Source organism: Trichosurus vulpecula, chromosome 5 (genome assembly GCF_011100635.1).
Source record: "Trichosurus vulpecula isolate mTriVul1 chromosome 5, mTriVul1.pri, whole genome shotgun sequence".
In the NCBI taxonomy this organism is placed as follows: domain Eukaryota; kingdom Metazoa; phylum Chordata; class Mammalia; order Diprotodontia; family Phalangeridae; genus Trichosurus; species Trichosurus vulpecula.
The window spans coordinates 76,435,487-76,507,575 of record NC_050577.1 but is presented as its reverse complement, the minus strand read 5'-3'; the positions used below and the strand labels follow the sequence as shown (position 1 = coordinate 76,507,575).

The following is a 72,089-nucleotide window of genomic DNA, read 5'->3' as shown; positions in this document are numbered from 1 at the left end:
TCGTCTTCCATTTTTTCATTCTTTTGGTTCTGTTTTATAATATCTTGGTTTCTCAAAAAGTCACTAGCTTCCTCTTGCTCCAATCTAATTTTTAAGGTGGTATTTTCTTCAGTGGTCTTTTGGACCTCCCTTTTCCATTTGGCTAATTCTGCCTTTCAAGTCATTCTTCTCCTCTTTGGCTTTTTGGAGCTCTTTTGCCATTTGAATTAGTCTATTTTGTAAGGTGTTATTTTCTTCAGTATTTTTTTGGGTCTCCTTTAGCAAGTCATTGACTTGTTTTTCATGATTTTCTTGCATTACTCTCATTTCTCTTCCCAATTTTTCCTCTACTTCTCTTACTTGCTTTTCCACATCCTTTTTGAGCTCTTCCGTGGCCTAAGACCAATTCATATTTTTCTTGGAGGCTGTTGATGTAGGCTCTTTGACTTTGTCGACTTCTTCTGTCTGTATATTTTGGTCTTCTTTGTCACCGAAAAAAGATTCCAAAATCTGAGTCTGAATATGAGACCATTTTTGCTGCCTGTTCATGTTCCCAGGCAACTGCTTGACCCTTGCGCTTTTTGTTAGGGTACAACTGCTTGTAGAGTAGAAAGTACTTTGTCCAAAGCCTGAGGGGCTGTGCTGCTATTTTCAGAGCTACTTCTACACAGCCAGCTGTGCCACATCAGCGCTCCTCCTCCCCCAAGAACCCTCAACCCAGACTTCGACTTAGAGCCCACCAGGTGGGCTTGGGGCTGGAAGTAAATGCAGTTGGAGCTCTCGAAGCAGCCCCAGAGCTGCACCAGTTCCATGCCTACCACACACTCTTTTCACTCTGTTCCAGCAGTATTTCCCATTAACCTTCTCTGTTGTTTTTAGTTTTTGTGGATTAATAAGTCTGGTAACTGCTGCAGCTCAATGATTCAGGGCCCTACCACCTGTTCCGCCTGGCTCCCAGTGCAGTTGCTCCTGGCGTGGCCCTCGCTGGGCTGTACTCCACTCTGCTCCCAGCACCGTGTAATAGACCCTTCCCAGCGACCATCCAGGCTTTCCTGGGCTGGAGCCCTGCTTCCCTGTGTTATTTTATGGATTCTGCAACTCTAGAATTTGTTCAGAGCCATTTTTTACAGGTGTTTGGAGGGACCTGGGGGAGAGTTTAAGCAAGTCCCTGCTTTCTAGCCACCATCTTGGTTCCACCCCTATAGTCATATATATTTTAAAGCATATAAAATACTACTTTAAGAAGGGGTACAGTGGGCTTTTTAGCATTGCTAAAAGGTGTCCATGATACACACAAAAAATGTTAAGAAATTGTGCTTTTGAATTAGATGAAACAACTTTGAGTAATTATTTTTAAATCCAAAATTCCAAGGATTATATCTAAGTGGTTTCTCTTGAAAATTAAATGAAGAATAAAGTCACTTTAGTACAACAAATTGCCACTAACATGAATGAAAATGGTCATATATCAAGGGAATAGGGCACCTGTAATACTGGGGGCTTTCTCAGTGACTTAGTTATTTCACATGAGCTGTCTTTCTCTGAGACACCTCAGACCCTGGGGAACTACTCTGTAAGGGAAAGAAAAAGACACTGGGGCACAGGAAGTGCTGAGCTGGAGAGTGGAATCAGTTCAAAGTTACCTTGTAGGCCACAGCCTTCACTTTCTTTGTCTTGGGGCTGGCTATCTTGAAAGCTATTCACTATCTGATCCTTGGTAGTCACACAAAAGGAAAGGATAGTCTCTTGTCCAGAGTCTGACTTTTGCCTACACATCAAAGCCCATAAAACCCAGATCCTTAACCCCTAAGAAAGAAATGAGGACTGGGGGGAAAGCATAGCAGTATTTTTGCTCACCCTGGGACATCTTGAGAATATTCTTTTAACCAGCTGTTTTTGATCTTGGTTAGTGGTGAAACCACCAGGCAACAAGCTTTTAACCAGCACTTACTTTGATTCAGGCATTGGATTAAACAGTATGCTAAACACTAGGGATATAAGGAAAGGCAAAAGCAAGGTCCTTACCCTCAAGGAGCTGACTTTCTAACGAAGGAGATGATGCACAAAAAATTGTGAACATATGAGAAGTATGGAATAAAAATATAGAGATTCTATCGGGGGGAAGGACTTGGAATGGCTTCCTGCAGAAGAGATTTGAGGTGTATCTTGAAGGAATCCAGAGAAGTCAGAAGGTCAGACTGAGAAAGAACAACATTCCAGGTAAAGGGGAAGAACCAGTGAAAAGTCATAGACTCTAGAGATGGAATGTGGGAACAGGAAAAGTGCTGGTGTTGCTGGATCATGGAGTGAGTGGAGAGTAAAATTCTAAGAAGGCTGGAAAGATAGGAAGGGATGGTTATTGTTCTTCATTGTCAAAGAGGACCAAAATGGCATGGCTATGGTGGGATCAAGGTAAAATGTGTCAGACTGTGGCTGATCAGACCAATATGAACTCAGAAGGTTATACCACAGGTCTAAAACAATAAGAAGGGGTAGGGTTATAAAGGGCTTTAAATCCCAAACAGAGGATTTTCTATTTGATTGTGAGGGTAATAGAGAATTTATTGAGTAGGTCGGCAGGTGCAGAGGGAATGAAATAGATCTGAAAGTGAGGAAAATCACTTTTGTGACTTGGTGCATGATGGATTGGAGTGGGCAGAGATATAAGGCATGGAGATAAACCTGTCAGCTATTTAAATAGTCCAGGTGCAAAGTGATGAGTACATAAACCAGGCAAGTGTTTCAGCAATTTGGCTAGCAGCTGCTGTGGGGGTGAAAAACCAACAGGAGGCCAACAACAAGAATGTTTCAAGCCCAAGTTCTTTTCATCTGCTTGACTAAGGAAAGCAGTGTTAAGTGGTTAACAATCTTACTTTAATCCAGCATACAAATATCATTCACTTAGTTCAGGGGGAAAAGCCAGCACCCTGAATTTCAAAGCAAATATGAACAAATTACAAACATCAACAGACACATCTCATCTGATTCAAATCCCAATACATAGTTAACAGAGTTTAACAAAGTCCCAGCATCTGGGTTTACAAGCTGGAGGGCTCTTAACTACAGCTGCCCAGAGCCTCCACATCAGCACACCTCCAAGAGTGAGAGCCCTGTAACCAGAATGGTCTTTGTTTTCTTTGAATGACTCAGCTTACCTCATTGAGCTTCCCTGGACACTGGGGCTTGCTCTTCTGGGGCAGAAAGCCCAGCGACCATGCCAGGAATCAGAGAACTTCCTGTGTGATGAATCATGGGGCTGGCTGAGGGGAGGTGTGTTAACCTGGTCTATGCTAGGGGGAGGGGCCAAGTCAAGAACCAATTGGCCCTGGTCATTCAGGCAGCGCTTGATGATGTCAAAAACTCTATAAGAGGGGAGAGGACAGCTTGAAGACCCCTTTTCCTTTTCCAGTTGGAGCCAGAGATGCCTACAGCAGAAGCTGAGCTGCCAGTAGCAGAGCTGACCCACGTGGAGCGAGGAGTGCTGGGCCAGGACTGGAGGCTAGTGGGTAATCTTCTTACCGCAGAGGGGAAGCATGTATATGATTTTGCCTTATACTATCTCGCTTCTCTGTGGCTTCCTGGTTACCCTTGTGAGGCGGACTTATTGGGCCTGGAAGCTTTTGATGAAAATATCAAAATGGGGACGCTGGTTTGTGGGCTTGTTACTGCGGAGTGTAAATACATGCTTTAGTTCTCCTGCCTTCTGCCTAGAGAATTCCTTATATCCTGCAGTTCCAAACCTTTCAGGCACATATGAGATTCTCTTTAAAATCATAAATTCTGCCTTCCTAATATAAGCCCTAAGCAAATAGCTCTGTCTTTAGCCATCATCAAAAGTCATCTGCGCCACCAGAACTTAAGCTCTTACTATTGGCTCTGGTCTTAGCAACTCCCCTTAGTACCCTGGGGGGCTTCATGCCCACATTGGCTTAGCACCTAGGCGCTAGGAGTTTCAGGCCTACTTGGGAACAAAGACGTAATCAGACCTCCCTTCATTGGCCCCACCTGGAGCCCCACCTTAGTTACCAATGCAGCAAGAGAGTTAAGAGGAGAGATTAAGATGCAGGGCAGTGTTTGAAAGTTGCTTACTCTAGTTTTTGAGGCTCTTCTGATGATTTGAATAGTCCTAGAGAATAAAAATTATCCCATTACTTGTTTATTAGAAATAAGGTTACCATAATTCTTGTTTTTGGTTCTTCTCACCTATGATGATGACTTATTGCTAAATAAAACAATGCATGACCAATTTCTTTACCTTACTTAAAATATATTGCTGAAGAATACCAAGATACATTGTTCATTAAGTGATTTTAGTTTACATTTATTGACTTTCTTTATAGTTGTCTTATCACCTGTCTGTAAAAACCTATTTCTATCTTTCTCCCTAAATGATAACAATGATAAACACTTTTCCCATTTATTTTATATATTTCTGGATAGAAATACAAGAGATTAATTCATGTAGAGTCTATTTATATATTAAGCACAGTCTACTTGAATATATTTCATCATACCATTTTAGAAAGTTAATTTTATTTTTTCTCAATAATTAATTAATTTATTTTTAGTTTTCAATATTCATTTCCATAATATTTTGAGTTTTTAATTTTCTCCCTTCCACTCCTCCCACCTCCCCAAGATGGCATGCAGTCTGATATAGGCTCTACATATGCATTCATATTAAACATATTTTCATATTAGTCTAGATGTAAAGAAGAATTAGAACTAATGGGAGGAACCACAAGGAAAGAAAAAAAAAACATCAAAAGCAAAGGAGAACAAATAGTATTTTTTTTATCTGCATTCAGATTCCAACGTTCTTTCTCTGGCTGTGGACAGCATTTTCCATTGTGAATCTTTTGGAATTGTCTTAGATCCTTGCATTGCTGAGAAGAGCTAAGTCTATTAAAGCCAGTTATTGCACAATGTGGCTGTTACTGTGTACAATGTTCTTCCGGTTCTGCTCATTTCACTCAGCATCAGTTCAAGTTAGCCTTTCCAGTTTTTTCTCAAGTCTGCCTGCTCATTATTTCTTATAGCTCAATAGTATTCCATTACATTAATATACTACAACTTATTCAGCCATTCCTCAATTGACAGGCATTCTCTTACTTTCCAATTCTTGGCCACCACAAAAAGAGCCGCTATAAATATTTTTTGTACGTGTGGGTCCTTTTCTCATTTTCATGGTCTCTTTTGATACAGACCTAAAAGTGCTATTGCTGGGTCAAAGAGCATGCAGTTTTATAGTCCTTTGGGCATAGTTCCAAATTGCTCTCCTGAATGATAGGATCAATTCACAAATCTACCAACAATGAATGCATTAGTGTTCCAATTTTCCCATATCTTCTCCAACATTAATCATTTTCCTGTTTTGTCGTGTTAGCCAATCTGATAGGTGTGAGGTGGTAACTCAGAGTTCTTTTGTTTTGCATTTCTCTAATCAATAGTGATCTAGAGCATTTTTTTCATATAACTATAGATAGCTTTAATTTCTTTCTCTGAAAACTGCCTGTTCATATCCTTTGACCACTTGTCATTTGAGGAATGACTTGTATTCTTATTAATTTGACTCATTTCTCTATATATTTTAGAAATGAGGCCTTTATCAGAGACATTGGCCATAAAAAAAATTTGTCCTAGCTTTCTGCTTCCCTAGAAGGATAATTTTAAAGGATATTTAATAGTAATAGTGGTCCAGTAATAATGTAATAATAATTATATTTAAATTAATTTGATAATAGTAACATTTTAAAATAATAATTTAATAACGGTAATACATTTAATATAATCCAGAAGTCTGAAGGCAAGACTACAGAAATACAGTCATTTACAAATTAAAACCTAGCAAAAATGGAAGCGAGTCAGTGAAAAGTCTCTCCTGTGAAAGTGGTTAAGTAGCCAAAAACCTGATTTTTTTTCTCTTTTAGTGATGCAAAATGATACAATTAAATTGAACAAGATTTTGTTACTGATCTAAGTAACTGATTTAAGTTCCTTTGGTTCCAACCTAGAATGTTCAGACTTTTGACCTTTGCCCCACAAAAACCATGGATGTTATGAAAGGTAAAGATAGGCTAGCTGATAATGGTTAAGGTGATGCCATCATCCCATAGTTCTTGTTGAGGCTCAGACTTGTAGCAACAGTGTGAGGCATTTCTAATATGACTAAGATTTGGGTGAGTTGAAAGGACAAGGTCAGCTGCTACACAGGCAGACTTAACACTGTCTTGTATTCATGCATGCTCCTGTTCTTACTCAACCTCTCATGGCTGCCCTGACACTGAACCTGGACCTTACCTCTCATCAGGCTATTTCTCAGATATGGCTATCAATGTTTGGACATTGCTTCCTTCTCTAACACTTTATTTGGGTCTTATCATCTAATTGACTTGTTCACCAGCATCCTGTTATTGAAATATCATTCCACAGGCCCAAACTCCATCTTCACTGAAACTCCCTTGTTATCTTTTTCTCCCCAATCCTAGGACTGTGGAGTGCTCACAGTTCTCCCACAACACAAGTATGGGACCTACCCAAGAGCCAAATTGTATGGACCAGTGCCACTGGCTACTGTGGCTGATCTATTTCATTTTCACATATTTAAATAACATCACTTAGGATAACTTAGTATTACCATTTGAGAAAAAAATGAAATCTGGGCACACCAACCTAAGGAATTATTCTTCTAACTTTGTGAATCAGTGAAGACTGAATGTTGGATTTCTGTAGCTTGTTACAGCAGAAAATGTCCTATATAGGCACAAGAAATTCTGGGTCTAGTCCCATTTGGATAATCTTCATGTCACTTAAAGTCTCTGAATTCCTTCAGCTGTAAAATGAAGATGAAAATGTCTTTCCAAGTTATCTGACAGGAATGCTAGGAGGACAAAATGAGATTGGAGGTTTTAAAGTTGGATGGGACCACCTCTATATTCTAATCCAACTGTATTTTTTTCCCCTTTTTAACAGATGTGCAAATGAAGCTCTGGGAGCTTGAATGATTTGCCTCAGGGTAAACTAGTAGTTAGGAGCCTAGTGGGATTTTTTTACCCAGTGCCACTTATTAGAATTCCCCTCTTAGAATGGAAACTCCTTGCGGGCAGGGAATAGCCCAAAGAGCCTAGCACAGTGCCCTATGTACAGTAGGCATTTAATAGATCCCCCTTGGATTGTTTAATTGGAAACAAAACAGAAAAAGATTGGAGTACTGTACCAACAGCTTCTTATAGACCCTGGTCTGTTAGTTCCTCTCTGTGTTTCTAGACTGCATCATTACTGAAAGATTATTATAACACAATATGAGACTCCCACTCCCATATCACTATTTCTTATCATCACTCTTTCCTTCCTCTTCCTCCGTTGCTAAGGCTAATATGGAGGCAACCTAATACTGTGGAAAGAAGACTTCCTATGGAGTCAGAGGATCTGAGTTCAGAACTCACCTTAAAAATTTACTGCTTGCATGGTCCTGAACAAGTCATTTAAATGTGTTGGGCCTCAGTTTCCTTATTTGTAAAATTATGAACCTGGACTGGATCCGCTGAATATAATCACCTACTTTTATCCTCCATCCTATCTTTCCCCCTCCCCTGGACATCTTTCCAGAAGTCACTCTTTATAGCAAATCCATCTCCAATGTCTTCCTCACTATTCACTTTCTCCCTATCTACCTATGAATATTCTCAGTCTTCCTCAATCTTTAAACAACAATAACAATGCAACTTTGTCACTCCAGGGCCAGTGCTCTGTAAAGGGTGCCAAGTAATTGTAAAGCAGGAAAGAGAAACCTCGAAAGAAATATTTCAATGCGAATCCTGTAAGGAAGGTGATGTAGGTTGGGTTCCAGTGGCCAAGCCTCTGCTCATGAGGAAACAACTTTGCTGAAAGGGATGAAATGATTCATGGTGATTGTCACTTTTAGAGTTACAAAATCTTTAACTCTTGTTTCCTCCTTCCCTAGGGACTGTGATTCCTGAATAGTTTTCTTTATTATCTTAATGTGTTTCCGTTTTCTTATTTTTTTGTATCATTTATACCATCATTGATCAAAATTTGTTTGTGACTCATGTCTGTTAATTACTAGAATATATAGGAGAGAGGGGACAGAGTTTAATGAAGACACAATTGACCAAATGGGAATACACAGCACTGAGAGGATTAGAAGTTTAAACCACTATCCAGAATTTTCTAGGAGTGCTCTAGTTTGGACAGAAATTTTTTTTAAATTTTTATTTTATTAATGACTTTTATAAGTTCTTAAATGGCAGGGATATGTAGCAGATGACTCAAAATCATTCAGCTCGTAGGCTAATTATTAGTTCACCAGATTCAGGTCATTTAAAGCACAGGCTGCTCAGGAAAGCTAAAGACTAAGAAGAAAAAGGGTTGGAGCAAAAGGTGTAGCTAAAGAAAGGTCAGGCCTCCTGGGACGCCCAGTACAAGGAGAAAGTCAAGATGTGGAAGGAATCTGGCCTGCCCACATTCCTATAATGGGAGGGAGCCAGAAGAAGTGTCTATTTCTTTGACTAGAGCATTTTACCTTAAACCTCCAAACCTTGCCACATAGTGATACCAGCTGGTAAGCAGGAATATCTTGTATCTGTGTCATTCTTTTCTTTCATTTCCTCCTTGCATCTCCTACTAATAGCCATATCAGCACCATCTGGTATATTGTAATAACCCCTTGTAAGTCTTTTTGTCTTTACCCTCATTTCAACAATCAAGCTAGCAGCTGCTGTAGGGGTGTAAAACCAACAACAACCAGCTCACAGAATGCTGCAAGCCCGGGTTCTTTTCATCTGCTTGACTAAGGAAAGCAATGTTAAGGGGTTAACAATCTTACTTTAATCCCGCATACAAATATCATTCACTTAGTTCAGGGGAAAAAGCCAGTACCCTGAACTTCAGAGCAAACACAAACAAATTACAAACATCAACAGACAGACCTTGTCTGATTCAAATCCCAATACATAGTTAACAGAGTTTAACAAAGTCCCAACATCTGGGTTTACAAGCTGGAGGGCTCTTAACTACAGCTGCCCAGAGCCTCCACATCAGCACACCTCCAAGAGTGAGAGCCCTAAGCAAATAGTTCTGTCTTCTCTTGTTATGCACTCTTTAGCCATCATCAAAAGTCATCTGAGCACCAGGACTTAAGCTCTTACTATTGGCTCTGGTCTTAGCAACTCCCCTTAGGACCCTGGGGGGCTTCATGCCCACATTGGTTTAGCACCTAATAGCTAGGGGTTTGGGGCCTACTTGGGAGTGAAGATATAATCAGACCTCCCTTCATTGGCCCCACCTGGAGCCCCACCTTAGTGGCCAATTCACACCCAATAGCACCTAATAGATAGGGGTTTGGGCCTGGGGCTTAGCACCTAGTAAGACTCGATAACAGACAATTAATCAGTTTAAAACAGTAAAAAATTCCCAACTTAATTGATATTACACTCTTCTCATCCTTTGTTCTATCCTTCATATTCCATAGTTTTTCCTCTGTTCAAAAATATTTAGCCCCTCTTTTGTTATCTACTGGGTACAGTTCAAATTCATTTGATCAGATTTCAAAATCCTCCAGAGTCTAGCACCATCCTATCTATCCATTTTTTTCTGACTACCTATAACATTTCAATGCAATTTAAACTATCTGGGCCTTATTTCCCTGGTGTGCGAAATAAAGAGGATTTTCACTGTATGGATGTGCAATCACCTCCATACAATGACTAATGGGAAGGCTATTACCAAGTGAAGCCTTCATGGAAGAAGTTTTTGAGTTTCTCTTTAAAGGACAGATAGGGATCCAGTAAAAGAAAATAGGAAAAGAGGGAATTCCAGATGTAATAGAGAATATAAATAAAGGTTACTCTCTGCCACTCTCTGCATCCCAAGTATAAGCGTTCCAAATGCACTTGGTTGTTGAAAGTGGAAAAGGCCAAGATGCTTAGAAAGGGTATGGAGGGTGTGGAAAAGAAAATAGTGGGCAAATAGCTGATAAGTTTGTGATTCACCTTAATGATAGTTTCAGTCTTCAGAAAGTTGAGGAAGTGACAAGCAGAACTACTATTTTCAACTCAATTTTGGCAAGAAATAATGGAGTGAAAATAATGGGAACCTCAGAGTTCTTGATAGAGGAAAAAAATCTACTCTGATGGGGACTCAGATTTTGGGGGATCTAATTTGAAGGTTTCCAGAGAAAGGATGAGTAGGAAACAATGCTCTAAAATTTTACAGAAATCAGCTCCAGAGGAATGGGAAGCTCTTAAGAATGAAATACTAAAGACATAAAAAGAAAGAATCGAAATGATGAAGAAAAGGAAAGGTTGCTTGGAGACCCAAGCTGGCTGTGATGGGGTTTAAACTGTGGGAGCCCCTTTGAACTCTCCTTGAATCTTCCCACTTGATGAGACATTTGCCTGAGGCCATAAACCTTTCATTATCTAGGCCCAAATCCTTACCCTAGCCTAGCCCTCAGTGGTCTGGTTACTTCCCACCCTTGATCCTATCAAAGTGCCTATGCCCAAATCACCCTTAAACTATCCTAGTCCTTCATAGTCTGTTATCTTCAGCTACTTCCTACGCTTAATCCCATTCTCTTGGTTCCTGGAATCTGACCTCACTCCAGTCCCATCAAACTCCTCCTTAGACTCCTCCTCAAGACCATCCTTAAACCCCTCCTCCCATCAGCCCAGGACCATCCTAGGTCCCTCCCACAATCTCTGTATATAAGATTCATCTTGCCTCCATGAAGGTGCTCAGATTCAATCTTGCTCAGTACATTGAAACTGACCTGCTAGAGTCACAGATGGCGAGATTTCTTAAGACTACCCATTATGGCGAATCTTTAAAAAACTTTGTTTTTCTCTTTGGCTGAGAAGGCTTGAGTTGAATTCATTTGAGCAGGACCTGGCATGTTGGTATTTTGGGGTCTCAAGCACCCCTAAAGAAAGATGGTTCCCTAGACCTCATCACCTGCACGAGACCTCAACACTATGTTTGAGGTCTTAGGACCTCAGAACTTGAGATGTTTCTATTAATTATCTGAGTTTCCTTCAGTAGGTCATCTAACCACTCCAAGAGGCTATTTCCTTATCTGTTAAATGGGAAGACAGAACTTCAGAGGATGCACTCATTTCTAAAAAAAACCATGTATTTCCCAGTTGAATTTGTATTTTTAAAAGACATGAATGCAAAGGTACATAATAGGCTCAATTATGATGTTCCTATAAGAATGTTGGGAGTACAAAAGACTAAAATTAACTGATGCTTGGAATGAATGCTAAGAACACCAGTAAGGACTTGGGGGATACAAGAAATGTTGGGATTAAGGAAGGATATCTCACCAAAAGATATGAGCTTCCCAAGATAGCTGAAGGTGAGAAGGCTAAACTACTCAACTCTTGCTTAGATTTTGATTTTTTTTTCCTTTTTTCCCATTCTTGGAACTGGGAAAATAAAATTTCAGTTCTTAGAAGGGAGTGGAAACTCAAACTAAATGAGGAGAGATAAGGCAGTATGTAGCTGCTCTCAATAAATTCTAGTCATTGGATTCAAATGAATTCCATATGAAAAATTGAAAGATAAGGTTGCCAACACTTAGAAGGGTCTATGGCAGAAAACTATATTGACTTAGATCAGCTGATTATCAGATTAATCTTATTTCTTTTTTGTTAAAGTAACTCTCCTAGTAGATCAGTGTAATGTTGCATATTCATAGTTTATTTAGATTTCAGAAAAAAAATAACAGAATCTAACAGTATTCTTATTTGAGTTAGACGAATTTACAGTAGAATGAATTCCCAAGTGGTTGAATGAAGGAAACCGAAGAGTAGGCTGATTAATGTTCACTTGAAGTCAAGTCTCTGGTTGAGTGCCCCAGGAATCTTTTCTTTAATTTTGTGCTATTCAGCATTTGTATCAGTCACTTGGAAGAGACCAACTTAAGGATGACACAATGCTGCAAGAAATACTTGATTGTTAGATGTCTGAAAGTCCAAAAAGAGGAATCTTAATAAGTAAGAAAAATGTGGCTCACATCATTCTATTAATGGTCAAGATGCATACTTGACTATTACCTCATCCCTTCAAATGCTGATTTAATTAATTTCATAACAATTTTAACTTGGACAAATAGAAGACTCTTCAATGTAAAAAGCAGTGTCATTCAACTGAAAAAGTGTTAGATTTGGAATCAGAGAAACTGAAGGAAACCCAGTTTTGACACTTGGTCCCTGCTTGTGTATTCTTGGGCAAGATATTTTTCCCTTCAGGGTCTCAGTTTCTTCTGTAAAATGGGGGATGTCAACTGGAAGACATCTAAGGTTCCTTTCATTTCTAAATTTATGATTCTGGGGAAAATGTGAAAATCCAAACAGATGTATGGCCCAGCATCTAGCACATAGTAGGTATTTAAATGTTGATTCATTGATTAATAGTTGTTAGTCTTGTTATGTTGAAAATCATTTCATAGTGTGAGAATATTGGCATTTTAAAGGTTCTTAGAAATCAAATTATCATAATTTCTCTTTTCATAGATGAGGAAACTAAGAAGTAGAGAGGCTATGGCCAATAAAATTAGGTGCCAAAAGATCCAAACTTGGAATACAGGTTTTTACACTTCTAGTCCAGTGTTATTTATACCAAATTATTTTTGCCACTCTGTTTTGTCCAATTTGTTCTCAGTATGGGTGGCTATCACTTGCATTAAGTGAATTGCTTTACTTTTAGAAATGTTTTCTTCTAATACCATTCATTCCTGTTCCATTCAACAAACATCTATTATGTACCTGTTTTGCAGAATCAAAGGCAACATGGCTGAGAACCAGCCTCAGATTTAGTTTTAACCTTGTCCAGTTCCCATCGGTGACATATATTGACTGTGACCCTGGGCAAGTCACCCATTCAATTCCCCAGACAAAGTTAAAATTGGCTGACTAGTTGCATAGCTTCAATAATAAAGGGAATTTTCTTCCCACCGGAGACCTCTCTACACTCATGAAATCACACATGAAAAATGCCCTCTCTCCCCCTAAACGTGTAAGGTTCTTTCCTAGATATTGAAGATGAAAAGGAAGAAAATTGCATAATCTTGGCTATCAAGAAACTCAAATTGTCCTGCTAAAGGGAGAATAGCTGGTATAGAGATAAGCATATTATAAAGTGGGAAGTTATGGAAGCTGCATCTTTTCAAATTTATATAAGAGCCAACATACATTTATATAGACATCTACATAGAAACATTAAACTATCCAATGATCCAAGGATCTAGAAATGCATTGATTCTTCTTATTTTCATGATCTTAGAGTAAGATTATCATTGAACTTTTATGGAAAATCTGCAAGTCACATTCATTGACATGACATTGTTTCTAGAAATTGTATCATTACGGCATATCCAAATTGGTAAAGTTATTCATTCATATATTCACAGGATTCAGAGCTTTATTAGATTAAGCATCCAATTCTTTGCTTGTGAAAGAAATTTACATTTGATATCACTTTCACAATTCTCTGGGCCAATGGTCAAAAAGGCAGGCTTGTAGGCTCTAGAGAACATGATGTCTGGATATTTCAAATACTTGCTACTTCTTGACCTTAAGGGAACTGTCATAAGAATGACTTTATGCATGGTATTTCAGTTTCTCAGTTAGAGCTCCAATCAGGAAGATCAGAAAAGCTAGAAAAAGGAAAAGGAAATGAGCTATTATGAAGTTTTAAAAGAATGCTTTGTTGTAGTTGTATCTGATATTTTACACACTCATATACACCATCCACTTTTATCTCTTCTAAAAATAAGGTATTTCATAGCATTTATTACTTTGTTTCTCTCCATTGCCTCTCATTAATAAATTGTGTATTTGTATTGGCTTTACTTCTTTATCTGTTATCAAAAATGTAGCTCATTTATTGTCATAAACATTTAGCAAGTTATTAAAAAAAGACTCACTAAGCAAAATATTCAATTCTATTGTATCAAATCAAATTTCAATAAAATAATTTCTTTCAGAAATGAATGGACTTTAAGGGTTCAATTGCTTTACAGAGACCATTAAGTATTCCTATTTGACCTATAACTTTGGAAATTGTGGATCGAGGTGGGGGGAGGGTAGAAGTTAGGCATACAGCCTCCCTAGGAGAAAAGGTAGATGTCACAAAGATTTCAGGTGCATCAAGGATTAAATTTCTAGTATTTGGTGCTATCCAAGATTGGAATGGACTGCCCCAGTGTGGAGGAGGGAACCATTGCTTCAAGTATGCAAGTGTGCAGGCTTCAATTACCATTTATCAGTAACCTAATTCAATAAACATTTTATTTTGTGTTTTCTTTGATCAACATACCACAGTAGGTGTTGGTAACATAAAAACAACAAAAAAAATGAAATAGTCTCTACTCTCAAGAAGAATACATTCCACTGGGGACTTAAAAATTACAGTTAATTAATAATGCAAGTGATTTTTTTTTTTTGGAGAAAAGATTATTGTATTATTCCCTGTCTGGGATATTGAAGAAGGATTCTTTCATGGAGGATAAGGTGAAACATGATTCTTTCTATTTTCCTCTTTAAATATAAGATTCTAATTTATTTGTCTCTCAAATCAGTCTATCATAGTCAGCAAAGGAAAAAAAATGAAGCACATGGGTGAGATCAAAAGAAATGGGGCAGGGGGAGGGTGATATAAAAAGTTAGCCACAGTTGAAAGGAAACAGCAGGGGGAAATTAAATACCTGGAAATCAGATATGGAATTAACTCTTTTTTTTTTTATAAATATTAGAAACATGGCAAACATCTTTCAATATTATCAGAACCCAATACAATCATCTTCAGGATCATTAATATACATGTTTTTGTTTTTGCTCTTTCTTATTGGTACTTACCTTTTCTACTGAATTGTTTATAGAGGCATTTGTTTACCTGGGATAGGAAAACTCTTATTATTTTCTTATAGATTCAAAGCAGTTGTTTCCTGTTTTCCTTGCTCTGGGGCCAAGTTGTGCCCCACAATAAAATAGTTGTTGATATTTTTCAGAATTTTCCAGGATTCTGATGCCCAAACTTGCCCATCATCCCATTCCTTCATTCTACCATTTGTTCTTCTAGTCATTCTATCTATCTGTCACTTGGAAGGGCAGAAAGAACAATTATAACACAAACATAGAGAAATTCTTGCTATTAACAGAATATCCCATTTAAATATAAAAATTCTTATTACTCCAAGCTTAGTAACATATTTGGTTAATAATACTAATTATATTTATTGTAATAAACAACTATTTCTTGAATGCCCACCCAATGGAGTCTCTATCAACTGACTGGGTAGAAGAAATGAACCAAATGCAAAAGAAATAAATAATGGGAAAAGACATATTGGAATGATCTAAGTTGTCACCCTGATTTTGGCATACAATCTCTACCAGAATCCTATATGGCTTTTTGGGGAAATCAAGGTTGTTTAACCAATCCCAACCTTTTCTTTTTAGATCTGTTTTTTGTAATGCCTTTGGTATGGTCTCAGAGTTCCTTTCAACTCTACAGTTCCACCCTCCTTCCAAAGTCTTCTGCTTCTTTGATAGGTTATATGCTCATTTGCTGCCTCTGTCATTTAAAATTGTAGCTATTTCTTCAGTAGGTATGTAAGAAGAGGGTTATTGTTCTTTGAAATTGGCATCATTCTGGGAGTAAGTCAAAATGGAAAAAGGGGTTCCTTGGGGCAAGGTTTACAGGTCAGTAACAGAAACTACTAAGGGAAAATCTCAGAATGATATTTGGGAATCATGATTCCATGAGCAACACAGACGATAGAAAGACAAGATACTAATGGGGATCAGGAAGCAGAGAATGTATCTAGAATAAAAAGAAAGAGAAGATTGATAATGAAGAGAGTGAAAAAAACTATCTTTGCAAAGGTACACGAAAAATGAAACAACAACAACAAAAACAAACTAATGAAGTTGAAATGGAAGAGAGAAAAAGGGAATCTAATTGAAAAATAGGAAAAATAGGGGAAGAATTAAGTAACCATATAAAAGCTGGAAAGAAAAAAAAAATAATAGCACAAGCCCAAGGGAAATGTGCAACAAAATAGGAGGGGATCAAAAGAGAGAGACAGTCAGCCAGTGGAAACAGAGCCACCTTAAATTAAAAGGAAAAAAAAAAAGTAAAGTAACTAAAGGAATATAATCTTGTGCTTACAGCAGAAGAGGGAAAAATTATAACTTGGAAAAAACAATAATAGAGACAAATGGAGGAAAATATAAATCTAACATTCATAACTTTAAATGTGAATAGATTAAATGATCCAATAAAATGAAAGTGACAAAGTTTCTGAGAAAACAAAACTCTACAATCTTGCTTACAAGAATCATTTTTTTAAAAGATATACAAGATAAAACTGAAGGGATAGAAAAAAATACTCTGCATCAAGGAAATTTTTAAAAAGCAGCAGTAGCAATCATGCTATCTGAGAAAGTGAGAACAAAGATCCAAAAAATTTTAAAAAGGCAAGGAAACTATGTTATGGTGAAAGGAACTATAGTCAATAGGCAATAATCCAATATCTGTAATAAATTTATACATTCCAAAGGCCTTAGCATAGAAATACGTAAAGGAAATATTTACTTAGCTAAAAAAGAAAAGACAATAACGCAAAAACGACAAGATACTTCAATATTCCTTTTTCAGTTGTACACAAATCAATCAGAGAGAAAAAGGAAGATAATTCCATATTTCATATTCCATAAACACTTTGGAACTAGAGGTAAAAGACTTACAGCAACTTACAGATGATATAGCAAAAGAACATAAGTGTTTCTTACCAACACAGAGAACTTTTATAAAAACTGGCAATATATTAGAACACAGAGATGTTGAAAATGTAAAATGGTAGAAATGATTATTATATTCTTTATATATCCTATATCAATCAGACTGGTCCCTGGTTTAGGAAGACCACAAACATACAGACAAACGCAGACCCAAATGAGCATTTAACAAATAATGATTGGGTTAAAGATTGAGTTATTGAAACAATAATTATGTGAAAAAAATAGTATTTATTGAACAACATACCAAAATATCTTTGATGCAGCCAAAGCAGTCCTCAGCAGGAAAATCATAACAATACAAACATACAGTAACAAAATGGACAAAGAGATGTTTAGTGAATGGAATTTGTATTTTTTAAAATAGAAAACCAACAAATAAACCCAATATAAATACACAAAAGATGTTAAGCATTAGAAGACGTCTAAATTAGGGAGAAAAAAAAGCTGAAATGATAAAACTAAAAGTTTTTTTTAAAGTAACTAATAAAATTGCCAAACTTTTAATGAATGTTGTTAAAAGGGTAAAAAACCAAATCAACAAAAAAGTAAAGAGCAATGTAAAATTTTGATAAATCCAGAAGAAATGAAAAGAATAACCAAAACATATTATACCCATATATGTAATAACAAAACTGAGAACATAAAAGAAATAGAGCATTACTTTCAAAAACACAAAATACCAAAACTGTCATAAGGTCAAATAGAGGTTTTAAATAACCCAGTCTCTGAAAAAGAAATAGATACAGATGTGAAAGAACCATCAAAGATGGGGTTGGGTAGGGGAAATCCTCCTGATCCTACTGTAACTGGAGTTACAGAAGATTTCTAGGAAAGTATTGTTTTAAATATTAATTTATTTATTTTTAGTTTTCAACACTCACCTTTATAAGATTTTGAGCTCCCAACTTTTCCCTACTTACTCCATTCCTTCTTCCCAAGATGGCATGCAATATAGGCAACATGTGTGTGATCATAATAAAAATTTCCACATTAGTCATGCTGTGAAAGAAGAATCACACCAAAGCAGAAAAACCATGAGAAAGAAAAAAAAGCAACAAAAGAAAGAGAAAATAGTATGTTTTGATGTGCATTCAGACCTCATAGGTTTCTCTGGATGTGGATGGAATTTTCCGTAATGAGTTTTGGAATTGTCTTAGATCACTGCATTGCTCAGAAGAACTAAGTCTAACAAACTTGGTCATTGCACAATGTTGCTGTTACTTTGTACAGTGTCCCCCTGGTTCTGTTTACTTTGCTCAGCATCAGTTCATTCAAGTCTTTCCAGATTTTTCTGAAGTCCACCTGCTCACAATTTCTTATGGAAGAATAGTATTCCAATACATTCATATACCACAACTAGTTCACCTATTCCCCAATTGATAGGCATCCACCCAATTTCCAATTCTTTGCCACCACAGAAGGAGCTGCCATAAATATTTTTGTACACGTAGGTCTTTTTCCCTTTTTTATGATCTCTTTGGAATACAGACCTAGTTGTGGTACTGCTGGATCAAAAGGTATGCCCAGTTTTACAGCCCTTTGTACATAGTTCCAAATTGTTCTTCTGAATGGTTGAATCAGTTTACAAGTCCACCAACAATGCCTTAGTGTTCCAATTTTTCGATGTCTTTTCTGTCTAAATTCTGTACCCATTTTGGCCTTATCTTGGCATATGGTGTAAGATGTTGGTTTATGCCTAGTTTCTGCCATACTGTTTTCTAGTTTTCCCAGCAGTTTTTGTCAAATAGGGAATTCTTATCCCAGAAGTTGGAGTCTTTGGGCTTGTCAAATGGTAGATTATTATAGTCATTGACTACTGTGTCTTGTGTACCTAACCTATTCCCCTGATCTGCCACTCCATTTCTTAGTCAGTACCAAGTAGTTTTTTTCTTTCTTAACAATTTCTTTATTTTTATTTTTGGTTTAAAATACTCAGTTCCACAAGTTTTTGAGCTCCAAATTTTCTCCCCACCCCCAAAACAGCATGTAATCCAATATAGGTTCTACATACACCTTCACATTAAATTTATTTTAACAGTAGTCAAGTTATAAAGAAGAATTATAATCAATGGAATGAACCACGAGAAAGAAGGAAAAAAAATCCCTCCCCCCCCCCAAAAAAAAAGAGAAAAAAGAAGAGAGAGCAAATAGTTTGCTTCAGTCTGCATTCAGACTCCCTAATTCTTTCTCTGGATGTGGATAGTTTTTTGTTTTTTTTCTATCATGAGTCTTTTGGAGGTGTCTTAGAACCTTGCATTGCTGCAAAGAGCCAAGTACATCAAAGTTAATCATCACAGATACTGTGTGTCTGTAATCATGTATCATGTTCTCCTGGTTCTCCTCCCTTCACTCAGCATCAGATCATGTAAGTCTTTCCAGGTTATTATGAAGTCTGACTATTTCGCATTTCTTATAGCACAATAATATTCCATTACAATCATGTTCTACAACTTGCTTAGCCATTCCCCAATTGATGGGCATCTCCTTGATTTCCAATTCTTTGCCACCACAAAAAGAGCTGCTATAAATATTTCTGTACATATGGGTCCTTTTCCTACTTGTTCGATCTCTTTGGGTTACAGAGTAGTGAGTAGCTTTGATGATTGCTGCTTTATAATGTAGTCTTAGATCTGGTACTGGCTAGGCCACCTTCCCTTGCATTTCTTTTCATTAATTCTCTTGATATTTTGGATCTTTTCTTCTTCCAAATGACTTTTGTTATCATTTTTTCTACCTCTATAAAATAATTTTTTTGGTAGTTTGATTGTTATGACACTGAATAAGTAAATTAGTTTAGGTAGAATTGTCATTTTTGTTACATTAACTTGGCCTACCCATGAGCAACTGATATTTTTTTCCAGGTATTTATATTTCAATTTATTTATGTGAAAAGATTTTTTGTAATTGTTTTCATATAATTCCTGGGTTTGTCTTGGGAGGTAGATTCCCAAATATTTTATATTGTCTACAGTAATTTAAATGGAATTTCTCTATCTCTTGCTGCTGGGCTTTTTAGTAATATATAGAAATATTAATGATTTGTGTGGTTTTATTTTATATCTTGCAACTTTGCTGAAGTTGTTAATTATTTCAGGTAATTTTTTAGTTGATTCTCCAGGATCTTCTAAGTATACTATTATATCATCTGCAAAGAAAGATAGCTTTGTTTCATCAGTACCTATTCGAATTCTTTCAATTTTTTTTCTCTGATAGCTAAAGCTAACATTTCTAGTACAGTATTGAAGAATAATGGTGATAATCGATATTCTTGTTTCACTCCTGATCTTATAGGAAATGTTTCTAGTTTATCCCCATTACATATAATGCTTGCTGATGGTTTTAGATAGATGCTACTTATCACTTTAAACAAAACTCCAATGATTCCTATTTTCTCTGGTGTTTTTAATAGGAATGGGTGTCGTATTTTGTCAAAAGCATTTTCTGCATCTATTGAGATAATCATATGATTTCTGTGAATTTTATTATTGATATGGTCAATTATGCTGATAGTTTTTCTAATATTGAACCAGCCCTGCATTGCTGGTATAAATCCAACCTGATTATAGTATATTTTCTTCATGATAAGTTGCTGTAATCTCTGAAGCATGGGGAGATCCACTGCTGGCTGCTGGAGGATACCTGCCTGCCCGGGGCTGTACCAGCACATGTGGTGGTTCTCTGAGCAAGAGTCTGCCAGTTCTGCTGGCTGTGCTAAGGCATGTTGGGGAGTCATGATGTTGGTGTTTGCCCACTCCAAAACTCTGGGGCTGAGGATCTCTCACTGGTTTGTTGAGGTGGAATCTGCCACTGACTTGCTGGGATGCTTCCTGTCCTGGACTTCACTCCTCTTTCACCCAAGTGATACAGAACTTATTTGCTAATCCTTTAAGTCTGCTGGATCAAAGGACTGTTTCACCTCATCTTTTTGCTGGCTCCGCTATTCCAGGATCTGTCCTGGGGAGTTGTTTCATGGTATTTAGGGATGAGGATGGGAGAGGGACAGTGATATACTGCTTATTCCTCCAGCTTCTCCAGTATACTTTTAAAGAAAAATTAGTACTAATTATTCAAAAAATTATTGATAAAAATTGAAAAAAAAGCACCCTACAAGAATAATTTTATGAAACAAATATAGTCCTAATATCTAAACCAAGGATGGATAAAAGACAGAAGGAAAATCTTAGTCAATGTCATTAATGAATATTGAATCCAAAATTTTAAAGAAAGTCATATTTAATACATTACAGTTATTTATCCAAGGAGCCATTCATTATAATCAGACAGGATATATACCAGGGATGCAAGAATTGTTCAACATTATGAAAATAATCAACATTATTTATCATATAAAAAACCCAAACATCCTAAATCATGTGATTATCTTAATATGTACAGAAAAAGCTTTTTACTATGAGCAGAATTTATCTCTTTGTTCTAAAAACCTATAAAGTATAGGCATAGAGGGATTTTAAAAATATCATAAAAAGCATTTAACTAAAACCAAAAGCAAGCAAGCATTATATATAATAGGGATTTACTAGAACAATTCCACCAAAACAAAAAAAAAAAAAAAAACAGGTGTTAAGCAAGAATGCCCACTCTCCCCACTATTATTGAATATATTTTGGGAAATACAAGTAACAGAAATCAGATAAGAGAAGGAAATTAAAAACATAAAAACAGATAAATAGGAGATAAAACTATTTGTATTTGCTGATGATATGCTGATATACTTGAAAAATCATAGGGAACAGAAAAGACACTAATTGAGATAAAAGCTTCGGGAAATTTGCAGGCTATAAAATAAACCTCAAAAAATCAACATCATTTCTAAATAATAATAAAATAGAAAAAAAGCAAAAATAGAAAAGGAAGTCCTTTTATGATAACTATGAAATGCATAAAATATCTGGGCATTTACCTATCAGAGCACACAAAATACTTGCAAAGATTCAATTACTAAGTGGTTCTCAAAGAAATAAAGAATCTGGCAGAGTAAAGGAGAAGACTCACCTGAGCTCTCCCCCAAACCCTTCCAAATACTTGTTTAAAATGACCCTCAATAAATTCTAGAACAGCAGAACCCACAGAAAAACAGTGAAACAAATTTCCAGCCTAAGACAACCTGCAAGGTTGACAGGAAAGGTCTGTTGTACCAGGCTGAGAGAGGAGCACGGTTCAGTGCATACCAGCACAGACCAGGCCCCAGCAAAACCAGAGCAGGCCTCAGGGGACTGGATCGCTGGCAGCTTAGGTGATTTCCAGACTTATCAACCCACAAATACCAAAGACAACTTAGAAAGTCAGTAGGAAAGGACTGTCAGACCTGGGTGAGAGAGGAGCACAGTACAGCCCTTGCCCCAGCACAGCCCTGGAGCAGTGGCAGCCACAGAGGCTGCTTCTGGAACTCCCAGCTCACAAATGGTAAGGGGATCAAACAACTTATTAGAAATAGATTACAGGGGTCTCTTTGCTGGCACCAGTCTCTTTGCAGGACTGTATTGTTTTACCCATACTTGAATCTGGATTGCAGTCTTGGGTAGCAGTCCTGGGGTGAGGAAGAGCACTGGCATAGCAGAGCTTGTGCAGCAGTGGAGAGAGAATCTTCTTCACAGTCTCTGGGCAGAAAAAGTTCTTGTGGTCACTCACAGACCAGAGCATAGGCCAGGAGAGGAATAAACACCTCTCTTTAGATCATACCACACTGGAAGAACTAAAATATTATAGGTCCCCAGAAGAATCTCTGAAAACAGCTGCGCAAAACCCCTAAAGTTTGGGACAATTCACCATCCACACCGGAAGCAGAACCCTACCTTAACATACAGTTAAACAGTCAAGCAGTAGGCTAGGAAACAATGAGCAAACAATGAGCAAACAATGGGAAAACACTCTGTAACCAGAGTGACCTTTGTTTTCTTTGAGTGACTCAGTTTACCTCATTGAGCCTCGCTGGGCGCTGGGGCCTCTCTTCTGGGGCCGGAAGCCCAGAAACCATGCCAGGAAGCAGAGAACTTCCTGTGTGATGAGTCATGGGGCTGGCTGAGGAGAGGTGTTGACTCCAGAGCCACCCATTATTGGGTGTTAACCTAGTCTACGCTAGGGGGAGAGGCCAACTTAAGAACCAATTGGCCCTGGTCATTCAGGCCGTGTTTGATGATGTCAAAAACTCTATAAGAGGGGAGAGGACAGCTTCAAGAGCTCTCTTTCCTTTTGCGGTTGGCATGGGAGCAGTGGGGAGCATGACTGTGGGCCAGCCCTTGCTCTCGGGCTGAGCCCAGATGTTGGTAGCTATGAATTGTATTGGGTCTGTCTGTTGATATTTCTAATTTGTTTGTATTTATTTCTGAAGTTTGGGGTGCTGGTTTTGTTTTCCCCCAAACTAAATGAATATTCTGAACTTCAGGGTGCTGGCTGTTTGTTCCCCTGAAGTAGCTGACTGTAATCTGTATTTGGCCTGTCTGTTGATGCTTGCCTTTATGCTCCCCTGAACTAACTGAATGATGGCATTTTTCCCCCTGAACTAAATGAATGTTGTCTGTATGCTAACTGAATGCTGGATTAAAGTAAGCTGGTCAACCCCTTCACCGTGCTTTCCTTGTTTAAAAAGATGAAAAGAACCTGTGCTTTCCCGGCATGCCAGCAGCCTCCTGGGTGCTGGCTGTGGGGGGATCTTATGCCCCCACAGGAGCTGCTAGCTGGATTGTTAATACACACTCAGACTATAGAAACTTACTTTAGTGAAAAGGAAGATCAAAACATACACTCAGAAGAAGACAACAGAGTCAAAGCTCCTACATCTAAGCCTCTAAGAAAAATACAAATTTGGTCTCAGGACATGGGAGAGCTCAAAAAGATTTTGAAAATCAAATCAGACAAGTACAGGAAAAAAATGGATGATTCAAGAAAATCATGAAAAATATAAAAATCAAGAAGATAAAAGAAAATCATGAAAAAATCATGAAAAAAAAACAGCTTGCTAAAGGTGACCCCCAAAATACTGACAAAAATAACACTTTAAAAACAGACTGGACCAAATGGCAAAAGAGGTTCAAAAAGCCAATGAGGAGAAGAATGCCTGAAAAAGCAGAATTGGCCAAATGGAAATGGCAGTCCAAAAACTCACTAAAGAAAATAATTCCTTAAAAATTAAAATGGAGCAAATGGAAGTTAATGACTCCATGAGACATCAATAAATCATGAAACAAAACCAAAAGAATGAAAAAAAAGAAGACAATGTGAACTATCTCATTGGAAAAACCACTGATCTGAAAAATAGATCCAGGAGAGATAACTTAAAAAATATTGCACAACCTAAAAGCCATGATCAAATAAAAAGAGCCTAGACATCATCTTTCAAGAAATTATCAAGGAAGACTGCCCTGGTATTCTAGAAGCAGAGGGGAAAATAGACATTGAAAAAATACACTGATTACCTCCTGAAAGAGATCCCAAATGAAAACTGCCAGGAATATTATAGCTAAATTCCTGAGTTCCCAGGTCAAGGAGAAACTATTGCAAGTTGCCAGAGATAAATAATTCAAGTATTGTTGGAACCACAATCAGGATAATGCAAGATTTATCAGCTTCTAAATTATGGCATTGGAGGGCTTGGAATATGATATTCTGGAGGTCAAAGGAGCTAGGAATAAAACCAAGAGTCACCTACCCAGAAAAACTGAGTGAAATCAATGAGGGGAAAAAACTGATATTCAATGATGTTGAGGAATTAATGCATTCTTGAGGAAAAACCAGAGGTAAGTAGAAAAATTGATTTTCAAATACAAGACACAAGGGAGTCATGAAAAGGGAAACAGGAAGAGCAATCATAAGGGACTTACTAAATTTGAACTATTTACAGTACCACATAGAACGATGATATTTGTAACTCATGAGACCTTTCTCATTATTAGGGTAATCGGAGGGAATACATGTATATGTATACATATATATGTATATATATACACAGTATATGCATATGTATATGTATACCTTTATACATATACATAAATGTAAATATACTTATGTATGTATATATACACACAGAGAACACAGGATAAGTTGAATATGAAGGGATGATATCTAAAAAATAAAATTAAGAGATGAGAGAGGAATGCACTGTGAGAAGGAGAAAGGGAGAGGTATAATGGGGTAAATTATCTCACATAAAAAAGGAAATGAGCTTTTACGGTGGAGGGGAAGAGGGGGGAGGTGAGAGGGAATAAATGAACTTCACTCTCATCAGAATCAGCTTAAGGAGGGAAAAACACACACACATAATTTGGTATGGAAATTTATCTTACCCTACAGGAAAGTAGGGAGGAAGGGGATAAGAGGGTGGTGATAGAAGGGAGGATAGAATGAGGGAGGGGGTAATCAGAAGATAATACTTTTGAGGAGGGACACGGTGAAAGGAGAGAATAGAATAAACAGGAAGGGGATAGGATGGCGAGAAATAGAGTTAGTCTTTCACAACATGACTATTATGGAAGTGTTTTGAATGACTAAATAAGTATAACCTATGTTGAATTGCTTGCCTTCTCAATGAGCATGGGTGCAGAAGGAACAAGAGAGAGAATTTGGAACTTAAAATTTTAAAAATGAATGTTAAAACTTGTTTTTTGTATGTAACTGGGAAATGAGGTACACAGGCAATGGGATATAGAAATATTTTACTCTACAGGAAAATGGAAGGGGAAGGGGATAAGAGAGGGGTGGGAGTGATAGAAGGGAAAGCATATTGGGGAATGGGGTAATCAGAAACAAAACACTTTTGAGGAGGGACAGAATGGAAGGGGAGAGAGAATAGAATAAATAAGGGGAAGGGGGAAGAGGATAGAGGGAAATACAGGTAGCAACAGTAACTGTGAAAAAATATTTCAAAGCAAAAAAAAATAAGCAGGCAGACTTCAGAAAAAAAGAAAGTGGAAAGACTTACATGAACTGATGCTGAGTGAGGTGAGCAGAACCGTAAGAACATTGTACACAATAACAGCCACATTGTGTGATGATTAACTTTCATAGATTTGGTTCTTCTTAGCAATGCAAGGATCTAAGACAACTCTAAAGGACTCATGAAGCAAAATGCTGGCCACAGAGTCTGAATGTAGATTGAAGCAAACTATTGGCTCTCTTTTTTTGTTTCTGTTTTTGTTGTTTCATTTTATTTCTTCTTTCTCATGGTTCCTCTCGTTGGCTCTAATTCTTTTTTTACAACATGACTAAGGTGAAAAATACATTTAATATGATTGTATACATAGATCCTATATCAGATTGCACGACATGTTGGGGAGGGGGGAGGGAGGAGGGGAAGGAACGAGGGGGAGAATATTTAAAACTCAAAACCTTATGGAAGTGAATATTGATAAATAAAAATAAATAAATAAAAATTGAAAAAAAAAGAAATAAAGAACAACTTAAATAACTGAAGAAATCTTCAGTGCTCATGGCTAAGCCCTACCAATATAAAAAAAAAAAACGACAATACCACTAAAGTTAATTTATACTTTTGATGCTATACCAGTCAGATTATCAAGGGTATACTATATGGAACTTAATAAAACATATAGAAAATTCATTTGGAAAGACAAAGACTTAGAATATCAAGTGAAATTATGAAAAGTAGCAAGAAATAGCACTTCTAGATCTGAAAATATTTTATAAAGGAGCATTCATCACAACTCTCTGGTTTTTGTTAATAGAGCTATCAATGGATCAGAGGAGATAAAGGAGAATCCAAGACAATATAACTCAGCCCATTTTTGATAAAGTGAAAAAAATTACATAAAAATTCCTTATGTGATTTAAAAAACTGTTGGAAAAACTGGAAAATGTTTTAGCGCAAATTAGGCTTAGGCCAGCACCTTATGCTATATTCCACAATATATTCTAAATGCATATGTGCTCTTATAAGTAATGAACATACTAAAAAAATGGAAGAGAAACAAATCATATTAGTCTCTCATCTATGGGAAGGATCTATCTATACACACATGTATGCATACACACCCATATATACATATTGTATATATTATATATTTTGTCATGCAAAACATGTCCATTTTAGTAATGTTGCAAAAACTTTTTTTTCATAGAGGCTGTACTTGCAGCTCTTTTGATATCATTGTCTTCTGAGTTTGTGTCTTGCACCTCCCTGTCCCCATAGTTACTTCTTGTGGTGAGGTTCTTTTTTTGTTGTTGTTATTTCATTATTTTTTCCAGACTATTTCTTGACTTTGAACTTTATATTACATTTGGGCTCTGTTCCCAGGGTGTGGATATGGGTGCACCAGCCCAGGCCACAAGCTTCTTTGCACTGTTGTTTTCAGAGCTAGCTCTAGGGGTTTGGAGTATGATCTGGGGAGAGGTGTGATCACTCTTTCCCTAGTCTGTGCCCTGATCCTTACCCAGAAAGGCCCCTTGCTTCCTTGGGACCAAAAGTAATACTTCTTCTCAAGGGCCATGCTCCCTTGGTATCAAAAGCGATATTGTTCCTCTGGGCCCCTGATCCCTTGGGACTGTAGATCCTCCTCTCCACCCTGAAACTGACCCAGAAGTGGGTGTGGACAATGGAGTTTTCAAATATTATTTGTCCTGAGCCCAGAGCTAGCACAGGGGTACTCTGTAATCTCCTTCTGACCAGTTGCCAGATCCCCTTACCACCTCTGAAACTGCTGCCACTGGTGTTGCCATTGCTACTTCCAAGGCCTATAGTTGTCATTGCTGCCACATGGGCTCTAGGCGAGCCCTCTCCCCAGTGTCATAGACCTCTCCTTCTATTCTCCTAAGTTATCTCAGGTTGGAAAAATGTCTTACGTGACCTTTCGTTGGCTCTGCTGCTTCAGATGTCAATTTGAGGCATTATTTTAAAACTATTTGGAGAGGCGTTTTGGGATAGTTCAGTGTTTACACCATTTTGGTTCAGTCCAGGAGATGTCTTCTTAACCAAAGAAGAAATAGAGGTCATTACAAAAGGTAAAATAGATAGTTTTGATAACATGAAACTGAAAAGCAGATCAAATCAATGCAGCTAGATTATGAAGGGAAGTGGTTGAATGGGAAAACAACCTTTATATCACATTTCCCTGATAGGGAAACCTAATATGCATGAGGGGAATCTTAACAGGGAAACATGATACAAAGATTGTTTCCCCATTCAACCACTTCCCTTCTTATCCTAGATGCATTTTATATATAGTTTATATTTCTTAGATACCTAACTCTTAGCAGCCTTACAGAGTCAGCTACCCTCAAAGACCTTGCTTCTTCATCCTAGAATCGCTTACCATAGTCAGACTTATTACAGTCTTGAATTTCTCCGCATCATTTTTTTCTTCTTCTTTGATATCCTGATAATTGATAATGGAGGAATTCACCCACTATTACTATGTCTGCTAAAAATTTATATTATATAGCCTCAACTTGATCTGCCTCTCCCTCCAAAGAATCTTTCACATAGCTGCCAAATTAATATTTCAGATGTAGAAGTTAGAGCTCATGTCACTTCCGGCTCAAAAAAAGCTTACATGGATTCCTATTGTTTCTAGAATTTAAAAGCAAGAATAATAAGAGGGAAGTGAAGGGGACTACATAAGGCCTTTTCCTATTCCTCAATTGTTATTGTTCATCTTCCTCCCCTCTTATTACTTTATGTGCTTTGTATATATTTCATATCACTTATATGTAGACATGCACTGTTTGTAATGGTAGGAAAGCTTGAAACTAGGAACTATTTCATTTATTGCTTTATATCAGCAGATACTAGCACAATCTGGCACCTAGGATGAATGAATGAAAAATGAAGTGAATCTTATGTGAGAGGCAGTGTATTAAATGTTGGAGATAAAAATATATATATATTTTTTAAAAAATGGATATTCCCTTCCCTCAAGGAACTTATATTATAATAGAGGTAGAAAATAAAGGCATGAGGCTGGTGTACAGGAGAAGAAGTGACTGGGTAGTCATAGTCAAAGAAGTGGGGAATTGATCTGTATAGTAGTCAAATGACATGCCCTCTTCAGGAACAACAATAGCATGGTAAAATCAGTTTGATTACTGACCTTGGACAGAAAGATGGAAAGTGAGGATAGCATAGATTGCTTCTTGTCCAGACTAGATAACTCCATAGGATGTGAACCATGATCAAGTCTTAAGTACTAAAGCCATAAATATTTTAGTCTAGAAGAGTTTGCAATCTTTCACTCACCAGTCAAGTTTGCTTGACTTGGGAGCAGAATTTCCAAAGCTGAGTGGGTTACTTCCTCCAGGTGCTTGGCTCCTTTTTTTTTAATGGTGGTCTAATCTGAGATGCTATTTCAAGTGGGTAAAAGACAATGACAAGTTAAATGGCAAGATTGCCAGGATGTCTGGATGGATGGACTGTGAAACATGGTCTGAGCCTAGCTAAATATATTGGATTGCATGAGTTAAACAGACTGGGAGTTAATAAATGTTTATCTAATTGCTGAGAATCCAGAATGAACTGTTTGAATGCATGAAAGCAAAAGATAACAGGTTAAATATAAAAACCAGCTAACTCAGTTTTACAGGAACATAAAATTCAAGATGAGGGTTTATGTCAAACAAGACTAAAAACACAAGTCAAAAGCAGATTGGGAATACTGGCCCAAGGAGTTTGTAATTTCTCTGTTAAATATGTGGAAGTCACTGAAAGTAGAGAAACTAGATGTTATAAGACCATATAGAGTTTTATACTTATGTGATTGTTTGGTTGGTCATAGAGTATGGGATCCAAAGGCCAGAGGTCTTAAGTACCTGGTGGGGATCCAGTATAATTGGGCTATGTAAACTATCAACCTACAACCATTTCTAAGTTCACTGTATTCATTCAAATATCATTTCTTGTGTCCCTGTGGTAGTGCCCAGCCCTACCAAGTTCCCAATGTATTTGAAATTCTTTGCAATATAAAATGGCAAGGAACTCCAGAAATATAAAACTGCCATAGGCAGGGTTTTAAAGAAAAAAGTAGTAACAGGCCCAATGAGTATAGAATTACAATAAAACTTCAGGGAAGATTTCACCTCTGAACCATCCAGTGGACTCTTCTTGTCACAGTGGGAAATTCTGTTTTATATTCTATTCTCATGCCACACACAGAATCCCTGTTGAGATCAATGAAATACCACCACAGAAAATTACAGTTTTACCCTATGGATGACAAGTTCATTGAATGGAGCAAATGGAAAAAAAAGCCTGCTTTCCTCTGCATGTCCTGTATACAGGTATTATCCTACCACAGTTTGATGAAAAAAATGAAAAAGAAGCATATTTTGAAGGGAAATAAACTTTGACTAAACATTAAAGTTTAGGATTAATATAATGGATGTATTATTGTTTGCGTGACAAATGTTTATATGATGTAAAAGATAGAGGAAAATGGAGATGTGGCCTTGAAAATGAAATGAGACTTCTAACATGCCACTCAGCTTTCTGAGAGGTAGGATCAATCTGTCATTTTCTATTAAAGGCTTGACAAAGCCAGGAAAGGGATATTTTCTGAGTGGTAGGGCCAAATTGAGTCAGAGATGGCATGACTTTGAATTTGCTTAGAGAGTTTTTTTTTTAGAGGCAAAAAGTATGCTAGTGAAGGCAGCTAACAAAACATGGACAGTCCAACTGGGTATGAACTGTGTGTGTGGTTTTGACAATGGAAAGCTTTGGATAAGTCTGAGAAGTTGGTGGTACTACATTAAGAAAACATGGATTCATTAGGTACTTAAAATATATTCTTTTTTCCTTTCATAGGATAATAAAATATGGCTTTAGGAAGGGTTCTTGGAGGCCATTTAACTAACAATTTAACTTGGAGGCCATTTAACTAATACTTCCTATTGCAGGGCAAGAGGCATTGTTGAGTAATTGATAGAGAGCTGAACTCAAGCAGACTTGAGTTCAAGTGTTGTCATTGACAAATAGTGGCTTGTGACCCTGGGCAAGTCTTTTAAATTCCCAGTGCCTCAGACAACTAAGATAAAAAGTTGCTCAATGCAATGTTAGAGAATATTCCTCACTTGAATTTCCCTACATAGGTCTAGGTAAAAAATAAATCTCATTAAAAGTTAAAGTCTAATTAAAAAGTAAACAGAATTTCAAAGCACAAGGTGTCCAAAGATGAAAAGTGTCATAATTCTTGCTTACAAAGACATCATCTAGTGAGGGAACATGAATGAATGAATGTGATATATATACATATATACACACACACACACACACACGTGTGTGTGTACATATGTATATATACATATTATATGTGTATATGTGTACACATCACATATGTGTATATATTACATGTGTGTACATATTCTCACATTCATGTATCATCAGTAGAAAAAGAGGATGGTAGTGTCATGGTAGCATATAATAAAGAGAACACTAGACTAAGAGTCAAGATATCTGTATTTGAGTTCCAGCTCTGACACTAACTGTATGGTCCTTAGACATACATATTTGCATATACACATATATACGTATATATGTATATTTCCTCTTTAGCATAATGAGAAAGAGACAACAGAGATAGATACTCTCTAAGAAAACCTGAGTAGTGAAAAATCTTGGTCACATGTAAGCTCTTAGAGACACATATTATTATATTTTTCCTTTTTTGTGTACCTAGTAGCTAACACAGAACCCCCATCATAGTAGTAGCTTAATGAATACATATTAAATAGATGAATGATCTGTTCCCTGTCTAAGAATCTATGATCAGTAATTAATTGACCATTTGTCTGCAGTGTCCTAGATGGGATTCATGATTATGGTAGGACTAGGCTTGATAACTTCTGAAATACCTTACAATTCTAAAAGTATATGATGTTCAGTTGAGCTTCATATAAAAGTCTTGGCTTTGAAGTCAAAGAATGGTTTCAGAGATTAGGCAGAGATGAGGATGGAATGTTTCAGACACAAGGGCTGGCCTCTCATAATGCACAGACATAAGAGTAAATAATAATGACAAGAAAAGGATAGCAGTCCATTTTAACTGTGACATATTATAGATTACATAAATGGGGATAGGGTGGAAAGGTAAATTGGATCGAGATTATGGACAGTTGTAAGTGCTAGTACACTGAGTAGGTATGTATATCTATACCTATATATCGATCTATCTCTACATCTGTGTCTTTCTCTATACCTATCTTCTATCTCTACAGAGATAGACACAGATATAGAGATAGATCTCTATATATACATACATGTGTATGTATATATACATGTATATATACATGTATGTGTATGTGTGTAGACATATACATATGTATGTATATATGCATGCACATGCACACATACACTTACATATACACATTCATACATATATTTATTTATTTTCCATTGAAGACTCTTGAGTAGGATAATGAGCTAGTCAGATCTGACCCTAAGGAAGATGTTTTTGCCAGCTATATAAAGGAACGATTAGACAAGGTTTAATGAAGTTCCAATTTAAGGCAGGGGACCTACTTGAGATACTGTAGGTTTTCAGATAGAAAATAATATCATTAATTAGAGAAATAGCTATGAAAAATATTGTAGAGGTAAAATTGAAAGGAATGAAGAACAGATCTGGTATGGGGCCTGAGGGGAAAAAAAATAATCTTATTTTTTTTCCTAATCTGTGTGGTATGACTAGAATCACGAAAGGTAGGGGAATAACCAGATTTATGATGAAGATGAGTTTAGTTCTTGACGCTGAATTTGAAATGCCAGAGAGATATTTGGATAGAGATGTGCAGTAGATGGTTGGAAAATGAGACAAAAATTTAGGAGCAGTCTTATAGCTTTACACCTGTCGATGTATCTAGCTATCTAGGGAGCAAAAGGGAGAGGGAGAGATATATTTGAGAATCGTTCTGCCCATATAGAGAAAACTGCTGAATCCATTGAGGTCAATGAACTTTCCTAGAAAAAAAAGGGGGCAAGGAAAGGATTTATGGGATACTTACCTTTAGGAAGATGGAAGAAGATAATACATAAGTGAAGTCAATCAAGAACAAATCATGCTAGCATGGAAAACAAAAGATGTTAGTGTCATGGTAGTATGAAACAGTCAAGAGAGTACTAGACTAGAGTCAGAACACCGGAGCTTGAGTTTCTGCTTGACCCTAATTGCATAATCCTTACATAAGTTATTTTTTTTTCTCCTCACTAGACCTTAGTTTCCTTATTTGCAAAATAAGACTAGACTTGTTTTAAATTATTGACTAGATTGTTTTTAAAGTCCATTGCTATTCAAACAGTCTATGCATCTATGGAAGTCCAGGGAGAAGAGAATGTCAAGAAAGAGACACTCAAAGGCAACATCGTATGCCAAATACACAGAAAAGTTAAGAATAAAAATATAGATGAAAGGCCATTTGCTATAGAAATTAAGATATTATTGGTAATTCTGAAGAGAATGTTTTCAGTATAATGGTGGGAAGACTAAGTGGTTTGTAGAAGTTTGAAGAATGAGTAGTTATTGAAGAAGTGTTTTAGTAGGAAAAATACTGAATTTAAACTAGGAGGACCTCTCTCAATTTTTGCTCTGTTCGTCACTAGTTTTGTGACCTTGGACAAAGTATTTAACTTCTCTACTCCTAAATTGTTTTTGTTGTTGGTGGTGGTAGTGGTTGTTTTTATCTGTAAAATAAGGTGGTTGAACTAGATGCCTTCTAAGGTTCCAACCTGTCTTAATCTATGCTCCTGAGTGAAAGAATTAAGTGTAGACAATTCTTTCTCCAGGTTTCACAGTGAATTGTGGAAATTAGATAATTGGATTGTAGCTTACAGACATGTTGGGGTCAAAGAAAGATTTTCGTTTGTTATGTTTTGGATAGAGAAAACATGTATGTAGGTATTTGGGAAGTAAAAAAATTGAGTTGAGAGGAGGAGGGGGTAGAGAGGGAAGGAAGAAAGGACAGAGAGAGACAGACAAACAGACAAAAAAAGTGAAATTGCAATCTGAAGCTTACAGTTCTGGGGCCTAATATACAAAACTTATAATCACTATCCCAATGGTATCATATAAAACTGATTAATACCTATTTAAATAGAGTAAGGGTCCAAATGAATTATTTCTCACAAAGAAATCAAAGCTATCTATAGTCATATGAAAAAAATTCTCTAAAACACTATTGCTTAGAGAAATGTAAATTAAAATAACTCTTAGGTTTCACCTTATACCTATCAGAGAGTCTAATATGACAGAAAAGGAAAATGACAAATGTTGAAGGCAATGTGGAAAAAATGGGACACTAATGCACTATTGGCGGTCTTGTGAACTGATCTAACAATTCTGGAGAGCAATTTGGAACTACACTCAAAGAGCTATAAAACTGTGCACATACTCTGACCCAGTAATAGCAATACTGTATCCCAAAGAGATAAAAAAAATAGGAAAAGGACTTATATAAAGAAAAATATTTTAGCTGCTCTTCTTGTGGTAGCAAAAAATTGGAAATTGAAGGGATGTATGTAAATTAAAGAATAGTAGAACAAGTCCTGGTATATGATTGTTATCAAATAGTATTGTGCTAAAAGAAATGATGAGCAGAATGGTTTCAGAAAAACCTGGGAAGATTTATATGAACTCATGCAAAGTGAAGTGAGCAGAACCAGGACAATACTTTGAACAACTTCTGTATTACACAATGGTCAACTGAAAATGACTTAGCCATTCGGATCAATACAATGATTCAAAATAATTCCAAAGGACTTACAATGAATAAAGCTATCTACCTCCAGAGAGTGAACTAATGGAATCTGAATGCAGATCAAAGCATACTTTTTTCACTTTCTTTCTTTAGACTTGTGCTTTTTTTTGCGTGTGGCAACGTTGCTAACATGGAAATATGTTTTGCATGATTTCACATGTATAATTGATACCACATTTCTTACCTTCTTTATGGTTGCAGAGGGGTGGGAAGGTTAGAGAATTTGGGACTCTTTTTTGTAAATCAATGTTAAAAATAAATAATAATTTTTTTAAAAAATCATACATATTGAAGTGACCAAGAATAATAACAATAGTTGTATTGGAGAAAAGACAAGTCCCAAACACTGAGAAAAATGGAGAAAAGTCTTGAAGTGAGCAGGTAATAACAACCGGGCTTTTTCAGGGCAGTGTAAATTAGATGGCAAAAACTTCAAAAGGGTAATTTTTGATTGATGGTGGCAGAGCGAAGGTCTAGAAGTGGTAGGGGAGATCAAGGGATATTCACATTCTTCCTCTTGTCCCTGTCATATTTTTGACTCCTATTCAGCTTGCAGGCCACTATAGTAACCAAAGACCTCTTCCTAGTATCTTGTTCTTGTGAAGCTGATAAGTCTAAGCCCATCATTCTAACCTGTCAAGAATTTGATAGATCCTTACTCTTTCATCTTAAGTGTTAGTTATTGATTTCAGCTATATGTCTTCTTCCAGCTTGGTAACTTTAACATGTATGTTTTCATTCAAGGAACTGATTAAATTGTAGTACATACACAGATAAAAAAGAAAGATCCCTAAGGCACTATCTTAGAGACCTTCATTCAAGCTGACATTGATTGGTCTTGGTGTCCAGGCATTCAACAAGTTTATAATCCACTTAAAATGATAATCTGTCGGTTCTCTGTCTAGTCGCCACGTATTATATGTGAGAATTTATAGAAATATTTAAATAAATAATACTTGTAGTATTCCTCTGTATCCTCTACCAGGGTTGGGGGAACAAAACAAAATTTGTTTTTTTTTTCTCTTTTCGAAAGGGACTAGGCCTTCCTGTCTCACTGAGATTGAAAATACAATAGCAGCTAAGGGCCTCAAACCCACTGCTAATCTGCATTGAAGATTGAAGCTTCTGTGCTTTTGACTTGGGCTTGTTTAACACTCTTTAAGCCCCAGTCAGTGAGGTCCCCATAGTGATATCAGATTTAAGGTGGATGCCTGACTCACTGAAGCTCAGAACTCTAGAACTCAAGTAATCCACTAGTCTTGGAGTTAACAAAAGCAAGGCATACAGGTATATGTCACCACACCAACATAAAATGAGTTTATTCTTCCATGACTTCTTGATGGAGTAATGCTGGCACTTAGTGATTACCACTTACCTTTGTAGATGTTTGCAAATGATTGTGGTGCTTTACAAATGTTTTCTTTTTTTTTTTGTGGGGTTACTTTGTCTCCTTCTGTAGATGGTTCTCCTTGAGGATTGTCATATGTCTCCTATTTGTTACATATCCTCACAATAAAAGCCCACACAGTAGTACACATTTTCACAGAAAATACTTAATGAAGCCTTATGGCTTTAATAGACGACCATGGACTCTTTAGAAATTTATCCAATCATTTGGCATCATGGGAATTTTCTCAGTTTCCTTTGTAGAGTTAGTTAAACTCTCCTTTGAATGTGTGTGGGAGTTTATGGGGTTAGGAGGAAAGGGAGGTCAGGAAGAGAGGAACAGAAAGTGTGATGTTTCCAAGTGACCTCCCATAGAGAAATACTAAAATAACATTAATGTTAAATCTCCTCAGGACAAAAAAATGACAGGGGGGTGGGGTGTGGAGTTACAAAAGAGCCACTGGGCCCTTCATCTTCTTTCTCTGGACAAGGCAGTAAGCCATCTTGTCTGCCTTTGATGTATCACATATTGCCAGGATGGGGGTACTAAAGAACAAAGCCACAGTGGCCAATGTGTTTAGTTTGAATTTAACAAAATGTGTCTTTGTTGGCACTTTTCTTCTCAAGCAGCAGGATTATGGAAAATAACAGGCTTAAATATGTTTCCAAGAGCTACTAAAAATATCTCCTTTGTCATCATTCTTTCTGAATCTAAGCAGTCAGCCACAATAAAAATTAAGAGCTGTGCCAAAGCATGGCTGGACTCTCCCAACAGGTGAACAGCTGAGCACAGTCATCTCCTTTCTGGGCTGGTGTTCCTGTGCTCTGTGTAAAAGACAGGGGACACCATCAAAGGACTCATATTTTGCAGTGAAAGCTTTGTCCCTGCCCCCTCTTGCAGCCCCAGGAAACACAATAATATCACATTTTCCTCCCTGCTTAAGTCTTTTTCCTACTTGTCTGCATGTCAGAGGCAAAAATAAGAGCAATTTAAACAATTTCCTTAGGCAACAGATCGATAGAATTAGCGAATTCTAAATGTTAATGCATTCCTTTCCTAGCAGCCAGGGATGACACTCTGATACTTGGAGGCTTCATTTCTCTCTTCCTTTTTTCCCTGGCTCAGACATACCAAAAGATGGAAAACAACCCTAACATGTAATTTATCTTCTATTACAACTTTAAAAATAAAATCTGAAGGGAAACTTTATTAATGGAGCAGGGTCTTGGAAAATCAATCTCTGCTTAGGTTTATGGCAACCCACATCTTCCATACAGAATATCCAGTGGTGCATTTTATTTGGTCCTTTGAAAAGAATAAGGTGGGGGTGGAGGGTGGGGAGTAGGGGTGGTCAGGTGATCCCAACTGAAAAGAAGGCTTTGGGGTTTGAATTCTAAAAAGATTGTAGTTAGGACATTTATATAAACACCTAATAATGAAGTAAATATGGGCCTACCACTTGCATACTAATACACTAGGAGAAGAGATGTAGTGAATGGAAAATGGTTAAAAAAAGAATTTTCAGAAACTAAGCTATATACTTTTAGTCAACATAATGATTCTCACTTTTCTCTACCTCCATTTACATTATTTTTAAAATGTATAAAGTAACCTTACGCATGCCTTTGAATTACACAAACCCACATGCAGATAAACACATGGATTTATATGCACACGCAGAATATGGTAAAAACCAACAAACTAAACAACCCTATCCATTTTAAACCCCAAAAGCCATTAGAGGGGCCTTTTCTAGAGTTTTCTAGGAAGTGACTCCATGGGTTTTAAGGAGCATAAGACTGACAATTCTTTCACAGTTACTATGATGAAGTCATAGTATCCCAAACATATGCCTTGGCCAAAGTATTTTTTCCTTTCTGCCTTAGAAGCCATGTAGTGAGTATATAGTGATTTTCTGGAGGAGATTTGTCTGACCCCATGAGGTGTCAAGAAAGTAAAAGTCTCTTGACTTCTTAGTGAACTAGAAATAAAAAAAAAATATAGCAGCACCATTAGTTTAGAAAGAATATAGAGGGGCAGGGTGGAGGTATATGACTACTGCTTTGGTTTCTTCAGTCTGTGGAAATGAGAAATGGAATCATCACCGTCTGAATGGTGTTAAGGCTATACAGGCATGTCTCAGAGATATTGTTGATTTAGTTCCAGAACACTACAATCAAGAGAATATCTCAATAAAGTAAGTCACCTGAATTTTTTGGTTTTCCAGTGCATATAAACAGCTATGTTTACACTTTACTACAGTCTGTAAGTGTTCGATAGTATTATGTCTAAAAAGTGCACATACCTTAATTAAAGACAAATATTTTATTTCTCAACAGTGCTAACCACCATCTAAGCTTTCAGCAAGTTGTAATCCTTTTGCTTGTGTAAGATCTAACCCTGATGTTGATGCCTGCTGTGATCGGGGTGATAGTTACTGAAGATTAGGTGGCTTTGGCAAGATCTTAAAATAAATCAAGAATGACATTTGTAACAATTGATTTATGTTTCCTTTAATTTGAACACTTAGAGGTCATTGTAGGATTATTAATTCTCCTAATTTCAAATATTGTTGTATCTCAGTGTAACTATAACGCTGCTTGGCACTACTGAGGCTGTGTAAGACCAATAACACTAGCACACAGGAGGGCTGCTAGCATAGAGTCTTTTATCAGCTTTTCTAGGGAAAGCAACTTTAAAGGGTTTACAATCTCTCTTTAATCAAAAATACATATATCATTCACTTAGTTTAGGGGAAAAAGTCAGCACCCTGAACTTCAGAGCAAATACAAACAGAAATTACAAACAGAAAATAAAACAGATCAAATAACACAAATCAGGAGACAGGCTTTTAGCTGTTTATCCAACATATGAGGTTTCAAAGCCAGGGGTTCTGCTTCAATGGCTACCCAGAGTCTTGTCACCAACACTCTTTCAATGAGTGTGGCCCTAAAGGCAAAACTGCCACCCTCAGATCTTATATACATGTCTCAGGGTCAAAGGGCATAACAACCATGTGATTCAAACCCATTTGAACCAGGCCTTCCCTTGAAGTAAGCAGGTCCCCAAAGACCCCTGATTCAATCAAAGATTCCTTAGTGTTGAGAAGCACTCAAAAGATGACAAAAAGTCCACTTTGCTTGCCATTATATTTGAAAGGCAAGAGTCACCAAAGGTACTTGATTACCTCAGATTTCCAAAAGAGAAAACATTAAAAAAAGTCCCAGCTTAATTACCAGAACACTCAGGGAATATGGAGGCCTGAAGAGAGAGTGAGAGATGAGGGAATGTCCTGTTGGTGGAACAGTCAGAATTGATATTCATCAATTAAATTGACAACCTTATATGGGCACAGTTCATGGTGCCCCAAAATAATTATAATAATAACATCAAAGATTACTGATCACAGATCACCATAACAGATACGATAATATTGGAAATGTTTGAAATATTGTAAGAATTACCAAAATGTGAACACATGCTGATGAAAAAATGTTGACAATACACATGCTTGAGTCAGGGTTGCTAAAAATCTTCGATTTGTAAAAACAAAACAAAACAACATAATATCTGTGAAGTGCTATAAGACTAGGTATTCCTTTATTTCTGTCAAAGCTAGGTTTTTGTTACATCAAAGAGGTAGAAGGGACAGGAATAAAAGTTCCTACATATATGAGCCCATATGTAAAGTGAAATAAAGTTCACAAAAGGTTACATAGTGAAAGAGATTACTGGAAGGATGAGCAGGAGTTGAGTGGATTGGGCATAATCAGGGCCAAGCTAAATGGCAGTTGGTGAGGGTGCAGGGAAAGGTTGTAGAAGAAGTGCTATGTTTTTAGGGTGATAATTTGATTTGATTTTTAAATGAACACTTTTGTTTCTTTGTTTCACAAATAATACCAACTGACATAACTGTATCTCTGGGCTAACCAAACAGACCAAATACCATATCTTCATCAGACTTTTCTGATTCTTCTTTCACTTTCACCTTGGCTGGAGAAGGGGCAGCAGCTGGAGCCATTGCTTCAGTGGCAGCATCTGTAAACACAGAAGGGTCAGAAAAGAAGGCCTTTGCCCTTTCAGCAAGTGGCAAGGTATACTTAGTCTCCACAGCCATAGCCAAAACTTAATCTGTACCCATTGATGATGCTGTGTGGTACTGATGCAACAGTTGGGTAACCAATCTGTAGAAAGACATTAGCAATGTTACAGATACAGGAGTGAAGGAGCAAAGTCTCCTTCATGATATCCAGCCCTTTAAGATTTTAGATGCTGCCATTGCTAAATACCTGCTCAATGATCAACCCAAAGGAAAACAGAGAGATATTGAGGATATTCCTTAATGTGACTTCACTGGCACCTACTTTGTCTCCAGTCTGCCCATTGCTCAAGATTCCTTTGGGGCACCTGGAAATCTTGGTGGTGATATCCAAAGCCTGGATCCAAACCAGTCTTCTGAGCTGGTAGAGTGATATCACATAGAGGAGCGGTATTGGGGATGGACATTAGTTGGCACATTTTTGGCCAGAAGCATATCCCTAATCTCAATCAGATCTTCCTTGTTGAACACATAGCTCATATTCTCCGGGATATGAGATAGCAATTTCACCAAAGCAAGATTGTTCCACAGATGTCCATGAATTGCTTTGCGTATCATATTGGTATTGTGTTTTTATTTTTGCTTTGTTGTGTTTCGTTTTCCCCATCAACATTAAGATTGTGGAAGAACATCCAGATCTGCTTCATTTTCTTGGCGTCCACATTGGCTGCTCCCACAAAGAAGGACTTTGGTTGATTATCTGAAGTTTGCATGATCCTGAGGAAGTAAATTGATTTTCAGGTAACTCTGTCTGCCCTGGGTATCTCAAAGGTCTTTTAAGGATTGTCACATCAGGTTTAAAGATGATGTCACTCACATGAGGATACGTGGGGAGAACCTAGGGCAGTGATTTTTTTTAATTGTTTACATTTATACAGTGTTTTAAGGTCCACAATCTTTATGAGATCACTCCTCTGACTTAGATCTACAAATACTCATTATCCCATTTTCCAGATGAAATTTTAAGGGTTAGAGATATAAGATACCTCACGTGAGTTTATGCCCTTGGGTAAATGTTGAAGCCAATATGTGATTCTAAGTCTCCTGTCTTCAAGTGTAACATTCTTTCTCAGACACTAGCTAACTGAGGCATGTGGGAAGCTGGGAGAGAGGAAGGAGACAATTTGGTTCTTGGCCTCTTGTCTGAATCACTACCATTCATCCAATCGAAATGTTGGTAGGAAATGCCTTGGATTTGAAGGATAAAGAAACAAAATGCTTTCTTCTCAGTGGAGAAATAGGCTGGGGTCAAGAAGAGACAGTTATATATGCCATCAGATATGTTGGCTTTGATAGTTGGTTTTGCTTTATTGTTTTTTATATTTGTAAGAGAGGACTACATGAGGAAGAGGATGTACATTGTGAAATTTTTCTGTCGGTCATTGTTAAATAAGCATTTATTAAATATTGCCTATATGACAGGCACTGTGCTGAGCACTGAGGATACAAGAAAGGGAAAAAAGACAGTCCCTGCTCTCAAGAATCTTATAATCTAATGGAGCAAGACAACATACAAAAAGGAAGCAGAAAATTAGTGGAGGAGGGAGGGGAGAAGGTATCTGGTGTTGAGGGCATGATGGAGAAGTCCAGAGGAGTTCAGCAGTTCATATAGATAATCTATGACAGGAACTTTATACACCTTGAAAGTATACCAGTGGTGAAGTCCTGCCTATGACAAGAGTTACATGGCCATGGGCATGTCATGACCTCTACTCCACCATTGTCTTCGGAATTTCTTAGGTTAGCTTGGTTTAAAAAAAAAACAGTAAATGCAACTTTTTTTAAAGTTGGTGGTACTGTAATTTTAATGTGTGATATGATCTCCCTCAAATTACTATATACTAAAAATCCAAATACCAAAGGGGAGGAGAGGAAACCTAACTGATGATCATATGATGAAAAAAGTGTGAATTGAACTGGAACACACACACACACACACACACACACACACACACACACGTGTAATATCTAATTTCTTCAGTTAGCTAACAGTTTTTCTTTACTTCTTTGTTATAATTATAAAACCTTATATTGGGAAATTGAATCACTAGCTAGAATTATACTTAGTGATGACAGAGTCATAACTATGTTAAGGTGAACAGGGCATTTTTTTCCCTCAGAAAACCAAAATGTAAAGGGCAATGTTATTTTTTTTCCAGTGGAACAGAAACAATTGAACTTTGCACCAAGTTATTGAGAGTTATTAATTAAAAAAGGAAGCAATGTGATAGTAGCCTTTCCACTGCTCTTAGCTGTCTTGAAAGCTGGCTTTAGTGCATCTTGGTGGGGTGGGGGTGAGGGGGTGTTCGACTTCTTTTTCCAAATGAACTGAAGGCAAAGTTCAGGTCATTCGTCCCAGGTTTGGTGCCACAAGCTCTGGGAGAAAAAATTGCTAATTACAGATGAAGGGGTTTAAATTGTATGTGTGAGATCAAACGTTTGAGAATTTAGATAATGTGCGTATAAATCCCTATCACCATTGTGAGCCATTTATGTCTTATTTTGAGAGCACAAGTGGCTAATTTTAAGTAATATAAGAAATACAGTATTAGTGTGGGCAACTAATTACACCCATAGAAAATATGTTTGTGGTTACTAATAACAATTATAAACCATTTTCTATGTGGAGAGAGTTACACAGAGGAAAATAATACTGCTAATAAAATCATAATCATAACATAGAAAGTCTCCAGGGAGTCTTGGAGAAAAAAATCTGACAGTCTTAATTTCCTGATCCTGTTTGGGAGATGGGTTGAGAGCTTGTTTTAGCTTATTTGTATAGTGAAAATCAAGCTTCTGAGAAAACATACAGATTGCCTTAAAATTCTCTACAGAATAAAGGTATCATATAATTAAATAGATAAATGATATTAAACATAAGGCTCAATAAATGTTAGCATCGACATTGGCATGCATTAAGTTCTTTGGAACTGCAGGTCACATTCTGGTGCAATTAACACATCTTTCCAAGAGAATGTAATCACACCCAATGATTTATAAATTCTATGTGTGGGAGTATTTTTGACTTAACACATGAAATTCTTTCAAATTTGAATAGGAATTTATGATCCCATGCCATTATTTCAAAGAGCTGAGATTTTCCCTACAGTCTTCTTCTTTTCCTTGTTGGTAAATATTATCAGAGAGTCTATTGAGAAAACAATGTTAAGTAGCCAGACTATTTGCTCATCATTTAGTGTCATGGCTTAAAGAGATTAGTTACTACATACAGTTTTGTATTTCAAAAAAAATTACCATAGATCTTTCCCTTAGCCCATGTCATTCCTTGATGAAAGGAAGGAAGGAATGAAGGAAGAGGAAGGAAGGAAAGAGAGGAAGAAAGAAGGAAGAAGAAAAAAGTAACAAAGGAAAGAAATACAAGAGGGAGGGGGAAGGAAGAAAGGAAGGAAGGAAAGATAAAGGAAGAAATTAGATTCATTCTAATGTGTTTTTACATGTTATCTGAATTATCCACTTTGAAAAGGGCCTAAACATAGCTGGAATGAAAAATTAAAGGAAAAAAAAAAGATTAAACTTGATATTGAATTGAAATCCACTTTCATATTTATCACTGAGGTAAAAAAAGGCAATTACTAATCTTTTTTTTCAGCACTTAAAATTGACTTTTACAGTTAAGACCATTATGAAATCTAATGAGCCCTCCAAAAATAAATAATATACAAAAAGGATAAAGGGCAATAAAATAGAAAGGATAATTATCAAATTTCTGAGTAATAGAATAATAGGATGATAACACCTCAAGTAACTACGTTTCACAGCTATTTTGCAGTTCATGTAGATAATCTATGAAAGGAACATTATGCACCTTGAAAGTGTACCAGGGGTGAAGTCCTGTCTATGTCAGGAGTTACATGGCCATGGGCATGTCACGACCTCTATTCCACCATTCTCTTAGGAATTTCTTAGGAATATTAGTTGCAGGTGAGTTGCAGATCATCCTCATTGGAAGGAGGGTCCATCCCAGGAATTCCTTACCAAGATAAAATTACACATCCAGACCAAAATGTTTCTCAAAATGATCATTTTATCTTATAATGTAGGGCATTTCCTAGATATATGTAACTCACCATCATGAATATGCCTTCTCTTCTTGTGTAGCAGTTATCTATGTCCTTTCATACATTATCCAAAGAGGATTTACTTAACTGGCTGGAAGTCTTCCCCCTAGGTCTTTAACATTTAATAGGTACTAGCATGGTAATTGGACTATTCTATCTTTTATCCCTTATTCTGACTGTAAGAAAGCCCAAATGAATGAAAACTGTCTGCCACCTAGATAAGGAGATGTCTCTATTAAAATCTTCAAACAATATGCCCAGTGAGATCTTACCTATACTTAATTTATGATATAAATTTTTATTGTTCATCCTTTAATTGTTCTTATTTTCAACAGATTCTTGAACCGTTGGCTGATTGCCCCACCCCCCCAGTCCTTTCTACTTTCATATCTGTTTTGTCTCTTAAATGTTTTTCAGAGCCATCACCTTTAACATGCAGTTCCATTCATGTGTTCAAAGTAAACCTTGATATCCTGGGGATCTTGATTTATTTATTTATTTTTTATTAATCACATCACAAGGAAGGTAAATGGACTTACAAGGATTTTCTATATCTTTTGCAATGCTGTCTGGAATTAGTTTATTGACAACTTCTTTCAAGTCATTTTCTTATACTTTTGCAATCATGATTTCCATAATTTTCTTGCAACTACAAGGAACCCATTGGTGCTGGGCAGATCTGTCTGTTACATTTCCTGGTAAAACCAGCACAAAAGAAATGTGGAACAAGTAGCCATCAGTACTTTTGAAATCAATATGGGTTTATGACTTGGTCTATCATTTTTTGACCATGAAGCACATCTTGTCCTACACAAGAGACATTGCATGGAAATTAGTCAAATAATTTTTATACAGGCCATTAATAATTAGCTTGAACTTAAGAAAAGCAGCCTCTAAAAAAAGGAAAAAAAAAAAAGAAAAATGGCTTCATCATTCTTCCTATCAGCAAGGCTCTCTTAAAGAAAGTGACCTTTGAGACTTTTAGATGAGAATTCCTTGTGTCTTTGTGTCCATTGTCTAGCCAATATTAAGTATACTGAATATAGTTCATGCTTTGACTTCACACTTGTCTTCTTCAAAAATGCAACAGCTTCTTTCTACTTGGCTTCTTTAAAAATTCTCTGATAAGAAGCTTATTTTCGATAACCAATATGTTACCCCTCAAAAAGCCCAAACTTCCCCATAGCTAGAAGTCAATTAGAAGATTTAGTGTGTTGTAGAAAACCTCTCTTTTTTCTGTTTGTTTTTTGGAGGGCAGAAGGGAGGGCAATTGGGGTTAAGTGACTTGCTCAAAGTCATATGGCTAGTAAGTGTGTCAAGTGTCTGAGGCCAGATTTGAACTCACATCCTCCTGACTGCAGGGCCAGTGCACTACTCACCGCACTACCTAGATGCCCCTGTAGAAAATCTTTTGCACATGTTTGTAAATCTACTTGTTTTTAATGGAGATTTCCCCCTTAGACCTATAGATCACTCTCATAAATGATTTTCCTGATGAGTAAGAAACAAATAAGTTAATGTTTTCTAATCATATTTTGTTGTTGTTGTTAACAGTACCATCATCCTTATAATGTTTTAAAAATTGTATGACCCCTTCCATGGATATTTCTGTGTAGTCCAACATATTTTCCTGACTTCATCATTTTAGTGTTATATTTTCTTATTAATACAGCACAAGAAAGACTAAAGAGACTAAATGTACACTATCTTAAATGATGAAAATTATTTTCCATAGAAGTGTTGATGGACATACTCTGTTTTGAGGGGTATACTTATTGTTCTTTCATTTTCATCCTTGCATTTTTTTATATTTTTTTTGCAGGGGGGGAAGGCAGGGCAATTGGGGTTAAGTGACTTGCCCAAGGTCACACAGCTAGTAAGTGTGTCAAGTATCTGAGGCCAGATGTGAACTCAGGTCCTCCTGACTCCAGAGCTGGTATTCTACTCACTGTGCTACCTAGCTGCCCCCATTTTCATCTTTGAATACTCTTGTGATGATCTGGTTTAGTTGGGGCTTATGTAGAGCCACAACTAGGGCAGGGTGACAGGCTTTGCTCCAAAATGCAGATATTTGATAGTTATTTCCTCCCTGCAGTGGCCTTTGCACACATCCTTCTCATATCTTACAATCTTATACCTTGCTTATTACTTGATGTTTCCTTTGTCTCACACCTATCTGCCTCTGGCCTCTCATTCTTTCATTTGGGGCAAATTCAGTAGAGTGAAGAGAAGGGAGTGGACTGGGGCAAAAGACAGGCAGGGTACCCCAATATGATAAGTCCCACATCTTAGCTATTTCAGATGTTGCTTACCAGTAACTGAAGATTTTATATGTAGTCTTGTTAACACTGATAGTCCTTCTATTTTGTTGGGAAATTAAGCGGTGTGTTTTTTGGATTCATTTAATGACACCCTCTGTTCAGTTGTGGGCCTTCTAGTGCTAGTGTTTGGTTTGTAAATATCCCCTCCTTCCCCTGCCATTTCTGCTTATTTAATTTGCCAAGGGAACTAGAATACTTCCTTAGGATTTCATCTCTCTTTACACTTTCTGCAGATTTTTTCCCAAACAATCTTAATGTTTTTTGAGATGATACCACTTACTTATTTCTACCACTCCCTTGGTAATGTTTTAAAACTGAGCTTATACTTTAAACTGGTGTTCACCTTGGGTGTCATGGCTCTCCATTTAGCTTTGGTAGTTTGTTCACTAAAGTGTTTTAGGTTCTTTTGATCTCCTTTTGTTTGTTATTACTTTATTTGGATGCACTTCTATCTCATGGCTATATTTTAAATGCCTTTCCCATAATTTTCTTTAATGTCTTTCCCATATTGATAGATCATTCGGAAAGATCAGGTTGCATGTGTTGCATTTGTACCTTTTTGCCCCCTCATCTTATTCCTATAATTTCATCTAATTACTTAACTGAGAAAAATGAAGTTCTAAAAGTTCTAAACACTCTTCTACATCAAGGTAGTTTCCATACTCAATTCCTTGATAGTTCCAACCATAGATTTAACTTTGTTCAATAACCTTTTGATTATAGTATCAAGTGAGAGATGCTTCCCAAAATTGTTTTCCAGTCTCATGAGGATGTTTCTGTCATAGTCCATGGAAAATAGATTATTTAATTAAGTCTTCCATAAACTGATATAATATAGAGACTAACAATGAAAGCCCAGCTCTTTGAGCAAGTGTAGATTTTCCTTTCCTGATAAGGTTATGCAGAGCTTCTTCAATATCCCCTGCTTTATTCAAATTAAGAAATGGAGCATTGTTGAGCATACTTCTAATGATGAAAGCAGGGGAGCCGGTATTGTGTTGATGAATATTTAATTTGGTGAGGAGCTACAACTGAGGGTCTATACAAAAGATACAAATGGGTTATCTCTCACTCTTTTCTGGTGACTTTTAAGTTAGAATAATTATTATGAGCCTCCATGCAAGGGAGCTCCTCTGCTACCATGTGTCTCTGAGCTCTTAGGAGGTGGTTCATAGATAATACTGTGTCCTCAAGGAGCTTACAGTCTAATGGATTTCACCATTTCCAATGAATCAAAATTACAGACAATGAAAAGATTTATGGTGGATATAGACACCAAATTATCACTAGTGTTTATTTATACACAAGAAGTGGAATTAGGAGAATGTAAAATTCTTGAGATTAAGAACTGTCTCTTCTTCTCTGTCTTCCTTCCTTCCTTCCTTCCATCCTTCCTTTTATTTATATCTCTAGTACATGGCATATAATAAAGTACTTAATAAATGCTTATTTCTTATTTGATGTATTAAGCTCCTACTACATGTGAAGTGCTGTGCTTCCTTCTGCACATGAAAAGATAACTATATCCCTGAAGAAATATATAATTAGTTATAGGTATTTGGAACTTCATGTAGTGAGAGTGAGGGATAGTGAGATATTCCCAATACAAGAAAAGTCTACACAATGTGAGGCAGGTCCTAGTCTATGGAGGATTTATGTGAAAACATGGCCAAGGATTAGACAGAACGAGAAGGCATGGGTGGATTGCTAATGGTATTACTGAAGAGATTATCCATATAAATGAGATCATAGAACCATGGAAATATTGACATATTACTACTATTCTATGAAATAAGTAATTAAAGGAAGCTCTGGTAACCCCCACTCCCACCCTGCATGTCTTTGAAAGGACCATCCTAAGTGACCAACATTCATCTAAATGAAGGTGACACCTGTACTAGTTCATCAGTTATAATTTACTCTTTTGTAATTCTATTCTCTCTAAAGGCATAAGAATATTTGCAAGAGGGAGGGGCTTATTTTTTCTCCATTTCTAAGATCCCCCTGGGCTCAAATCTAAGTTAGTGCTTGAGTTCTGAAGCATTTATTTCTTTCGGTCCAAGGATGTTCCTGCTGCTTTGTTAATATATTGAGGCATGTCTTCTTTAAAAGATTAAGCCCTTAAATGTTGCTTTTGAGCACCATTTGCCCTCTGCTCTCTTGTACATAATGGCCTGGCTGGTTGATACCTTAGACTGCACTGGGTCTTTTAGGGCACCTTAAAGATTGCATTTTTCTCTTGCAAGGAAATTGTAAAAGCAACTTGTGTCTACTCAGAATCTTTCCAGGAAGGAAAAAAAGCCCAACTATTACTGTTATTATTGCTTTTCAGACTTGAAGGATACGTAGCAGTTAAGTGAAGGGCATCTCATCTCTACTATTACCACAAAGTGACTTGGATATTTTTGCTAGAACTATGTCATTAGGAATGTAGTCTCATTCCTTGCTTCCAATACTCTTTCTCAGAATGTTATTAATAGCAATGTGCCTTTATATACATTGTCTAGATTACACCAAGATTTAATTTGCTAAAGTCTTGAATATCCTGCCTCAGACTTATCTGCATGACCCTGGGTAATCATTTAACCTCTCTGGGCCTCAGTTTTCTCCTATGAAAAATAAGGATAGCCTCTCAGATCTTTTCTGGCTGTAAATAAATGATAATTTGTTCCTAAATTATACTGATGTAAAGCAGTAGTGTGTTAAGTATATAAAAATTTTTCCCAGTTCAGGAATGACAATCTCTTAGTTTGGGATATCTGTGTCCGTTCACTGAGAGATTGTACATTTCTGACTGAGAGTCTTTTCTCCTAGACTGTCTTCAAAGTCTGTGTTCTTGCCTAGCTTTACCCTGCTTCAAAGAATTCTTGAGCTACTCTGGTCGCAGAAGAAATAATGACTTTCTTGGTTGCTTAGTTCCTATACCTTACTCAAGCAGGACAATTCAGATAAGGCCATGTTCATTCGCTGTGCTATGTATCTTTCCTTTCAACTTCTATAGAGCTCACCCCTCCACTAACTTACTCATCCCTCCCTTTCTCACAATCCTTTTCCCTCCATGCCAGATACCTACATTCATCTCTTGATTTTCTGAGATCTTCTTCCTCTCCAGTAGATCTCATTCATATACTTGATCACATGAGACCTGGATCAGGCTATCTTGATTAATCTATTTATAATAACATGATTTTGGACTTTCCATATTATCAGTTAATATTGAGAAGCTGCTTGAATAATGGATAGAAGATCTCTATTCATGTCCTGCCTCTGGCATAAAATCTCTGCATGACTCTGGGCAATAGACATAGCTTATCAGTGCTCTTGGAAACTCTTTAAAGAAGAGGTTTTTAACCTAGGGTTTGCTCTATGGATAGATTTCCAAGGTTGCAGACCATGGATTTGAAAAAAAAATCTTTATTTTCACTAATCTCTAGCATTTCTTGTAACTTATTAAATATATTATTACTGAGAAAGGATACATAGGCTTCACTAGATAGCCAAAAGGAATCCAGGGCACAAAAAGGGTTAAAATCCCCAAACTATGGTCTTAATTGGAAAGAAGGTGTTGACCTGCATTGGTGGGGGTGGGGGGCCAGGGGGGGGGGGGTCCTTCAGTCAGGTGTTTGCTATATCAATCAAACCACAGGTTTAGTCTTTTATCCCTAACAGAGGATCAGACTTGATTTTCACTATACTTCAGTACAGAATACAGAATCAATAACAATGATCAATACGGAAACAAATCCATAGAGAGAGGGCTCATATGTTCTAGCACCAAAGTTAGATTTGGGATGTTGTAAATTATGAAATAAGAAGATTGTGTATGATGTGGTGGTATCTGGCATTTTAATTGGCTAACTTTATCTGGATCATGGGCAGTGGATAGAGTTCTGGGCCTGGAGTCAGAACACTCATCTTCCATAGTTCAAATCTGGCCATTAAGCCTAAAGGAAACAAGGCTCAGGAGGAACACGATAGTTGTCTTCAAGTAATTATTGAAGGGCAGCTAGGAGGTACAGTGGTTAGTGCACTTGGCCTAGAATCTGAAAGACATCTTCATGAGTTTGAATCTGGCCTCAGACACTTACTAGCTGGGTGACCCTAGGCAAATCACTTAACCCTTTTTGCCTCAGTTTCTTCATCTATAAAATGAGCTAGAGAATGAAATGGCAAACCACTACAGTGTCTCTGCTAAGAGAACCCCAAAAGGCTTCACAAAGAGTCAGAACTGACTGAAAAACTACTAAACAACAAAATCTGAATCATTGCCTATTTCATAGGATGCAGAGAACAAATATCTTGTTGTCCAAATGCCTCATCTTACACATGAGAAAAGGTTAGCTGACTTGCCTGAAGTCACATAGCTGGCCATCAAACCTAGGTCCTCTGATTTCAAATTCACCATTCAGACTATCTGTGGGTCATTTTGAGGTTACTTAGATGAGCCAACAAATCAATGTAGGCCATACCTAAACAAACCAAAGTAAAATTGACTGTCTTCTCTTTTCCCTATAATGTTTCAAATTACTAGTCTTCCTATAATATTAATTTAAACACCACATACACACACACACACACACACACACACACACACACACAGACACACACACACAAACACACACACAGACACACAGATGTATGCTCTTCTTGGTTACTCCAGGGTCATGTTTAATACTTCAGGTAACCTGGTTTGATCCAGAGCTAGAGTCAGTTTTAAGTTGCTGAAAGTGCAGGTTTTTTACTTTATTTGCATACCTTAAAGCTTCCTGCTTCTCCTTCAGTGCCGCAAAGGTGACATTTTCTGTAAAGTTTTATGTTCCTAGAGGACAGTGTCGCAGACAGCCAGGAATGATTGAATACCAGTGGTTCTAACTCAAGCTGCCATTTCACTGTAACTATACTATTGGAGCCCTATGAGTGGAATACAGATAAAGAGCAGGGTGTGTGGTTGGGGACTGCATAATATAAATATTTCACCTGATCCTGGTGCTTTGATAAGCCATACCACGAATTCCAATGGGACAAGCATGTATTAGCTACTACTTAACATCAAGTGACATCTATAGAGCTTGAAATTTCTGTTCAAATTGATGTTGTTGCTTCCTTAAACAACAAAAGGAGACAAGGCTGGGATTTTTAATGCAATTGAACATTTGAGGAATTGAACATAAACTGTGGAGGAGGGAGGAAGAGAGGAAGGTTGCTGTTGTATATAAAAGATAGAGATGCAAGATACGTTATAAACTTCCTGACCTCTGTAAAGTAATCTGTCCTCTGACATGCAAATAATAGAGCTGCATAATAGAACATCTATTTCCATCTTAAGCATAATGTTTTCAGGCTGAAAAGATCATGCTGGAGGTTGGGCAGCAGCAAATAAAATCAGAGTAGGACAAAGAAAAAAAAAGAGAGATTCATTTCTACCTACTTGCCAGAGCTACTGGCAGAATTAAATGAGGAAATCTATTTAAAGAGAAGAAACCCCAGGTCCCTGTAATGCTCTATGCAAATTTGATTTGTCATTATGATAACTTTTATTAATATTTGTATTTTTCTCTAAAGGCCACGCTCCATTTAGTTTATCATCAGGATGTTTTGGTCTATCACCTGAAGTGTGTGACAAATCCAGATCCTGACTCAATAGATTGAAAAAGATTAACCTCTTCACAAAACCCTCATTTCATGGGTGAGGAGCTCTCTGGATTACCAGCTCATTCTTCTCTCTGACTCCCCGAACATGTTCTATGACTGAAAAGCTCATGTGCAAGTGTGCTCAAGGTTTTTAGTTGTTACATTTTGTTTAAACTTCTTTTCTATTTTTCTCTTATTGCATATTCTTTCTTTCTTTTCTTTTTTCTTAACGTTCTCAGTTCTCATGTTGGTAAGACTGTAAGGTTATCTTTGGAGAATTTTTCTAAGGACATACCTACCCAAAAAAAATTATATTCAGGAACATTAAAAAAAAAACTCCTTTGCCAGATCTGTTTTTTTTTTTTTTTTAACGGGCCAACGCCAAGTTTCCACAGTTGTTCTGGTAAACCTGAGCCCTGAAAAAGTCAGATCTGTGGACAGAAGGTAATACAACCATTCATGGAGACCAAATCTGCACTATTTATTGAGAATTTCCAGATCCTCATTTCTTTGCCTGGATATGTGGAGACCGCAAATAGAACAATAACAAAAAGTCTAAAGGAAAAAAAAAATGGGAAATAAGAATGCTTCAGGAAGGAAGGGCAGAGAAACCAATTATAATAATGCTGTTCCTATCTGGTATTCTGACGTTGTCAGGGAATGAAAAGTTCCAGATAGCTCAATCATATTAATTTAAGAACCAACCTTGTTGCATTGAAGCTTTATTTTTTTGGACTGGAAATATTTCTCAAACAAAGGGAAGAGCTTGTCTTGTGAAGCATGGGAGGTGACTATAAACCCAACTTTTTCTTGATCCTTCAGGGCGATTATCAGCAACATGAATTATGGTTCCATGCTGTACTATTACGGTGTCCTCAGTGGTGATTGAATTGAATCCCCTTATGCTAAATGAATCCAGACTGCTGGGTTCCTGTTGTTATTGCTTTATTCATTCATTCATTTATTTGTTTGTTTGTTTGTTTATGTATGTATGTATGTACACATTGGTTTATTTATTTATTTATTTATCTTGCTTTGAGATCTTGGGTATAGACCTCTTTTCTTCCTTATGTCGGTTGTCACATCCAGATTCTGAGACTATATCTATTTCTAGCAGCTCTCACCTTATTCTGATTTTCTACCTCCAATCTGCTGTGGGTCAGAAATCCAGATCTTCCAATATGTTTGACTTGTGTCTAGTAAGACAAAATAAAAAACAGCTTTCAATTGAGAGCCTGAAGTACTACTCCCTTTGCATGAGACTCAATACATGGACTTTATAATATTTTAGCTCAAAGGGAACATGCACATCAGTGAAATCACAGACCCTTTAGAAGCAGCTAGATGGCACAAGGGCTAGAGTACTTACCTGGAGTAAAAAAGACCTGAATTCAAATCGAGCCTCTGATAATTACTATCTGTGTTACCCTAGGTGAGTCACAACCCTTGTGACCCTTACTTCCTCATTATAAGATGGGAATAACAGCACCTAAGCCCTAGCATGCTTGTGAGGATCAAATGAGATATTTATAAAGAATATAGCACAGAGCCTGGCCCATAGGAGTCAGTTAATAATTCCTTCCATCAAGCTATGTTATTTTAGTGTTTTACTTTAGGATTTATAGAATTTTTGTTGTAGCTTTTGTTTATAAAATTTTGTAGGATCATTGCTCAGAGACCTTTTGCTCCTAGTTAAAATATATAAAATAAATTTCAATCTTTAAAGTGTTATGTAAATGTTACTTTCAAGATTAAGGAGAGGAACTTGGCAGATATGAGCAGGCTGCAACAGATAACCAATGAAGGACCTGGGAGAGAACTAGAGTAAAAAATGTCTTCTGGGACATGTATGGTAGGAATAGAAGGTTAGGTGGTCACACAGCAAAGGTGAGAAATAATTTCTGGTGGCCTGAAGTTCTTCAATGGAATCCTCTTAATGCCAGGAGAAAATAATGACAGCCTCTCATATACTGGCTGCACCCCCTACACAAACACACACACACATTGCCCCATGGGAAATTCATGAAGACCAAGACAAGAGCTGCCCAGAGTGGGCTGGCACAGATTGGCTGTCAGTGGCATCACTGGCAGGAACATCCAACTTATGAAATCACAGATTCATTTGTGCACTTGAATATGGTATTTGATGGCAATGATGGTGATGATTCTAAAAATCTAAGGTATGTTCCAGTTAGAGGGGCTACCTGGATAAATGAAACTTCATTGTAATCAGGTTTTGTTCATCTCCCTCACTCTTATGTTATTAGCTCATTCAAAAATAGAGGAGAAGAGCAGGAGATAAGATTTGTTGGATTTAGAAAAATTACCTCAGAGATACCTAATGGGTAGTTGTGAGGCTCAAATGAGATGTTTATAAAGTTCTTAGCACGGTGCCTGGCATATAGTAGTTGCCATATAAATATTAGGGATGATGATGAGGATGGTGACGGTGGATGACACTATGATAGACGAACAAAAACATAGCCAAAGAATTTCAATTAGAAAAGAAATTTACTTTTCTTAAACTTCTCCCTATTTCTATAATAACATGCTTTAAAATATATTTAATATATTTAAATATATGTATATATTTGTGTGTATACTTCCTACTCAGTATTGATTCAATTACAGTTGAATATAATATATATTGAATCATTACCTTTGTAAGGCATTATTATATGCTGAATAAAGCATTGTTCTTAAGAGTCAGGAATACCAGGGTTTGCATCATGCTTTAGATCAAGGGCTCTTAATTTTTTTTTTGCATGTGTCATAGATTTTTTGGCAATCTGATGAAGCTGATAGACTCTCAGAATAATGCTTTTAAATGCATGTAATAAAATACAAAGGATCACAAATGAAAATAATTATATTGAAATATTGTTTTATATATACATACATACATATATTATATATATGTTTTAAAACTCTGTGGCCCCCAGTTTAAGAACCCTTTCCTTACACACTTACCAGGTATGGAAGCAAGATGTAACTAAATCTCACACAACTTCAGTTTCTTCATCTCTAAAATGGGAATGATAATGACTGTGACACAAGTTATAGGAGTACTGTGACCATCAAATGAGATTTCATTAGGAAATGCTTTGCAAACCTTTAAGCATTGTGTAAATGTCATTTAATTTTATTTGATATGAGAGTACTTGATCTAGAAATTACAGAGACTATATAAGACAGAAATGAATCCCATCCTTTCAGTCAATTTTGTGATTTAAAAAAAAATCAAAGTAATAAAAGCTCTCAGGACAGTCTCAAACAAAATGCTGTTTTTGCTGCTGGTCTAAAACCAATGACCAAAGGATAAAGCGTATCTTCTTTTTTGACTGTGACCTTGGGACTGTAACCTGGTTCTGCCCTCCTAGGACCTTCCTCTAGATTGAATCATCCAATAATAACATTTTCATTTAGCAAATTAAAGTGTAAAATATACTTTAGTACAGTGTGAAGGATTTGGGGGTAGAGACTATATACAGGTAGATAAGCTGCATGTATTCAGTTCAGTCCCCAAACCCAACTTGTCAGTTTTAACACACATCCAATTTTTCAGTGTTAGTCTGTTTTCCCCACAAGATAACATATTTTCCTTAGGACCTGATCTTTGAGAAAAAGTAAGGTCTTTTCTGGTTGGATTTTAGATAAAACCTCCGATTTCTGCCATGAACTTTTCTCTTTGAACACATTTAAAATACACTGGTTACTCTGTTCCCTAAGTGCCATCCTTCTTAAACTATCTATCCCTTAAAGTCAACCAGCATGAAACTAGTCTGAAATACCATTCTGGTTCGCAATTTCTGAGTCTCATCTCTCTGATCTCATCTACTCTCCTTTCTGCCTATCTGTCTCTGGAATAATCTTTAACCCAAGTACAATTTTGCCAAAGGACTCCCTTTCCATTAAGAATGCTCTTCTCCCAGCCAGAATCATCATTAGAATATATATGTAAATGGAGGTCAGGGAGCTATTCATCACAATTTTCTTCTTAGCATTATACTTGACTTAATATTTATTTTTAATTTATGGAATAAAACAAGCATTTCCATAGCATATTATAATAAAAACATGATTGTACATAAAAGTGCAAAACTACTATGCATAACTTGCTATTCCTGTCAAACATACAACTAAATTATCATGTATGTTTCTTTTTTTTCTTCCCCCTCCAGAGATGGCTACCATTAGATACAAATAGAGGTGTGTGTGTGTGTGTGTGTGTGTGTGTGTGGGTGGGTGTAAAATTATTCTATTCTATACATCTATTTACCAATTCTTTCTTTGGATACAGTTAGCATCTTTCTTCATATGTCAACATGTTAATAATCAATTTCCTTTTTTCACTTTTCTACATATTTTTAGATCCGCAGATAAAAGTGATGATTCACTTCTCTACATTTGGCATCTAAGTTTCAAATCTGCAGACTCTGATCTTTAGTTCCTCTTTTCATATGGGGAGTCAGAAGAATGTGTCTGTCCCCTTACACATAGGGAGAAGCATAAAACCCAACTGTTTAAAAATGCTGGACATACAAGCTTCTGTTGGCCCAACTTTTTCATAGGCTTGTCACCTTGATTTTGTGAATCCTAAGGTCATAGATCTGCAGCTGGAAGGTACTTTAGAGATCACTTAATCCACCTCCTCACTTTCATTTTGCAGATAAGGGGAATCAGGCCCAAACACATTTATCAGCCTGCTTGAGGTCACTCAAATATCAGTTGGTGCAGTCCGTACTTGAATCCACATTCTCTATTACTAAAGTGTGAGTTCTTCACACTACCTCCTAGAGACTGAGTGACTTTCCCTACATCACATAGGTTGAAACCTGGCAGAACATGACTAGAAGCTCAATGCTTTTCTCTATTGAACCTGGTCGAAGTTTCTTAAATTTACACAAAAGCTGTTTTCCCATTTTGTTCTCTGGTTGTAGCCATGGTGATGTCTAAGCCACGCGGCCACATCTATGTCTATCTGAGACTGCTAATCTTAGTCGATAGTTCAGGGGTAGGAATGACAAGCTCTTAGCTCCTTTGTCCTTTATGCAGATAGAGCCCTTCTGAGGAGAAACTAGTGAGAGGGAACTACATCTTCCTTTCAGAAACAGTCTTAAGGAGCCTGAAAAAAATTAATGACCTTTTTAAAAACACTTCAATGTCTGCCACTCAACTGTGTATCAAAGAATAACTATTGAGTTTTATTTATTAGTTTTTTTAAAGAACAAGAAAAAATATCAAGCTTTCCCAGAAGAGTGACTAGCTAAAGCATGTTCAGGCCTTAAAATGGCCAGTAATATGTTTTGTTTTGTTTTTCTTATTTTTTTTTAGGCTTTCTTCCATGTGGCAACCTAAAGGTCACAGGATGTAGAACAATGTGAGCTTGCAATGAACTGAAGCCAAGGGTCTCTGTGACCTAGGTTGTTCTGAGAACAGCAAAAGAAATGATATCTTTTATTTTTATCTTTCCAATAGCCTACACTTGCTAAGTTTCTCTCACAAGTTGATAATCCAGAAACCTGGTACAAATAGTAATGAGGCACGTGTTTTTGCTACTGAACTGCATAAAAGAACAGAACAGGTGAGAAATTTGTATTCTTATGGTCGTCTTAACCTTCAAATGGGCCTGTAGGAACATAACCCCCAAGTTCAATTTTTCCCAGCAAAAAAGAAAAAAAAAACCCAAACAAACAAACAAAAAAACCAACCAACCCCTGGCAATACAAGCATCCTGACAGACACATCTGCCCCCTACTGTTCATGCCTTATAACTGCAAGGAAACAATGACATTGAACACTGTGCAACGTAAATGAAGCAGTCTTGGTTATGTGCAGCAATATGAGATTACTTTCAATTTATGATTTTAAATGTTTATTAATATGATGATTATATAAACGTGCTGTTGTTGAAAAAGCACTGGCTTTAGAATCAAATACCTAGGTTCAAAGTCCAGCTCTGCCCCTTCCTGATTATTTAACCTTAGGTAAGTCATTTAACTCCTCTGGGTCTCAGTTTCCTCAACTGGGAAATGGAAATAATTATACTTGCACTATCTAATTCACAGGGCTGATCTGAGGAAAGAATACTATGCAGAGAGGCAACTTGGAATAATGAATGGAATGGAGTTGTAATCAGGAGGGCTTGGGTCCAGCCCTCAGGGAATTTACTTTCTACTGAAGGAACAGAATAAAATTAAGAAAATGAGAGTATAAGCTCACTCACTCAAGGTCATACAGGTAATTAGGGCCAGAGCTGGGATTTGAACTTGCCCCTCCAGTCTTCAGTGACAGATCTTTTTTTCATGTCATCATGTTACCTCTTTATACTAACCAGCTCTGGTGGTAGAGGAAGGAAGGAAGGAAAAAAGGAAGGAAGGAAGGAAAAAAGGAAGGGAGGAAGGAAGGAAGGAAGGGAGGGAGGGAGGCAAGGAGGCAGGAGGGAGAGAAGAAAGAAAGGGAGAGAAGAAGGAAGAGAGAGAAGGAAGGAAGGAAAGAAGGAAGGAAGAAATGAAAAGGGAATGAATAAAAAGGAAGGAAGAGAAAGAAAGAAGAAAGGAATAAAACAGGAAGAAAGGAAGGAAGGAGGAAGGAAGAAATGAGTGTTTATTAAGCATACATTATGAATCAAACACTGTGCTAAATACTCTAAAATATCTCATTTCATCTTCATAATCCAAAGAGGTAGGTGCTATGATTATCCCATTTTAACAGTTGAGGAAATTGAGGTGGACATAAGTGATTGGCCTAGGGTCACATAGTTAGTCAGAGGCAGATTAGAACTCAGGTTTTCCTGCCTCCAGGTCAGCACTCTATCTACTTCTGCCACCAAGCTGGCATTAGTAGGGGGGAATGAGGGGCTAGAGTATGCCAACTTGGCCTGGGGAGGGCTGAAAAGATTTAAATTCAGTTCAGTATTATGTATCTGTCATCAGATATCATTAAAGATAAAACAAAAATGTGTTATTGTTAATATTTACAATTATTTTATGCATTTGCCAAATTTGGCTTTACTCATGTAATCACCTTTAACATCTGCATTTCACTTTATAGCTGCTAAGAGATTTTCCTTGTTTTGAAATTGCTGCACTGCAAGTTTCAATTTGCCTAAGATGCTGACAGATCCACGATTTTCACTCATTCAGTTCAGGCATTTCCTCATAGCAAGTTTTGAAATGGGGAAGTATTCAGATCTACATTTCAACATGCAATTTATTTAGATTCAGTAAATGGGCATGGAAGCCAAATTCTACTCTCTGTCATGTACTTACTGTTCCCATTGATTTCAGGCGCATTGCATGTGAATATTTGAAGGGGAAATATGGCCGATGTGATAAATATAATCTTCCCTTAGCTATAGCCAAACCAAAATAGTCATGTCAAGAGCATCTTAGTTAAGAAGAGGAGGGGGGGGGGAAGGAGGAGGGGGTGGGTGAGGGAAAGAAAGAAAGGGAAAATCCTTATTAAAGCTAATCTACCTTTGTCGATGCCCTGATTTCGGAGGCAGGGGGATCTACGTTCATTTAGCACACTCTAGTTGAACATTAATATTTTAATAACAGCTGAGGTTTCTGAGATTAGGCCTGTTAAATATTGAAACTCATTCCAGGTTCTGTTATATCATATTCTGCAATCTGGTTTGAAAAGCCAGGATGATTGTTTTAAAAAAATAAATGAGTTCATAAATATAACATATGATTCAAAATACATCAGATAGGTGCTCATATTGGAGGAGGAACCATAGCATCTTCTATTATAAATATTTATTCTTTTTCATGTAACCCTTGTCTTGTATTTAATCAGGCAGCTTCTCCAACAGCATGCCTAGGCACTATCTGAAGTTTGTAATGTCTTCTCTAGGGGGAAAAAAATAAAAGAGTAAACTATACTATAACTAAATCTAAGCCAGGAGGAATTGTGAACTTCTATACTGGCTGCTACGCCCATCCACCTCTGTCTGTTTCTCTATTCCTCCCTCCCTATGTCCCACCCTTCTCCTGTCTGACTTATTCTCTCTCAACCCTCAGTACATGGAATGATCTTGCTCCTCTCCTCTGTCTAGCTTCCTTCAAATTTCTGCTCAAATCTGACATTCTATAGGAGGCTTTTCTTATTTACTCCAGACCCTAATGTCTTCCTCTCTGGGATTTTCATTCATCTTTTCATATATCTTGTACATACCTAATTGTTCATGCGTTGCCTAGCTTATTAGAATGTATACTCCTTGAGATCAGGGACTCTTTAGATGATTCTTCCGCGCGCGCGTGTGTGTGTGTGTGTGTGTGTGTGTGTGTGTGTGTGTGACATTCCCCAAAAGGCAGCAAATGCAATAAATGCTCTTTGATAACAGATATAATAAATTGGACTGTACTAATGATGGCTGACATTATTACTCCAATGCCTCAGTGTATATAAAATCTCATTGATAACAACAGTTGCTAGCATTTTTTTTTAGCACATTCAAGTTTAAAAATCATTTTAGGAAGTATTTTATCCTTACAACAACCCTGAGAGGTTGTCAGCCTTACTATACCCAATTTACAGATGAGGAAACTGAGGCATACAGAGGTTAAATATCTTGTCCAGCATTATATAGCCAATAAGTGTCTCAAACTGAAGTTGATCTTCTTGACACCAAATCCAGCAGTCTATCCACCTGGCCATCTAACCAACCGTAGGGAATCTCTCAACTTGAGCGTATGAGAACCACCTATGCTTGGTCATCCTATAAGCCTCTTCTCTGCAGGGAAGAGGAAACAAGGCCTTATGAAATACCTTCTTAATATAACTTCAAAATTTTGCAGATAATTATAAAACTAGCATATATATGGTATGCCAGTAATCCATTTCTCTCTTTGAGATCAGCCCAAATATTTTCCTCCAATTATTTATTTATTTGATGGCATCTTATATTCTCTTTCTCTTGCATTGTTCCTCATTTGTACTATGATGAAGCTAGCTCATGCCCACTGACCTCCATTAATCTTTGTGTGCTTAGATTTCAGTTCTTCAGAGGCATCATCATCATCTTTGTGCTCATCACCACCATCATTTTCTCTTAAAGTATAACTAAGAATAAACGTCATTATCTGACTGTCAGTTAGAAAAAATAGAAACTTTAATTCAATTATTTTTAAAAGCAAATGGTGACATCTACTTCTATTTTTTCACTTTATTTTTCAAATTTATAGTCCTTCCAGTGCAAGAAACTGTTATTTTTCTTGCATGGCAGCCTAAATAACAGCATTATTTTGTAATGGAGAATGTGCTAGATTTGGAGTCTCAAGAACTGGGTTTGAATCTTCTTTCTACCATCCATTACTTGGGCACATAGTAATTACACTCAGTAAAGCATTAAACATTTCTGAAATCTAGATCTTCTATCTGTAATATAGAGATAGTAATAAACAAATGGGAATGGATAGGTGGTGTAGCAGATAGAGTGCCAGGCCTGGCATCAGGAAGACCTGAGCTCAAATCCTCAGACACTTACTAGCTGTGTGATCCTAGACAAATCACTACACCCTCTTTGCCTCAGTTTTCTCATTGGTAAAACGAGCTGGAGATGGAAATAGCAAACTACTCTAGTAACTCTGCCAAGAAAACCCTGAAGAGGGTCATGAAGCATTGGGCACAACTGAAATGACTGAGCAACAATACATAAATGAATAATGATAATTTTCAAAAACTATTGAATTCTTACTACCTGTGAAGCATTGTCAATCAATTCTTAAAGAAGGTAATTCAGACTATTCATTGGAATGTCAAACAATGCAGCTGAAGCTTAAATACTTTGGCCACAAAATGAGAAGATTGAACTCTTTGGAAAAGACTGATGTTAAGGAAGATTGAAGGAAAAAGGAAAAGGGGATGGCAGAGGATGAGATCGATGGTGTCTTTGAAACAATGAACATGAACTTGGACATATCTCAAGAGATAGTGGAAGATAAAAGGACCTGATCTTCTCTGGTCCATGGTGTCACGAAGTTGGACATAAGTGAACAACAAAGGAATCATAGTGCTAAAGATGTTAAAAAAAGTAAGCTAATTTTTGCTCTAAGGAAACTCACATTCTAATGTGGAGGGAGACATATATTCAGAAGCGAAAGCCCCATGGTTCTTAAGTTATAACAGCAAAAGAAATGGTAATGCATGTTATCTGGTGTCATTTCCATTTTTTTAAAAGCATTTCTGTTTCTAATGTCATTACTTCAGTAGTTGTGGCTACTTGTGGAGGGTAAGACTACAACACAAAGAGACAAAGTTTTCTGATCTGGTCCAATATGTACAAAATTGCTTTTCTGGGGACTGCTATTCACAGAAATTTAGGGTATATCTGCCCATTTGTGGCAGTTGGTGTTGGTATTAGTAGGGACAGTCTGTTTGCCATAAGGGTTGTGCCCATGGATCATTGTGCACCAAAGCTGGTGGCCTGAGCCAGAGGATTGCTTCTCTCCCCAGAGATTTTGCCACACTGTCTTTACTGGGATTTGAGGGATGTGATAGTTAAAGTGATTGTGGTTGTTTGAACCTCCTGGATCACGCTTAGTCTTTCACTCAGTATCTTGCCACTTTTACGAGACTAGTTTGCCTCACCCATTGGTGGTAGTTGGTGGTTGTGGGGATGGCAGGCTTTTTCTCCACAGGGATCCTCCCCATGATGATGACTACTAGGGACTGGACTATCTCTACCTGAAGCATGAGAAGAGATGGTTGGAGTTGTTTAACCTGATACTCTGTCTCTCTGTCAAAGGCCTGTTACTTCAGTACTCACAATATTTACCCCACAGAGTTGTTGTTAGGATCAAGAGTGATCATGTATGTCAATGAACTGTATAAACGACAAAGGATTATACTAATATAAGTCATTATTGTCATTTGCTAACCTGGTTATTATCTGTTTCTGACCAGGTTATGGTAATTATCTTTGGTGGGTATAATTTTATTGTTTGTTATTAAGTTATGACCCCATTTGGGGTTTTCTTGGCAAAGATACTGAAATAGTTTACTGTTTCCTTCTCCAGTTCATTTTACAGATGAGGAAACTGAGGCAAACAGGGTTAAGCCACTTGCCAGGAGTCCCACAGCTAGGAAATGTCTGAAGCCAGATTAGAACTGAGGAAGATGAGTCTTCCTGACTCCACACTGTCACTCTATCCATTGTGCCACCTAGCTGCCCCAGTTATAATTTATTCCCACAATTCATGGACTATTCTGCTCCATATTGCCCCATGTGTCAAACCACGTGTGAATGAAGTGCTGGAGTAGTGGGAAACTAAATGCCTTTGCCAAACAGATCAAAGAATGACAGAGGTGCTTAGTCCCCAGGCTGTTTTCTGCTACCTCCTTCCCATTACCTCCTTGCCTAAATAAAAATGAGCATGAAAGAAACAGGTCCAGGCTGGGGAAGAAGAGAGAGAGTTACTTAAGGCAGTCTAATGTGTCTTCTAGCCGTATTTAACTGTGAAAGAGCCATTTATACCATTGATCATCACTGTTTCCTAGACTTGGTGTACTCTAAGCAGGGCTGTTGTGAGTCTCAAATGAGATGATGGATCTAAAGCACTGTGTCTTAAGGTGCCATATGAGTGACAGATCATCATCGACATCATCAATTACCAAACAATCACCAGGCTTCATGGAAGAAGAACACCTGAGTTTGTCCTTGAAGAAAGAGGATTTTACCAAGGAGAAAAGGAAAGGAAGACATTCTGGGTTTGGGGGATAGCCTGCTCAAATGCATGGATGTTGGAGAGTGGAGGATGGGATCTAGCAATTGTTTCTTCCCTCCTATGGCTGGACCTTTCCCCCCAGTATTTCTTTCTGGATCTGATTCAGGCTTTCATCTAGAATCATAGAACTAGTAATAGAAACAGTAACAGTAACAATAGCTACCAATGAAATGGTGCTTAAAGGTTTACAAAGTGCTTTCTAAATACATATGTATTTATGTGTGTTATATGACATGTATATGTAGATATGTATGTATCCCATAGTAACCCTGGGAGGGAGGTGCTTTTATTATCCTATTTTACTGATTAGAAACATGAGGTAGACAGAGATTAAATGACTCAAGATCACAGAAGTTTCTGAGGCTAGATTTGAACTTGTCTTTCTGACTTGAAGCAGCTAGGTAGATAGTAGTAGGTAGGTAGTAGATAGTGCTGGGCCTGGAGTCAGGAAGACGAGTCTTCCTGAGTTCAAATTGGGTCTCAGACATTTCCTAGCTGTGTGACCCTGGGCAAGTCATTTAATCCTGTTTGCCTCAGTTTCTTCATCTGTAAAATGAGCTGGAGGAGGAAATGCCAAGTCACTCTAGCCCCTTTGACAAGAAAACCTCCAATGGGGGCTATAAAGAATCAGACATGACTGAAAAGAACTGAACAACAACATCCTGACTCCAGGTCCAGTGCTTTTTAGCCACTGCATCACCTAGTTGCCTATTAGAGATGGAAGGGACCTTAGAAGCCATGTAGTCCAATACCTTCATTTACACATGAACAAACTAATACCAAATGGAGGCTAAGTGACTTATATGAAGTCATATAGGTACCAAACGTCTGAGTTGGGATTTGAACCTAGGTCTTCTGGTGTAAGATCCTGTAAGATGCTCTTTGGGTTTTATATTTCAAAAAAGGGGTTGTTTTCCTTTGGAAGCTCCTATAACTCATTCATGTCACCCTCAAAATAGGGATTCATAGCCACCATCTTGAAATCGTGTGTCTTAGCATTGTCCTTACTTAGTCATCTTTCTTTCTTTGTTGGTAGAACTGCTCATAGATGTTGTCACTGCCTCCCAAATGCAAGCTCTTCTTCTCTATAGTCTGGCAACTTTTCCTTTTATTTTTCTAGATCTGAGGGACCCAAATTTACTTTTAGGGCTGCTGGATCTTCACGTCCTCTGTGATACTTTGACTATAGACTTGTATTTGTTCCCATTCCTTTTTCTGCTTTCAGAGCATCCTGGTGGAAAGGAAAGCACAACGAATTTAGGGCACTGAACTTGGAATTACATACACTGAGTACAATGTCTGGCTTAATGCCAATTTGACCTTGTGTAAGTCACTTGACCACTCTTGGCCTTAGTATCTTCATGTCTAAAATGGCCAAGTTGCACTATAGTGGGGATTTCTAACTTTTTTTTGGTCATGGATTCCTCTAGCAATATGGTAAAGCCAGGGGCATGCTGATAAATATTTAACAACTAACTCTCAAAAAAATGGACAAAATACTTAAAGTTTAATCTGCATTGTTAACATTATCTCCATTACTCTCTAATTTCTTGATAATCATCAAAATAAAAATCAAGGTCTGAATTGCAGGCTTCGCTGATTTCCACAGTGTCGATGCTCACTCACACTGGAAATTTAAGAATCCTTTCTCAAGCCAGTTCAAGTCAACTCTAGCATACTTCTGAGTAAACCTGATGAAGTCTTCAAAACAGTATTTCTTTGCTTGTTTTTTTTAATAACTGAAGTTACTGTCAAATTTTTATTAGAGATTAGTGAACATTAAGTTGAAATTTTTCCCATCAAAGTTCATGGAACCCCTTAATCTATCCAGGTAACTTAGGTTAAGAATTCCTGATCTAGAGGACCTTTAAGGGGATCTTCTAACTTTAAATCTATGACCTCACATGATCTATGGAGCTCAAGGCTTTTGAGCAAATGCTGATCCTTCAGCTTTGATGGGTAAGTGAGTGTTTCTTCTGCAAGTCTTTTCTGACTCCTACAAAGAGATTCCTTGGTTTATACAAATGGGTGAACAAGGAAAGCAACACCCAAAAAACATTCATCCGGAGCTCTGATGGTTTGTCTGTTCCAGAAATGTCCAGAGGGTCTATGTATGCCTCTGTGTGTTCCTGGGGGAGGAGAATGAATACTCAGGTACAATGACTGCACTTACCTGAAATAAAGCAAATACAGGAGACATAGTATTTCAAATAATCCAAAAGTCAATTTTTACTATCATAATACATGGCTTTGGGAAAACACGACTTTTAAAGTTTTGTGAGATTTACCTTATGGGAACAACTCTTACTGAGAATGAATTAAATGAACAAATGAATGAATGGATGAGTGAAAAATACATATATTAAGTGTTTTTTTTTTCTATTGTCAGGTATTGAGCTAAGTACTGTAAATGAAATACGTTGATTTTATAGACCCGGTGAGGAAAAAGAATAACAATAAATCCAAATCGACACGTTAGCTTCCAAATTCATTAGAAAACACAAAGTGATAACAATGTCTACAGACCTTCTTTTTGTTATTTTCTTGGAAAACCACACATAATATTTGACATTAAATTAGAAAATTGATTTACAATAAAGGGGGAGAGGTTAGGAAGGAGCAAAATATAGTTAATCTTTCACAACATGAGTATTGTGGAAGGGTTTTACATAATGATACTTGTGTGGCCTATGTTGAATTGCTTGCCTTCTTAGGGAGGGTGGGTGGGGAGGGAAGAGGGGAGAGAATTTGGAACTCAAAGTTTTAAAAACAGACGTTCAAAAACAACAACAACAAAAATAGTTTTTGCTTGCAGCTAGGAAATAAGATACACAGGCAATGGGGCAAAGAAATTTATCTTGCCCTACAAGAGAAGAAGGGAAAGGGGGGTGGGAAGGGAGTGGGGTGACAGATGGGAGGGCTGACTGGGGAATGGGGCAACCAGAATATATGCCATTTTGGAGTGGGGGGAGGGTAGAAATGGGGAAAAAATTTGTAATTCAAACTTTTGTGAAAATCAATGCTGAAAACTAAATATATTAAATTAATTTAAAAAAATTGATTTACAGTGTATATTCTAGTTTATAGTATAAATATAAAGGTAAACTGATGATATCATTAGCCCCACCCAACCTTTCCCACTCTCTGTTTTAGATGTGTTGATAAGTAGGTTTCAAACAGAGAATGAAGAGAAGGAAATTAACTGAGTAATCTATGTACTAAGCAATCAGGTTCTGAATATATTAGGTGTATGTTATATATCTGAATGAAGACCAGTAGCTGTTAGATTCCAAGATTTGCTAATATTGCTTCTGAGATGGGGCAGTCTCCTTTTCCTCTTTTTCCCCCTAAATGTCCCAGAAAGAACTAGCAATCAATACTTTGTTATTTTAAACCAGAAGAAAGATACAAAATTTGAAACTGGAAAAAAAAAATCAAAACTTGCAAGAAAAGTAGAGTGGTCTCCACCCATTGTCTCAGTGGGCACATGCTTGAGGACTTGGTTTCCACATAACACTTCCTCTGCGCTATTTTTGCAGGAGCGGTGTCAGCAAAAACTTAAACTGACTGGATCAAACACCAAAGAAACTGCTTATCACTTTTAAAAAAATAGGGAGGTGAGGTGGGGAGGAGTTCCTGTGCCTTACAGACCTGTGAATTCAAAAGTACTGCATTTTTCTCTCTTTACTGGTGTTTTCACTCCTAATGCTCACATTTCTAACTGCGCTCCCTCTTTCTCTTCTTACATGCCAAACTGTCCCACTTTTAGTTAGTTCTATTTTTCTTATCTGTTTCTGGCTGACACATATATAATCTCTACTTTTTACTTTGTTTGACAATATACTTTAATGCATTTGAACTCCAACAGATGAGGTAATTTGAAGTTTCTGGTACCATACAGACATAGTTAATTTAAAGAAGAGGGTAGTGTTATTATTTTACATATTTACAGGGTTTTTTTTAACATTAAAGAGATATGTCTCTTCTATGCCTTTCTTCCTTTTTCTACTCCATTTGGCTTTTCATTTTCTTTCCTCTCCTTTATTGCTTCCCTCACCCCCTACCCTTTGGTCTCTCTCTCTCTCTTTCTGAATCTGTCTTTTGCTTCCTCTGTCTCTCACTCTCTCTGCTTACCTTTCTGTCTCTGTCTCTTTCTCTCTGTCTCTCTCTCTGTCTGTCTCTCTGTCTCTGTCTCTGTCTCTGTCTCTGTCTCTCTGTCTCTGTCTCTCTCTCTCTCTGTCTGTCTCTCTCTCTGCTTTTCTTTCTCTCTCTCTTTCTCTCTTCCCCTGCATCCCTTTTTCAATAATCCCCACATCCAGATACACACCTTTTGCTAGCAAAGAACATATGCTAAAACCAGATTTGAAGATTAGGGATGGGGAAAGAATCTTCCCTTATTTTGTTCAAATGAATAATCTGAACTATCCCTCTCCCTGGAGAAGATTCAGGGCTAGTGCCCATATCCACTAAGGTACTTAACAAGGAAGAGAGGGTATTGACATGAGTCAGAGCAACAGGACAGGAAGCATCAAGCCTGGGAATGATGATCCTGTAGATCCTGAGCAAGCTAAGCTGGGAACTACAACTGAAAGAAGGCAGTAGTCAATAGCTGATATTAGCAGAGGCAGTTTTGAGATGCCAAGGCTGTCTGAGTTAGAGGCATCAGCACTGCCCCCCCCCACCTCTTTGCCCTGCTTCTGTTTACACAAAGAAATGTATTCTTCTGGGCAGTGGGTTTTTTTGGGGAAAAAAAGCCTATTTCTTAACCTATGAGGTGGGAGGGGTAGGCATGTGGGAAAACAGAGAAATGAAACTGCACCCACTCTGGAAATATGACTCTGATTTTTCCATTGCATTATTTTTCATTTATCCTGATTAAATATCTTGTTGTTAATGCTATTCCTTCCCTGTGTGTGTGAGATGCTAAGAAATGGTATTTCTAGGCATGAAGTAGCTATGGAAGTTCTCAATTTCATATTTTGAGAGGGGGGAAAAGATAGGTAAATTACCATTAAAAGTTCCTATCATTTGAACCTGTATTTGAGGACTCTTAGGTCATAGGACCCACAGGTTATATATTTATGTATGTAAACATATACATATGCATCCATGCAAATACATGTATATATGTATCTGTGTATGCATGTCTCTGTATGTATAGGCATCATAGTCTAATGCAGAGATTCTTAAAAGAGGGTCTGTGAGCTTATTTTTTTTTAATGTTTTGATAACTACATTTCAATATAATTGGTTTCTTCTATAATCCTCTACATTTTATTTATGCATTTATCACCTAATGGGCCCATAAGCCTCATTAGACTGAGAAAGATGTCAATGACACCCTAAAAATGTTAAGAACTCCTGATATAATGTGAAAAACATGAAACTTGTGGTGAAAACAGATATGTTAGATTCCATTTCTGATCTTGCTAGTCATTTGACCTTCAGCAACTTGCCTTATCATCCTGAGCCTCATTTTCTTCATTAACCTGGTGCAGAGACAAATACTAATAGATTTAGATAATACAGTCTGTGTGACCTTGGGCAAATCACCTAAATAGTGCCTTAGTTTATTCATCTCCAGAGAGAGGGGATGGGTTAGCTGATGTCTACATTCGCTTCTGATTCTCAATCTATGATTTTCTAATCCAAGTGCCCAGGATTCCTATAGAATGGAGATAATATTTATGCCTGTACTGCTTCTGTTTGTGTTCGACTCTTCTGACCCCATTTGGGGTTTTCTTGACAGAGATACTGAAGTGGTTTGCCATTTCCTTCTCCAGCTTATTTTACAGATGAGGAAACTGAAGCAAGGATAACTAAGTGACTTGTCTAGGGTAACACAGCTGCCTCCCTCGCAAGGTTATTGTAAGGCTGGAACGAAATAATGTATGTTTAGCAGCCTGTATCAATGGCAGCAATTTATTATTGTTACTGTTTGTAATGATGGTGATGAGGAGGAGGATGAGGATGTTTATCCTTGGGATATTGACCTGTAACCACTGATCATACATTTACTGTACAAACATGTACCTTTTTGTGTACTATAAGCAGAATATATAGATGACATTTACCAAAAGATATTTCCTTATTGTATCTCAAAGCAGAAGCCTTGTTATTAGTGTAAACTACCAAGGTACCTTCTACCTCGAAATATATGACTGTATGATTCATTGAGTGACTCCCAAAAACAATCAACTATTTCTTGATTTAAAAAATACTTGTGTTTAGAACTTGGACAATGCTGCATTTGTCTTTAAAGCATCATATCATATGCAGGCCAGTCTTGTTTAGATACAATTGCCCTTGACATTCTGGACCTGACATTCTGTGGAGTCTGCCAATTACAAGAATTATTTTCTTGCTGAAAATAAAGGTTCCTAGCACAGCTTATTCTTGGTGGTAGTGTTCGGTTGTGTTTGATTCTTGTCACCCCATCTGGGGTTTTTTTGACGGAGATACTAAAGTGGTTTGCCATTTCCTTCTCCAGGTTATTTTACAGATGAGGAAACTGAGACAAGAATAACTAAGTGACTTGTCTAGGGTAACACAGCTAGTGTCTGATGCTGGATTTGCATTCACAAAAGTGAGTCTTCCTGATTAGAGGCTCAGCGATTTGTCCACTGCACCACCTAGCTGCCCTTCTCATTCTTACTATCACTAACCTATCCCCAACCACCACCAGCACTGATGCAATATGATGGAAAAGAGGGATAATGGAGTCAAAGAACCTATGTTCAAATTGTTTCTGCCAATTCAGTGGCCTCAGTTGGTCATATATAAAATGGCTTGGGATATATATGTGTATTTACACACACACGGACACATACATACAGACATTCACATATATACATACACATACGCATACATACATACATACACAAATATTCAACTCTAAATCCATGATTTTATAATCAAAACCTCCCCCAAGGAGGGGATATTCTCTCTCTCTCTCTCTCTCTCTCTCTCTCTCTCTCTCTCTCTCTCTCTCTCTCTCTCTCTCTTTCTCTCTCTCTCTCTCTCTCCCTCCCTCTCTCTCTCTGTCTCTCTCTCTGTCTCTCTCTCTCTGTCTCTCTCTCCATCTCTCACTCTCTCTGTCTCTCTCTCTCTCTCTCTCTGTCTCTCTCTCTCTCTCTTTCTCTCTCTCTCCCTCTCTTTCTCTCTTTCCCCCAGCTTCACATATGTGCAGATATCTATAGAGATAAATGGATAGATAAAATTTCTCTGTAGATATCTACATATATATGTGTATATATAGATCTCTGCAGATCTCTCTCTATACACACATATATACAAATATTCATAGGTTTCTATGTTTATGTATAGGCAGCTAGATGGCTCAGTGAATAGAGCTTTGGGCCTGGAATCGGGAAGAGGTGACTTCAAATATGGCCTCAGACACTTGCTATCTGTGTGACCCGGAGAAAATCACTTAACCTCTTTTTGCCTTGGAAGCGGGTAGGTGGCTCAGTGGATACTGGACCTGGAGTCAAGAACATCTGAGTTCAAATCTAGTCTCAAACATGCACTAACTGTGTGACCCTGGGCAAGTCACTTAACCTCTATTTCCCTTAATCTACTGGAGAAGGAAATAGCAAACCACTCAAGTGATTTGGTCAAGAAAACCCCATATAGGGTCACAAAGAGTCAGATATAATTGAACAACACATTTATCTACATACAGACACACGTACATATGTAAATATACACGTGCATATGTATATATACACATGATACATACTATTTATGCTTATGTATGTGTAGATACCTATAGATACCTATATATGCCTGTATATTTGGCTGTGTGTATATACATAAACTTTTCATGGACACCAAATTCCTGATTTCCAAGAGAAAGTACAAAACTCTTTCTTCTGTTAGTTATACTTTGTTCTGCTCTGTTTCTGTGTCTGAGTGAATGTGATCAGGAGGGGGAGACAAATAAGCTTGATAAGTAACTTAATAGGCTATTATGGCCAGCAACTGTTTTCAACTAGCAGCTGCATGAGTCACCCAGTACACGTGAATGCCAGTTAGTCCTCTGGGAATAGCTCATCTATGACTCATAGGGTGGAGCCTATTTGCAGAACTTCACCAAGCCAAGCATACTCAGTGATGTCAGGCTTCTCAGATTACAGTCAATGGGTCAGCAGGCTTGAGACAAATGCTATGTGTTCACTCTGTTCCCGTCAGAGATTCCAGTGGCATAGCCAAGTCCATCTATGTGCCACGGAAAGAGCCAGTGATAATAGAAAGCCAAAGAAGAAGTCCAGCTTAGATATGGCTCTTACTTTAAATGGCTTTCCCTATCAATATCCTATTTGTTTTC

The 72,089-nt window shown here is 37.2% G+C and overlaps 1 pseudogene; it reads right to left on the bottom strand.

Annotated features, from left to right (window-relative positions):
- Positions 1-39,823: 39,823 nt before the first annotated feature.
- Positions 39,824-61,114, bottom strand: LOC118850900 (annotated as a pseudogene).
- Positions 61,115-72,089: the final 10,975 nt, after the last annotated feature.